Below are 72,089 nucleotides of genomic sequence, written 5' to 3'. Positions count from 1 at the left end.
GTTGTCAGTGAGTCCGTCAAGTGAATCCGAGGATTCCCAAAAGGGAGCCCCCCTGGTCAGGCCAAGGGGCAGTAGAGAGGGAGGCAGTCAGAAGCAGGGGAACGAAGGGGGAGTCCCCAGTGGGGGCTGGAGATCGGGACCGGCCTCTCCGTCGGAACGGAGTGAAGGGGGTGGAGTTGCCAGTGTGTCAGAAAGAGCAGAACAGGAAGCAGAGAGGGGAAGGAGTTCGGAGCAGAACGTCCTGCCGGAAGGGGAGGAGTGTAGTACCGAGAGCAGCGTAACGGTCGAAAGGAAGGTCAGAGGCAACGTACGCGCGCCAAGTTCAAATGTGGAGGCGCGCGGAAATGAGGAGAGCCCTGAGGAGGAGCCTGGTCCCAAAGCACGAAGGAGGGGGGAGCAGGCGTCAGAAGACTCAGCCTCGGGGGAGTCCCGGAGGGAGGGAGCACAGGGGGGCAGAAAGACCCTGCGGAAAAGGAAGGAGAGGAAAAGGTGGAGCAGTACAAGCCTCTTAAGCTGGTGCAGGGGCGGGACTGACTCAGAGGGGACTTCTAACATCTAAGGGTAACAGATGCTGAGCCACGGAGCTTGGATGTAACGACAACAATGTTCTTCAATAAAACCTTTTGTATATAACTTGGACTGGATTTTGGTCTCTTGTGAGCTGGGACCTCGGGTGGCTCTGACACCTATGAACGTGGGACTCGATGGGCACCTTTTGCGCCCCCCCAACTCGCAAGGAGACCCGTTTACGGGCTTCGGAGCGGAGCGGGGTGAGTGGCGCGGTGCTGTGAGTCAACTGCTTTTTTTGCGAAGCGAAGCCGCATAGCCGTTGCTGGAGAGCGCTGACTTTTTCTTGTGGACAATTGGATTTTAAACAACAACCCGTGAGTAGAACGGAAATTTGGCTTTTAAAGTATTTTTAAATTGGCACCGATCGGGGAAGGTCTAAACAGGAAGTCCACCTCCCCTTTCTGTAAATAAACGGAAGCAAAGAATTTGTTAACTAAGGTCGTGGAGAGCCTTACGTAAAGGATTTATATTCCACTGATTGAAACAACTATCAATATTTTATTTTTTTTTAGAAGCAAGGAAACCTGCAGGAGAGGGTTAAAATTTAGGAACGGAAGACCACTTCCCTAAACCCAGGAGCAGTCGGTGAGAGCCCGTTGACGGATAAATTTGACAGCTGTCAAGTTAGCTGTCAAGATACAAGCTAACTATTAAGATATAAAAGAAGGACTTTGTTTCTACTGTCCGTCTCAGTATTTAAAAAGAAGGAAGGAACTGTTACAATCTTACGTTTGGGACCTTTGGGACTGTGCTGGAAGGAGTGATAAAAGGAACTTGTGTCCCTCTAGAGGGAACTTTGGGACATTGTCGTAAGGATGCAACTGGGAAATTGTTTAAGATAAAAGTTTTGAGAAACTAGCTTTGACCTTGGATTTCCTAAGGATGGCGGTCGGGAAGGAAGTCGAGTGTCAATTGAACAGAACATTTTATCTCTTGGGAAAGCTGCAAGACCAGATAAATGTTATGGCTACCAATGCTGTAACCTTGGAAACAAAAGTGGGCATCAGTAAAGAAGTTAACCCGGCACAGGAATCTTTTCCAATTGAACAAATTGAAGAATCTGAGAAGGAGGAATTTGTTGTGATTAAAGTGATGCAAGGGGGAGCCGTAACCCCACAGAGGCAAATGGTGGATTATAACTTGAGGCCGTACATGATGGCAACTAGGAGGAGCCAACCTTTGGAGATGGAAGCCCGGCTTGGTTTGGAAAATGAAAGATGGAGAGATCATCCTATGTGGAGATCAAATGACTTTTGGGACACAAATCTGAGTCAAGCGGAGGCTGGAGTTTTGGGGGCCTTTGGATTTGAAAAGAGTGTGAAGCAAGATTTGGAATATCCTATAGGCCCTACTCTTAACTATGGAAGTCTGGCATACCTGCTAAGAAGGAATATGACCACCGATGGGTTGGAGTTTCTCCGAGATCTGTTTGTTAACACCAAAAACTACCAAAAAGACCGGCAGAGGGGACATGAAAGAGATTTAAGAGCCTTGGACTTAAGATCTCCAGGTTGATGGTTTTTTGAGATTGATGGAACTATTGTAAGGGGCCGAAACCGAGGAGGGGAGTGGGTGAAAGAAAATTGGGAATCTAAAATGTATATATTATAATTTGTTTTTCTTTTTATTTTTTAAGGAGAGATGGGAAAATCGTGGAATGGAATTTTTTCTGACCTTAGGGGAAACATTTTAAGAATAAGCTCAGATATATAAGTTTTAATGAGAAATAAGATTAAATAAAGTAAAAGTGGATGATTAATTGGGGAAAGAAAGAATGGGAAATTATAGTATAAAAAGATAAGATATAAGGATAAAAACAAGGTGAAGGATTTGCTGAAATATATATATGAATTAGAATACAAAGAGGGGAGGTGTGAGGAGGTCAAGGAGACAAGTTAAGAAAGGGAGTTATATTAAGGTTTGATCTGTTTTTTGTCTTTCTTTTATGTTTTTTGGACTGTGTCTTTTTTATTTTTTCCTTTTTAGTTGTGTTTGCTTCTTCTATTTTTCTAGTTTTATTTTTTTCTTGGATATGCTTTGTCTTTATATATTGTGTTTTCTTTTGTAACCTTTAAAATTTGAATAAATATTTTTTTAAAAAAGACCCACGGTGGCCTTGACTTTCTTACAAACATTACAGTCAAGATACTTGTCACAACTCTGTAACTCACACCCGTCACTTAATTTTGGCATTTTGGTTACACTGTGCCAGTGGGTGTGACCTAATCTTCTGTGCCATAAATGCAAATGTTTTTTATGAAAAGCTTCATTTTTACATACAACTTCTGTATCATTCCTAGCTAGTACAGACTCTTGAGCACAGTCTTTTAGCACAAACAACCCATTTTCTGCCCGAGCCCTCCCCAGTGTCTCTCCGCCTTTCTGGATCTCACAGTAACTGTCCCAAAAAAGCACTACAAACCCAGCTTTCAGCAGACAGGAGACGGACATCAGGTTGCTCCTCAGCGAAGGAACACACACAACGTTGTACAGATGCGTGCGTAGACAGGAGACAAAAACAGAACCACCCGACTCCACGTCATATTTCCTCCCGTCAGCCAATGCCACCTGGCTCCGTGGTGTAGAAACTTTCTTGTCAAAAATGCCTCTGAAACAACAATGTGCTGGGAACTCCTTAAATCGATAATCCAGGTGTTTCGCCGCGCATCAGGACACTCGACCACGGCTGTCATAAGTTGCGCCATCTGCTGCTTCTTTGCAAACTTCTGCTGCTGCTTGCGCTGCTTTGGACCCTCAGATACAGCCTCCTCTGGACACTGCTTCCTCAGATGCCGATTAGAACCGCGCTGGTAACAACGCCAAATAGCAAACACAGACTCCTCACCAGCCGTAGCTCGGGTAAGTTGTTTTGGCTGTTTCTCCTCAGAAACGCTGCCTGCATTCCTCACAAGCTGATCGCTTGTCGAAGCACTCAAAGCCGACAACTGCTTGCCGTCACGCCTCTGCCATTCCTCCAGTAGCCGGCCAGTAACACAATCCAAGGTCAGATCTTGTTCACGCATAGCCTCCAGCGTGAGAACGAGATTGTCGCAGCTATCAGGAAGAGAACTTAGAATTATAAAAACCTTTTCCTCCTCAGACAAATTACAGCCTCTCTCCTGAAGTGCCACAAACGTCAGCTGCAAATCGTGGAGATGGTCTTGCATTGTAACTCCTGGCTTTAGCTCAGACTTGTACAGAGCTTTCCGGATACATAGCTTTGAACTAGCCGTCTCCCGAATGTGGAGATTTCTCAGCGCCAACCACACATCATGTGTAGAATCGTGCCCATGCACATGCGGCAGCTGCAAATTATCCAATCCCTGGATTATTGTGGCTTTTGCCCTTTGGTCTTTGTCTATGTCTTCAACATCAGGCTCCAAAGGCGGTCTGTCCACCGACTCCCAGAGAAAGTCTCTCTGCAACGTAGCCTGCATGTGCTGAAACCATAGCAAATAGTTGTGGTTGCTGAGCTATTCAAATGGCAATGCCATCGGATAAGCCATTACTTCTGAGCAGTGTTCCACAACAAACAGGAACCAGCTACTCACAGCTTACAATTCCAGAGAGCGATCTGCAACATCCAGCTTCCAAACACTCCAGCTGGTGTCTGTCTTTAGCAGCTCCAGACGTCCAGACATCCAGGACACGCAGGTCTTGCCGGGTCAGCTTCTGGTGTCGACACACGCACGACAGAGCTACCGCTGATCACCTCTGGCCACTCCTCGCCAACTCCTATGCTAGGAATTTGGGAGACTTTTGACCCAGGCGTCCACAGCTTCAGAAACATGCTGCAACCAATCTGCTGCCCATAACCTGCTGGTGTTTCACAACTTTGACCTGTTGCAGGACTTTAGCCAGACCTTAGCAGAGCATACACAGAGTTCTCAAAAGCAATCAGCTGCAGGCAGGATGGACGAAGCAGGAACCAGTAACTTGTAACTTGTAACTTATAGGTGTTTATTATTTACATCGACTGACTTCAAGTTACTATGCACAAGAACAGAACAGAACATGGATCTTAACTAGCTCTCTCTCACCACACGACTCTTAGACTCCAAACTGACCAAGCATGAACACATTCGAGTCAGTAGGTCATAAAGCATTACGCCTGTGAGAGACCTTTACCAATGGTAGAGCTGTTTCCAGGCTCCTATCTCCAGGCAGAAATTCTCCTTTCTGCTCAGTCATATTTGGCTGTCGGCCAACTCTTAATTGACTCTGTGTGAAGCTGCACAGAAATGCACGTAGTCAAAAACACAGCAAGGGACTCTTCTCTTCTCATGAGGTGGCCAAAGTCTTGGAGCCTCAGCTTCAGGATCTGTCCTTCCAGTGAGCACTCAGGGCTGATTTCTTTAAGAATGGATAGGTTTGATCTTCTTGCAGTCCATGGGACTCTCAAGAGTCTCCTCCAGCACCATAATTCAAAAGCATCAATTCTTCGGCGATCAGCCTTTTTTATGGTCCAGCTCTCACTTCCATACATCACTACTGGGAAAACCATAGCTTGAACTAAACGGACATTTGTCGGCAAGGTGATGTCTCTGCTTTTTAAGATGCTGTCTAGGATTGTCATTGCTTTTCTCCCAAGAAGCAGGTGTCTTTTAATTTCGTGACTGCTGTCACCATCTGCAGTGATCACGCAATCCAAGAAAGTAAAATCTCTCACTGCCTCCATTTCTTCCCCTTCTATTTGCCAGGAGGTGATGGGACCAGTGTCCATGATCTTAGTTTTTTTGATGTTGAGCTTCAGACCATATTTTGTGCTCTCCTCTTTCACCTTCATTAAAAGGTTCTTTAATTCCTCCTCACTTTCTGCCATCAAGGTTGTGTCATCTGCATATCTGAGGTTGTTGATATTTCTTCCGGCAATCTTAATTCCAGCTTGGGATTCATCCAGCCCAGCCTTTCGCAAGATGAATTCTGCATATAAGTTAAATAAGCAGGGAGACAATACACAGCCTTGTCATACTCCTTTCCCAATTTTAAACCAATCAGTTGTTCCATATCCCGTTCTAACTGTAGCTTCTTGTCCCAAATAGAGATTTCTCAGGAGACAGATGAGGTGATCAGGCACTCCCATTTCTTTAAGAACTTGCCATAGTTTGCTGTGGCTGACACAGTCAAAGGCTTTTGCGTAGTCAATGAAGCAAAAGTAGATGTTTTTCTGAAACTCTCTAGCTTTCTCCATAATCCAGCACATGTTTGCAATTTGGTCTCTGGTTCCTCTGCCCCTTCAAAATCCAGCTTACACTTCTGGGAGTTTTCGGTCCACATACTGCTTAAGCATGCCTTGTAGAATTTTAAGCACACCCTTGCTAGCGTGTGAAATGAGCGCAATTGTGTGGTAGTTGGAGCATTCTTTGGTGCTGCCCTTCTTTGGGATTGGGATGTAGACTGATCTTCTCCAATCCTCTGGCCACTGCTGAGTTTTCCAAACTTGCTGGCATATTGAGTGTAGCACCTTAAAAGCATCATCTTAAAAAAAAATTAATAGTTCAGCTGGAATATCATCACTTCCACTGGCCTTGTTATTAGCAGTACTTTCTAAGGCCCATTTGACTGCTCTCCAAGATGTCAGGCTCAAGGTCAGCAACCACACTACCTGGGGTGTATGAGACATCCATATCTTTCTGGTATAATTCCTCTGTGCATTCCTGCCACCTCTTCTTGATGTTGTCTGCTTCTGTTAGGTCCTTTCCACCTTTGTCCTTTATTATGGTAATCTTTGCATGAAATGTTCCTTTCATATCTCCAATTTTCTTGAACAGATCTCTGGTTTTTCCCATTCTGTTGTTTCCCTCTATTTCTTTGCATTGCTCATTTAAGAAGGCCCTCTTGTCTCTCCTTGCTATTTTTTGGAACTCTGCATTCAATTTCCTGTATCTTTCACTATCTCCCTCACATTTTGCTTGTCTTCTCCAAGTCCACCTTTCCTTTTGAAGCAAAATGTCATTGAAATGGGGGAGAAATGCCCTGCATGAAGTTTTGGGTTTGCAATTTTGGAAGAGGGAAGACTGTAGTGCTGTGGAGCGGGCAGGCTAGCAAGGCCCCATAGATTTAGAGGCCCGAGTTGTCCTGCCCTCGCATGAAGTCTTGGGTTTGCAATTTTGGGAGAGGAAAGACTGTCTGTGGTGCTGGGAAGTGGGCAGGCTGGCAAGGCCCCCTAGATCTAGAGGCCCTAGGCTTCAGCCTACTTAGCCTATACATAAATCCAGCCCTGCCTATGTCACAGTGATCACAGGCCCATTGATCATGTGCAAGGTATTCCGTGTGTTGGGAAAGAGCCTCCTGTTCTGGGCCAGGTGGAAGAGTGACTCCGCCAGATGGCTGAAAGTGGAGGAATGCCCATCCTCATCTGCTGCAGCAGAAGACTGGGTGGTGGGGTCAAAGCTGATCCCGTGGAGCACGTGAGGAGTCAAGGCTTCCTGCATGAAGGCCTCACTTCCCCTAGAAGTCCCTGCCTCCTAGTCTGTATTCGCTTTCTTCTTCAGGTACAGCTCCAGCATGTTCTGGATGGTGCACCTGCTTTCGGGGGAGAGCTTGTAGAACTGGTCATACTAGAAGAATAGCCATGAGGCGGGTGAGACTCCTGCAAGGAGTCCCCAAAGTCAGGGGAACAGAAGCGCATTTGAAGAGCCTTGCTGGGTCAGGCCATGGCCTATTCAGTCCGACATCCTGTTGGCATAGTGGTTCCTTCCAGATGCCCGTTTTTGTCGATTCATGATTGTTTCTATTCATGATAGCAGGAGGACAGTTATATGCAAGACTGTATTCAGTACTGTTTGTGCCTGCAAAGCTTTTGGGACAGACATACTCTGGCACTTCCAACCAGTGCCCCCTAACTTCCAGCTGAAACCAGGTACCTTTTTCATACCAGAAATGTTCTTCAGTGGTGAATCATGGCATCTCAAATTCCAGGGGAGCCCTGTACGATGCCAAAATTCAGTGCCCCCACGCCTCTCAATGTCCATTCAACATCATAGTTGCGGTGTCCCCTGTGGGGCTCGCAAGGCTTCACGCCAGTGTGACCAAACCAGTTGCACTCCCCTAAATGCACCTAAATGTTATGGGGCGGGGGGGGGGGAGAGTTGTCCCACTTAAGTCACACTTTATAGCTCAAGAGGGCCCCTCTGGCTGATAATATTATAGCAGCACAGGGGACGCATCACAGAGCAACTTACAAAGCAAAACGACATGTAGTTGGTTCACCACAACTGCAATATTATTGCAGCAGTGACCTGCAAAAAAGTCTGCAACAAGTCACTGGCTGCAGTAATAGTGCCCTGCTATGTGTTTCACACATGGAGCAACTGGGAAGAGCTTTTGGGGGTATCCAAAAATAAGATATTATAGAATAAATAATTCATATTTATTATAGTATACAGCATATGTTCTCCACACATACTGTATAGGAGGACATGCAAACTTGTATGCAGGTGTATACATGTTTGTAAATTAGAAGAAAAAGTTTTATTTTAAAAAAATCTCAAGTCCTCGCAGTGGGAGCAGGTAGCCAGAACAGGGGGCCTTGTAAGTGTGCACCATGGCAAGGCAGGCATTAACAAATATTCTTCCCCTCTTTGACTGTGTATTGGTTGAAAGGTGTTGTCAGGGAACTGCCATCAGGGATGGAGGGAGAGAGCGGGCTCCGGAGGGGTCCCAGAGAGCGTCCCGGGATGGGGAGAGGCAGTCCATCTTCTGGGGAAGAGAATCAGCGTAGCACCAGTGGAGAAGGGGGGCAGATGGGGGAATCGGTGAGGCGGTCCCATGACTCCTTGCCAGGGACCAGCGGGGAGAGTAAGGGTCCTCTGCTGCCTACACCCTCCTTGCGCAGAAGGCTTCCGCGCAGGGAGAGTAGGAGGAGACTAGGCGTCAAAGAGCTTCTTTGCTGGAAGAAGTTCAAGAAACTCCCACTGACGGATTCTGCCAGCGATTCAGACAGAAAAGGTTCACTCAGGCAACCCAGCCAGGTGTTGCACCGGTTTACACACGAGCAACCCCTAGAACCATCACAGCAATCCGTCAGTCCCTGATGTTGTTTGTGCGCAGCCCCGGAGAGGCAGCACGATGAGCCAAACAGCGCCGGCCGGAGGGACAGAGCAAGAAGCCATGGTGCGAGGTCTGGTTGAGAGGAACCGAGACCTGGAGGCGCATGTCGCTACCCTGTCCGCGCGGCTGGAGGAAAGACGGGCTCAGGATGCACAGGTCAGAGCCACCCCGATAGGGAGGAAGGTCCCGGGGCTGGTACATAAGTTTGGTGGAAAGCCCCAGGACTACAATGCCTTCTGAACGGAAATTCAATACGCTTTGGATTTGCAGAAAAATGACTTTCCGGATGACGGGGAGAGGGTGGCTTACATTGTTGGACATCTGCAGGATGGGGCGCGCAAATGGATCAGGCCCCTAATGGCGACGCAGAATGATGCATTGAAAGATCTTAAGAAATTCTACCAGGTGATGGACGCGATGTTCTCCAGCGAGGTGGAGCAATGCGTGACACGGAGGGAGCTGATGGGGTGTAAGCAGAGGGGCCTGTCCGTCAGAGACTACTGGTCGTGTTTTGCGATGTTAGTCCACAAGCTCGGGTGGGATCTGGACTCTGAACCAATACAAATGTTGTTTGAGGCGGGTTTGGACCCTGGAGTGAAAGAGGAGCTGTCCCGAGCGCCCCGCCCACGGTCGATGGATGAACTCACAAAGGCTGTGCTGGCGATTGGAGTACACCAGGAAGCGCGGTCTCAGGAGAAGCGGGAGATAAGGGGAGAACATTTCCATGGCAACCTCATTCCGGAGATGCCGAGGGAGCCTTCCCAGGCAGCGGAGTCAATGGAAATTGATTGCACGCTGTCAGGGGCTCAGGAGCAGAGGCACAGGGGAGAGAGGAAATGGAGAGCGAAGGGGAAGAATCTGAGGGCAGCGTAGGGGAGTATGACAGTGGCACGAGAGATTCCATGAGCTTCTCCAGCGAATCAGAAGATTCCCAGAGGGGGGCGCCGAGGGCCAGGGCAAGGGGGGTCCCAGGGGGGATGCACCAAAAGCAAGGGGCCAGCGGGGACTCCCAAAGCAGCAGCGGGAGATCAGGACCAGCTCCCCCACCAGTGCGTAGTGGGGGGGAAGAGTCCCATGTATCAGGGCCAGCGTCTCCTCCAGCAGGGAGAGAAGATGAGTCAGGGCTGACCACGCCTCTATCGGAGAGTGAGGGAACGGAGGGGAAGTCAGGTCCAGCTAGCCTCCCCGAAGGGGGAAGCAGTGACAGGAGCAGTGTAACGGTCAGGAGAAAGGTTGCCGGCTGGGCGCGCGCGCCAAGTTCGAATGTACAGGAGCGCGGGACAGCAGAAAACCCGGATTGGGAACCAGGTCCTAAAGCCCGCCAGAGGCAGGGGGAAGACTCAGGGGACTCAGCGTCAGTACAAGAATTGCGTAGCCTTTTTGGATGACATCTTGATCTAGTCGGACAATGAAACGCAACACGTCAGAGACGTCAGGGAGGTGCTACAGAGATTGAAGAAGCATCAGTTGTGGGTCAAGCTGGAAAAATGTCAATTCCACGCCAGGGAGGTCGAGTTCCTGGGGTACAGGTTGTCTGACAAAGGACTAGCCATGGATCCGGGCAAGGTGAAGGCAGTGCTGGAATGGAAAGCCCCCCAAAACAGAAAGGATGTGCAGAGGTTCCTAGGCTTCAGCAACTTCTACAGGAAGTTCATAAAGAACTTTGCTCACTTGACAGCGCCCATAACGGATTGTCTTAGTAGTAAAAAGAAGTTCGCATGGACAGAGGATGTGCAGCAATCCTTTGAAAAGCTGAAGAAGGTGTTTGCCTCGGAGGAGCAGCTCCTGCACGTGGATCCGGAGAAGCCCATGAGACTGGAGACGGACGCGTCCAACCGTGCGGTGGGGCGGTACTTTTGCAGCCCGGGGCCAAGCAGAACTGGAGGCCGTGTGCCTTTTTCTCTAGGAAGCTGAGCAAGTCGGAGCAAAACTACACGGTGTATGACCGAGAATTGCTTGCGATCTATGCGGCATTTCGGCAATGGAAACATCTGTTGATAGGGGCGCGGCACAAAATCCAGGTCCGAACGGACCACAAGAACTTGGAATACTGGCGGACCGCACGAGTGCTCAACCAGAGACAGATCAGATGGTCCCAGGAGTTCGCCAAGTTCTTCTTCGAGATTCGATACGTGCCGGGAGAGGAAAACGTAAGGGCAGATGCTCTCTCCAGGAAACCGGAGTACATGGAAGGGGAGGGACCACCAGAGACCAGGCACGTGTTCCCCGAGGACCGGTGGGTGGGTGGGGGAACGTTGGTTGGGAAACGAGAACTGGCAGGGCTCACCAGAGACAATGAGTTTGCTCAGGCCAAGATCAGGGAACTCAAGGACGGAAAGGAAGACAATGGAGGGTTTGAGGAAAATGAAGGGCTACTGTACTATAAGGGAGCGCTGTATGTACCAGGGGAGACTTTGAGGTGGAAGGTACTTAGGCAACTCCACGACAACCCAACAGCTGGGCATTTTGGACAGCACAAGACCATGCTACTTGTCACCAGGCAGTTCTGGTGGCCAAAGGTGAGGGAAGACGTACGAGAATATGTACGAGGGTGCGACCGATGCCAGAGGGCTAAGGGGGAAAGGGCGGCCCCCGCAGGGTTACTGGAACCCCTACCTACACCGGGAAATCCCTGGGAGGTGGTGTCCATTGATTTTATGACAGATCTGCCCAAGTCTAGGGGGAAGACAGCGGTCATGGTAGTAGTCGATCTACTGATGAAAATGTGCCATTTTGTAGCTTGCTCACATGCAGCAACGGCAGAGGAGACAGCCAGGCTGTTTGTGGATCACATTTTTAGACTACATGGGGCTCCCTTGAGGGTTATCTCAGATCGCGGGAAACAATTTACCTCCCGGTTCTGGAGGAAGCTCATGAGCTTGCTACAGGTCGAGGTGAGCTTCTCAACGGCGAGGCACCCAGAGACCAACAGACAAGCAGAAAGAGCGAACGGTATACTCCAGCAATACCTACACTGCTATGTCAGCGAGAGACAGAACGACTGGGTAGAGAAATTAGCTTTGGCTGAATTTGCGTACAATAATGCTGAACACGTGTCCACGGGAATGAGCCCGTTCATGGCCAATTATGGGTGTCACCCCAGGGCCTTCCCGGGGCGGAGGGGAGGAAGGATGGAGTGTACCCGCAGCTGAGCAATTTGTGGAGGAAATGGAGGCCTTGCACCAGCAACTCAGGTTGAACTTGGAGCGGGTCAAGGAAGTTTACAAGAGGCAGGCAGACAGGCACCGACGGGAGGGGGAGGCCATACGGGTGGGAGACCGGGTGTGGTTGTCATCCCAAGGGTTACCCCTAAAGGGAGGGTGCAAAAAGTTGCAGCCGAGGCGGCTGGGACCTTTTGAGGTAATACAGCAGGTAAACCCAGTGGCATTTAAACTCAAGTTGCCTGACAGCATGAAGATACATCCGGTGTTCCATAGGTCCCTACTTTCACCTTACAGGGAGGGACGGGAATTCCCGGGACGGGAGGGAGGGGTTACCACCCACCCACGGGTAGAGGAGAGGGAACACTGTAACCAAGCCACGGAAGTACTCAATTCAAGGTGGCGAGGTCGCCAGGTAGAGTACTTGGTAGCCTGGGAGGGATAACCTAGGTCGGAAAACACGTGGGTCCCTGCTGAATCAATCAGTGGCGGGTATATGGTGGAAGAATTCCACAGTTTGTTGCCAAATAAGCCAAAACCACTAGCTAGATTCTGGGAGGAAGAATTTGGACCCACAGACGACGAAGGGGACTTTGTGGGTTTTCCTGCCTCCGAAGAGGAGGGAGGGGAGGTGTCCGAGGGAGAGGAATCAGATTGGGAGGTTCAAACAGCGGGAAGAGATCCGAGCAGATGGGAGGCTGGTTTTGAATCCTCAGGAGATGATGACAGCTCCTTCAGGGGGTTCCCCGCATCGTCGGCCGAGGAGAGAGAGGAGGTTGTATCGGAAAATCATGCCGGAGTGTGGGGGGGGGGTCCTGGGGAGGAGGTGGATGTCAGGGAACTGCCATCAGGGATGGAGGGAGAGAGCGGGCTCCGGAGGGGTCCCAGAGAGCGTCCCGGGATGGGGAGAGGCAGTCCATCTTCTGGGGAAGAGAATCAGCCTGGCACCAGTGGAGAAGGGGGGGCAGATGGGGGAATCGGCGAGGCGGTCCCATGACTCCTTGCCAGGGACCAGCAGGGAGAGTAAGGGTCCTCCGCTGCGTACACCCTCCTTGCGCAGAAGGCTTCCGCGCAGGGAGAGTAGGAGGAGACTAGGCGTCAAAGAGCTTCTTTGCTGGAAGAAGTTCAAGAAACTCCCACTGACGGATTCTGCCAGCGATTGAGACAGCCACGGGTGAGTGGCTGTCCGGACAGAAAAGGTTCACTCAGGCAACCCAGCCAGGTGTTGCACTGGTTTACGCATGAGCAACCCTTAGAACCATCACAGGTGTGCAGCTGAGACTGTAACAAAGGAGGCATTGTGATTCCACAAGCCACCGTTACGGCAATTGGAACAGGCTCTAAAGGCAAGGAGGGAGATACTCGTCCAGTTGTAAATAATTTCTTTATTTTCCAATAAATGCAAGTTCTCCCAAATTGCCAAGTTTCATTCTGACTTCAAAATAAAAAGAATGCAAATATCTATCTGTCTCAGAAGGTGGTGTGATAAGCACCTGGGAGCTTTCAGGGCTTGCAGAAGGTTGAGTTGGCTAGTAGAGGGCAGGGAGAAAGTCAGGGCCCTGCCAGACTGGCTTCCCTTGTGACAAATACCTCCCCCACCCCCACCCCAATAACAACAACCCCACCGTAGGGCCTCACATGCTTTTGGCAATGATGTTGGCAAGTGCGTGGCTCAGGAGCCTCTCGTCCTCATGAAGGGGCTGCAAGCCCACCAGAAGGCTGTAGTCCAGGCATAGGCAAACTTGCCCCCCCCCCCCCGGCTGTTTTGGGACTACAATTCCCATCATCCCTGACCACTGGTCCTGTTAGTTAGGGATGATGGGAGTTGTAGGCCAAAAACATCTGGAGGGCTGAGTTTGCCTATGCCTACTGTAGTCTATCATGCCGAAATCCTTCAGGAATTGTGTGTCCAGCTCCATCTGAGTCATCATCCAGGCATGCTGTGGAGCTGCATGGATGAGAGATGGGCATATTCAGCCAGTCAGGGGTGAAGAGCTTGCAAGATCCCCTGTACTGAGCAGAAAAGCAAACTCTTTGGCCTCCGAGATCTCTCCCAACTCTCAGCAGCCCTCACTGTGAGCCATACTAGAGGAATTTTGCCCTGCTTTTGCTGAGCTACAACACAGGAGCTCACCCCCAGGTGGCCATGATGTGGTAACCCCGGCGAAGCATTGCAGAGCAACTGAGAAAGCAGAATGTTTGCATGGACAGTCCATTAGAAAGCTGCACTATTATTGTATCGATAGCACATTGCAAAATAAGGCCCCCCTTCTCGCAAAAAAATAATAATAATCTTCCTATTTATTTATTTATTCAAAATTATTTATTTATTTCATAAAATTTGTACACTACCAGATGGTAAGAAACATCAAAGCCGTTTACAGAAAGATAAAACCATAAAATCAGGAAAAACCTACAGTACATTAATCGCTGAAGAAGTGAATACCAGAATAGATCAGAACTCACTCCCAAGGTACGGGGAAGAGACATGGCTAAGATGGCAGGACAGCTTACTCTATGATGTTAACCCCTTCATACACTAATTAGACTGAAACATGTTGGTTATACAATGGTACCTCAGGTTAAGTACTTAATTCATTCCGGAGGTCCGTTCTTAACCTGAAACTGTTCTTAACCTGAAGCACCACTTTAACTAATGGGGCCTCCCACAGCTGCCGCGCCACTGGAGCGTGATTTCTGTTCTCTTCTTGAAGCAAAGTTCTTAACCCGAGGTACTATTTCTGGGTTAGCAGAGTCTGTAACCTGAAGTGTATGTAACCTGAGGTACCACTGTATGAGACTGGTTATCCCACACAACATGCTCTCACGCAACCCATGCCCTCCAACTGAAACCCCATTTCCTGAACAATATCAACATTGTGTTTTGTGCCTGTGAACTGCACAGTGAATACTTTTATTAGAAAAGAAAACAGCCTGGTGTTTCAGCTTCTCAAGGTTGTTTTATTCAGTGCGCTGCTACAGCTTGTCACACCCAAATCCTCCAAAGCCCTTTCCGAGCATGAAGAGGAGAGGGTGTTGCGGGCAGGACACTCCCACATTCGTGGGGGCTTCCCTCGCCCCCCGCGAGAGTTGGGGGATCCCTGGGCGTGCCTGCAACCCAGCCCGCCAATCGGTGGGCGAGGGGAGGCGCGGCCTGGGCTACTTAAGGCCAGGCACGCCCAGGGACCGCCCTCTTTTCCCCTCGCCCCAGCAGCTGAGCGGTTCCCCCCCCCCTCCCTTCCGTGTTCCTGCAGCGAGAAGCGACCACGTGGACCTTGAGGAAGATTTCTGAGAAAGGGAAGTCTTGCCTTCTTTCGCCTTCTAATTTCCCCCTTTTTTCTTACCTGATTGTTCCTAGCTTCGTTTCTGTTTCTGGAGCCTTTTGCTTTACAGCAATAGAGCCCCTGTGTGTCCGCGTGCTGCGCTTCTCCGACCTCAAGGCAGTCACTCTGTGTGTGCGTGCGTGCTGTGCTGCTCTTCTCTGGATTTAAATTAATTAAACTGTGTCTGTGTGCTGCTCTGCTCTGGTTTTATATCAATTACTCTGTGTCTGTGTGCTGCTCTTCTCCAGCTTTAAATCGGTTGCTCTGGTATGTGGGTGCTGCTCTTCTTCGGCTTATAACAGTCACTCTCCGTCTTTGCCAGTTGCATTGCTGTGTGTTTAAAAAGGGGTAATCTGGGAGCTGCTGGTTTGGATTTTATGTGTGCGTACTGAGCACGTGGTCAGTGTGAGTCTCCGGTAATTTTTTTCCTATACCTAGCTAGGTTTTTGGCCGGGTTTGACTTTTTAACCTAGAGTGGTTTAAATTGCTGCCGCATTTATAATTTGCTGCATTACTGTAAGGGGCTTTCTCATCCGTGTTCGTTTCAGCTCCCCGCCCACCCCCCCTCCCCCTTTGTTTAACCCTCCTCACTACTCCTGCAATTCAGGAAGCTGCAGCTCCGCTCTAATTTCTTACAGTCAATTGCTATCTTCCTAATTTTGCTATTTGACCCAGCTTAATCTTGCTACTTGTTCAGCTCGCCTCTCATTGCCTTAGTCAGTGCTTCTTATTGTGTTACTTTAAACCCCTTTCCGGCACCCAGGGCCCCCTCATTCCTCACCCCCCCCCTGCTTGGTTTTTAAAGCTGATAGTATTTCTGGGCTGCTAAGTGTTGCTCTCGGTCATTTTTTCATAGAAACACCTCCTCTGCTGTACCATAGAAAGTAAAGTTACAGATAGGTAGCCGTGTTGGTCTGCCATAGTCAAAACAAAAAAAAATTCCTTCCAGTAGCACCTTAAAGACCAACTAAGTCAGTTCTTGGTATGAGCTTTCGTGTGCATGCACACTTCTTCAGATACACTGAAACAGAAGTTTCCAGACCCTTCTATATAGTGAGAAGGTGGGGAGGGGTATTACTCAGAAGGGTGGTGGGAATGGGTGGTTGGCAGATAGCTGTGATGAGCCTGTTGACGACTCTTAACGACTGCAATAGGTCTTACAGGGAGAAGCAAGGGGTGAAAAATGGCTTTGTCATGTATAATGAGATAAGAATCCAAGGTCTTTGTTCAGGCCAGGTTTCTCCATGGTTTTAAGTTTGGTGATAAGTTGTAATTCAGCAGCTTCTCTTTCCAGTCTATTTCTGAAATTCCTTTGTAGTAAAACAGCTACTTTGAGATCTTGTATAGAATGTCCTGGGAGATTGAAGTGTTCTCCTACTGGTTTCTCTGTCTTGTGATTCCTGATGTCCGATTTATGTCCGTTTATTCTTTGGCGTAAGGTCTGGCCTGTTTGTCCAATATAGAGAGCTGAAGGACACTGTTGGCATTTGATGGCATACACAATGTTAGACGATGAGCAATTAAATAGTCCCGAGATGGTATGTGTGATGTTGTTGGGGCCAGTAATGGTGTTGTCCGGGTGTATGTGGCAGCAAAGTTGGCATCTGGGTTTATTGCAGGCTCTGGTGCCAGTGTCCGTGTTAGGTCTGGTTGTAGTATTATTGTGGGTTAGGAGTTGTTTAAGACTGGGTGGCTGTCTGTAGGCAATGAAAGGTCTTCCTCCCAGAGCTTGAGAAAGAGAACTGTCATTGTCCAGGAGAGGTTGCAGATCTCTGATGATACGTTGTACTGTTTTAACTTGGGAGCTGTATGTGATGACTAGAGGTGTTCTGTTATTTTCTTTTTTGGGTCTGTCTTGCAGCAAGTTCTCTCTGGGTATCAGTCTGGCTCTGTTGATCTGTTGTCTAACTTCATCTGTTGGGTATTTTAGTTCATAGAAAGTAAAGTTATCGCCTGTTGTGCTTCATTCCCCTTTTTATTTAAACTTCCCTGTGCTCCGTATTTGCAACCCCCCCCCCCCGGTTAGTTTAAGTGTGCATTTCTCAGTGTCTGGCCAGCGATGCAGTCAGCGTTGCCATAGAAACGCCATTGCTGCTGCCCCATAAAAGTAATCTATTGTCTCCTGCTGCCTCTTTGGATCGCCAGAGAAACCATTGTTGTGTAAGCCGGCAGGATCTTTCAGGGCTAAAGAGCAGTAATTAGGGGCATTGTTCGCCTGAGGCAGATTCTCTGCTGCTGCTTCCTCCAGCTTATCTCTTGGCTTTAGCAGCTAAAATACTAGCCAAGCTTTTGTTGCCTCTTGGAAGTTTAAGCTCCTGTTTCCCTCAAGATTGGAGAGTCCCCCTGGTGGTGCAGCAATAAAACTGCTAGCACATTTGCAAAGCTAAGCAGGGTCTGATGTGGTCTCAAATTGGATGGGAGACCGGGTGTTGAAAAGTTTAACATCAGATTACTAGATAAAGGTGGAATATATTTTGTTCTACAGTTTTACTGCAAAGTATAATATCTGCACATTTAGTCTCATATATTGAGTCAATCAGCAACAATATTAGCTAGTACTAAAATTATTAAGAATATATTTACCAATTGATACCAAGTTAATTAGGAATATATTTATATCCTGATCTGCACCTATTAATTCAATCATCAATAAACCGGTTGATTATATTCAAATTTTGAGCATTTTATAAATAAATAAAATAATATTGACTGGTAGGAGGAGTAGCTCAGTTCCCAGAACATAAGACTCTTAATCTCAAAGTCTTGGGTGCAAGCCCTACGTTGGGCAAAAGATTCCCGCATTGCAGGAGGAAGGACTAGATCTGGGTTTCCCTTACCTGGGTCCCCAGCTGTTTTCAGTCTTATAATTGTCTATTGCTAAGCAAATTAATAATAATTAGTAGCAATAACTTCATAATAAATAATAAATAAACAAATAAATAAATAATAATAAATAAATAAATAAATAAATAAATAAAAAGTCAAATAAATAAATAAATAAATAGTTAAATAATTACATAGATTGATATAGAATAAGTAAAAAGTAGAAGGGAGAATCCCACACACCTTCTGTGCAGCGCACATTGCATTGGTCTTGCAGTTGGTGCGTTTTCCCATTGATTTAAGAATGGCATCAGGCGGTGACCAGCAGCAGCCATCCACCTCTGGCACCCAGCCCGCACTCAATGGCACAGGGGCCGCTCAGATGCCCGCCATGCCATGCGACCCTCAGGCTTTTGCCCAATTTTTTATGGCTTTCGAAACCTTTTACAGACAATGCAAGCCTAGAGGTGCTCTGGCGCTTCCGGCTCCCGAGCCATCTCAGGACATGATCCCAGATACTCTCCCGAATAATCAAGGACAGCTGGGAGCAGAATCTAATTTAGGGGGCAACGCTCTCCCAGGGCCCCCCGTGGCTAGCCGCCCCAATACGCGTGCCCACACAGCTACTGCCAGGAAGGCAAGCAGTAGCACAGGAAAAGGGAAGGCGCAGGCGAGGGGTACTAGTAAGGGGAAGGCACCTGCAAAAAGAACTAGCACCATCACCCCCTCACAGGCTGCAGATACCCCCAGTGTTTTTCAGGATCAACAACCCCAGCACAGCTCTACGGAGGACAGCGCTGGTTCCGGCTCGGAGGGGGAGCATCCCGATCCGCCAAGTGCTCAGCCGGCGGCCAGTGGGAACACGCCAATCGGTGAGGCACAAGGTGGTAAGAAAAAAGCTAAGAAGAAACATACGTCTGCAAAGAGGAAACGGTCCAAGCAGTCGGAGACGGAGGACGATACAGGTACGTCTTCTTCGGAGTCTGATTCCGAGGATCCGATGGATGGATACTGGGGCTTGGGCGAGTCCAATCATGGGATCCCGCTCTGGGCTCACGAGAGGAGGGCCAACTCCCATCGAAAAACCTTCAATGGGGTGCTGGATTGGAAGGATGGGGCGTTGGTGGAGGATGTTAAAATTTCCACCAACCAGCCAACCGATTTCATTCTGGGGAATCATCTGTCACAATAAAAGAGGAATAAGATCCTCAACGGGGACTATGTTGATATATTTACCCTTCTACCCCCGACTAAGGTAATGGGAAAGGGCGAAAAGAGGCGCTCTTACGGAAAAAGGAGGTATAGAACCCCAAAGGCGGAACGCACATTTGAAAATTGGCTAGATGGGTACCAGGTCTTCATGGGGGTCGTTTCTGCCGCGTATCCTCGGAGATCTATGGATTTAGTGGCTTACCTGGCCCATGTGAGGAATGCGTACTCACTCGCGGGAGAAAACGCGGCTTTGACGTACGATGAGAATTTTCGTAGGAATGCCTCTCTCTTGCCTTCCACCCATTGGGACTTAACCAACCCTAATTACTGGGGAATGGACGTCAATCCATACATAGACAAGAAAAACCAGGACTCAGCCAAAAACGGTAAATTCGAAGCGAAAAGACGCCGCCTGTGTTGGGAGTTCAATCGGGGCGTCTGCTCCCGCCCCTTTTGTAAGTATACCCATGAATGTGAGAGGTGTTGGGGAAACCATCCTGCCTCCTCGTGCTTTAAGTCCAAGCAGCAGCCCTTTCGGGGGGGCAGGGGGTACTTCCACAACAATGCCAGAGGCACCCCCGGCCCCTCTCACAGGGGACAGAGTAACCGCCAGTAATCCAGAGCTCGGTTTGGCCTATTCCCCTATCCGTCTTCAGCCCCTAAGAGCACTCCTTGACCAGTATCCAGACCAAAAAGCCGCGCAGTATCTTTGGGAGGGTTTCTCTTGTGGGTTCAGAATACCCGTTGCGGTTCCCCCTACCCCTAGAGATCCTCAGAATCAAAAGTCAGTTAGGGACAGACCCGACATAGCAAGGAAAAAGATAGAAAAAGAAATTAAGGCTGGTAGGGTAGCAGGCCCCTTTCTGGTTCCGCCATTTGAAGGACTCCACATTTCCCCGTTAGGCATAGTCCCGAAAAAGTCCCCAGGGGAATTTCGCATGATCCATAACCTATCTTACCCGAAGGGAGGCTCCGTCAACGATGCCATTCCCCAGGAACTTTGTACGGTAAAATACTCCTCTTTCGACCATGCAGTTAAAATGATTCGGCAGTTCGGGAGGGGTGCGCTGCTAGCGAAATGCGATATCGAGTCAGCTTTTCGTCTCCTCCCGGTCCATCCGACCGACTTTCGCTGGCTAGGCTTTAAATTCCAGGGGGAGTATTTCATTGACAAAGCGATGCCTATGGGCTGCTCTGTAGCCTGCGCGGCATTTGAGTCATTCAGTACTTTCCTCGAATGGGCACTCCGCTTCAGAACAGGGTCTAGGGGCGTGTCGCATTACCTTGACGGTTTTATCTTAGTGGCTGACAGCAGGCAGGGCTGCTCTGCTCTCTTGGGTGCCTTCACAGCCCTCTCGGAGGAACTAGGGGTGCCCCTGGCTGCCGAAAAAACGGAGGGCCCATCCACTTCCTTGATTTATCTAGGCATTGAATTGGACACTGTGGCTCAAACATCGCGTCTGCCCGCAGAGAAGTTATCCGCCCTTACTGCGGTCATCCAGCAGCTTCTGCCCCTTAAGAAGATCACCCTTAGGCAAATTCAATCCCTGCTGGGCCACCTTAATTTTGCCTGTAGAGTTGTTGCGCCGGGCCGCCCCTTTTGCATTCGTCTAGCTAGATTGGCCGCGGGACTTAGGGCTCCTCAACACAGGGTTCACCTTTCCAAAGAGGTAAAGGCGGATATGGGCATGTGGCTTCAATTCCTCAGCAAGTATAATGGCATATCTTTATGGCAGGATTCCTTGTCTCTAAAAGCTGACTTCCAAGTTCAGTCGGACGCTGCGGGCACCCTGGGCTTCGGGGTTTATTTCCGGGGACAGTGGTGCGCTCAAAGGTGGCCTTCAGAGTGGCAGGGCCAACCCATCACCCGAGACCTCACATTCTTGGAATTCTTTCCCATAGTGGTAGCGGTACATCTTTGGTCAGAGCAATTCCGTAATCATAGGGTTTGCTTCAACACGGATAATCAGGCTGTGGTAGCTGTTCTATCTAGGCAATCTGCGCGTTCCACCAGAGTCGGTAATCTCCTCCGGTCTTTCGTCCTGCTGTGTTTAGAGCACAATATATGCTTTTCGGCCAAATTCGTACCTGGCATTAACAATGATATCGCGGATGCTTTATCTCGCTTTCAGATGGAGCGCTTCCGCTCGTTAGCGCCAGACGCGGAGCCATCATCGATGCCGTTCCCGGAGCATCTCTGGAATCTTGGGAGCAAGAAGTGATGGAGGGGTTATTCGGTGCCGTGGCCCCTTCCACTATGAGATCTTATAAGAAGGCCTGGGCCGACTTCTTAAAATTTCGCAGCAGCAGGCCCAACGCAGGGCCGTATTCCATTCCCTCAACGAGGGAGGTTCTCCGCTACTTGGCTCACCTGAGGGGGCTGGGCAGGGCGCCAAAAACACTCAACATTCAGTCCGCAAGGATTTCGTATTTCTGCAAAGCCTTTTTTGCAACAGACCCATGTGCAGCTTTTATCGTTCGTAAGACCCTTGAGGGCTGGCGTCGGCAGCAACCCCCCAGTGCGGATAGGCGGAGGCCCATAACTATTGACATTTTGACACAGATTCACAAGAAATTACGGGCAATCTGTTGGTCGAAGTACGAGGCGCGCCTGTTTTCAGCCGCTTATTCCATTTCTTTCTTTGGCGCTCTCCGCATTGGGGAGGTAGTCTGTGAGCGCGGAGCGTCTCAATCCCAGAGGGGTTTGCTGATAAGTGATTTGTCCCTGTCCGAGTCCGAGCTAATCGTTCAGGTGCGGAGCTCTAAGACGGACCAGCTCGGTAAGGGCGCGCTCTTACGTTTAGCGGCGGTACAAGGTCGCGGACCCTGTCCCGTAAGAGACACACGGCGTTTCCTCAATTTGAGGCCCAGCGGCCCTGGCCCACTGCTGATACACGAGGATAGGTCACCTTTGGCCAGACACCAGTTCACACGGGTACTGCGCACCACGCTAACAGCCTGCGGTTTTCCCGCGGCAGAATTTGCAGCCCACTCCTTTCGCATCGGGGCCGCTACCACCGCAGTGCATTTGGGGCTCTCCACGGAAAGGATTAAGGATCTTGGGAGGTGGAAATCTAATGCATACAGAACGTATGTTAGAAAAAATCTATGACTTGCAGCAATAATCCTGATCTCGGTATTTCCGTCTACTTTCCTTTCAGAACCCAAGAAAGTACGCATTTGGTTGGTGGGCCACAGCATTGTTTACTGGGCCAGAAATCGTGCTTTGAGTTCCGGAATGGGGCACAATTTGAATCTGCCTTCGAATGTTGAGCTGGCTTGGATTGCGCGTAGAGGGATGCGCTGGAGTGAATTTAAACCAGCCGTGATGGCGAGAACTGCTATTGAGGGGCCGCCGGATGCATTGGCATACTGAAAGGCCATCGATTTGAGATGGAGCATTTTTGATGATTTGACAGATTTTGTGGCGGCTTATCCAAGCGTTACCATCTTGTGGTCCTCACTGCTTGAGAGGAGGACATGGAGAGATTGTGTGAGCCCGGCTGGAATCAACAAAGCAAGAAAGGTCTTGGAGCGGGCCATGGCACATAGAGTGGCGGATCTGGGCGGGTGTGTCATTGGCCACCCAGGCATCCAGTACAACAATGAGGCCCTCTACAGATGGGATGGCGTGCATCTTTCAGATGCGGGAAATGACATTTGGTTGGGGGACATCATAGCAGGGATTAGGGGTTGGTTACGGGCCTGAAGGTATTGGCGGCGAGCCTTGCTCTTGTGGCGGTTAGGCATTGGCATGGGGCAAATTATAGGAAAAAGGAGGGGGGGAAGGGAGCGCCATCACCTTCCCCCAATGAGAAGGGGTAGTCCGGTAGAGGACTCCCAGGGGGGCGTGGCCTTGTCCGAAGCCTGGAGAGGTAGGGCCTCCAGCACGCCCCCGAGCGGTGACACCCGTGGGATCCTAGTTGGCGTACTTCAACAGGACTCCTGCGGTGTGTTCAACCCTTCCCGGTCACCATGCCGGGTAGTCGATAGAAGCCAATGCCTAAGGCCAATACCTTCAATTCCGTAATCAATAAAGTTGTGGCCTTTCACGCCCATTAACCTTAAAGCAACGTGTCTGTGTCTTCCTTTCAACTGGGGGAGGAAACTTGCCACGCAAAGCCCTTTCCGAGCATGAAGAGTAGAGGGTGTTGCGGACAGGACAGTCCCACATTCGCGGGGGCTTCCCTCGCCCCCCGTGAGAGTTGGGGAATCCCTGGGCGTGCCTGCAACCCAGCCCGCCAATCGGCGGGCGAGGGGAGGCGTGGCCTGGGCTACTTAAGGCCAGGCACGCCCAGGGACCGCCCTCTTTTCCCCTCGCCCCAGCAGCTGAGCGGTTTTCCCATCCCACCCACCCTTAGGTTTAGCTAGAATTGGCCTTGCTATGGACTTCGGTTGGTCGCCGCAAGGGGCCTGGTAGGAATTTTTCCAAATTGGCGCACTTCCTGCCAGTTGGTTTTTTCGCCTACCTCGTAGCAATCGTCACAACTTTCACGGTGTTGGCGGTTAGGCATTGGCATGGGGCAAATTATAGGAAAAAGGAGGGGGGGAAGGGAGCGCCATCACCTTCCCCCAATGAGAAGGGGTAGTCTGGTAGAGGACTCCCAGGGGGGCGTGGCCTTGTCCGAAGCCTGGAGAGGTAGGGCCTCCGGCACGCCCCCGAGCGGTGACACCCGTGGGATCCTAGTTGGCGTACTTCAACAGGACTCCTGCGGTGTGTTCAACCCTTCCCGGTCACCATGCCGGGTAGTCGATAGAAGCCAATGCCTAAGGCCAATACCTTCAATTCCGTAATCAATAAAGTTGTGGCCTTTCACGCCCATTAACCTTAAAGCAACGTGTCTGTGTCTTCATTTCAACTGGGGGAGGAAACTTGCCACGCAAAGGAATTTGCCAAAGTGCTTTTCCAGGCAAAAGGGGGCAGAGGGAGAGAAACCAAGAACCTCAAATTCACTAGACCAGGGATGGGGAATTCTGTGGCCCTCTAGATGTTGTTGGATTCCAGCACCCCTGACCGTCAGCCATGCTGGCTGGGGCAGAAGGCCATTGGATCTGGCAATATCTGGGAGCCCACAACATTCCCTGCCCCCACCCTACACAAACAACAAGACACTCAGCTGTGAGGCATGCCTCTTACTGGAGGGAGGGTCACTCCAGAGGCAGCTGTGGCATGAGGGTGCTGGATCCCCTAGGAAGCGTGCTTTGAGATCTTCTTTACCACATGGCACTCTGGCAAAAACACAACTGTACTAACAACCATATGGAACCACACCTCAAAACTGGATCAGACTTCCCAGATCCTGTAGCCTACATCAGGCGGAAGTCTGGGGCAGAGGGGCCTAGAGTGGGAGTCAGAGCTGCTCTTAGGGCTGCATGTCTGTGTCGGGAGCTCCGTTCGACCGAGCCTTTGAAATCTCCTCCTATGTGTTTAATGACCTGAGCCTTTGATAAAGCTCCAGGCACATTCATCAATCAGCAGAGTTCCCAGCACAGGGAAGGATGAGATCGTATGAGCTACATGTTTAAAGAGTTTTATTTCTAAACTACGGAGAACAGAAAAGACATTCTCTCTCTATGAAAGCAGAGAGCAACTGAACAAAGGAACAAAGGAAACAGGAAGCCACTAACGGCACATCCTGTCTCCCTTCCCGTGAGACTCCAATAGCCTGGACTGTCTCTGGAATGTAAATACAGTCCTGTGACTCCAAGCAGCTGCACAGTGATAAGAACAGAAACTAACAGTCTGAAGCATGGGCAGAAATCTTTGGGTGTGAGGTTACATGGGGCTGTCTCTTTGTGTTTTGGTACTGCCAAGCCACCAGCCAGCCAGCCAGAGGCAGGCAACCAACTGGATTCAGGGGCAAACTCCTTTGCAAAGCCAGTCTGACTTCACCGAATGCAATGGCAGAGTGACCATTCGCCCTGTGATTTGCTTCGCGGTGAAATGGCGTGTGTTCCTCAACCCAGAGAACCTCTCGTTCAACGTCAAGCTGGTCTAAGGAAGAAAAGCATAAGAGTTAGTCTTGAATCCCCCCACACATGTGCTGGGAGATGCCTGCACACCGCACATGTAAAGCACATCTCCCACCCACCCACACCCAAAAAGTCCTGGGAACAATGGTTTGTTATGGGTGCTGGGAATCATAGCACTGTGAAAGGGAAACTAAGGTTCTTAGGATTCTTTGGAGGGGGTGGGATGTTGAATACACAGCCCTGCCGAATGCAGAGGGATTTCGCTTCGGAGACAGCACATGCATGATGACAATCTTCATGTGAGTTCCTGGTGACCTTCAGCTTAAACACAAACTGCTCTGGAGTGAGAAAAATCCATCACACTCAAAAAGCCCAGCTGAAGGAACCTGGAAGTGTGTGGGGAAGAGCATTTATTGCTCAGGGGGGGGGGGAAAGTCCAGCAGGCTTCTGTTGCACAGTAAGCTTTCCAGACTTCTGAGCGTAGCAGAGTCAAAAACACAGCGGTCAAAGCCCTTGGCCTTCTGTATTCTGTGTGTGCAGTTAGTGTGCATAAATCAAGAGCTCACGCAGCTTTCCTAAGCTAAAGTGTTTATTTTACAGCAGCATAGATTAGCCAGTGTCGAACACAGATCACAACTCATGACTGTTCCATACAAAAGCGAAACCAGAATGAACAAAGAAAATAGACCCCAGAAATGACGCAGGATCCCTCCGCCCCACAGTAGGCAGAACTCATACACTGAGCTGTTTAACCCTGTAAGCTCAGGTTCTCCTCACACCCCTCTCGTCCTGGGCTAATGGGGGCTAGCAAGTATCACCACTTACCCCAATGTGATGGCCTGGGAATCTGATTCAGAGGCTGAACCGGAGGAATCCCAGCCTGCACAGGAGTCCCCGCCTCCAGGGCCGGCTGAACTGGGGCAGGGCCTTGATTCTGAAGCACCTGCACCTGTGCCGGATTCTCAGGAGCAGGCACCAGGTGAATCCACTCTGGCTCCAGAGGTGGTTGAGGACTCAGTGCCTACAGGTGAGTCTCCGCCTGGGCCCAGTAACCCTTCAGCCTCTCCTGAACTGCAGAGGCTCAGGGCAGAGAGGCAAAGGGAACTGGTTTCTCCCAGGAGGAGTGCTCGCCTTAAGGCCAGGAGAGGCGGGTCTCCTGGGGGCCGGGACCGCCCCTGGCCTCAGAGAAGATAAAGGCCAGTCAGCCCAGTCCCAGGTTGCGGGAGCAATGTCGTTGTTGAGTACCTGTTCCTGCCCGGACCCAGACCTGACCCTCCAGTGTTCCTGTCCCCGCCCGGCTTCCTGCTTCGGACCTCGCCCCGCTCCTTGTGGACTGTTTCCAGGCTAGTGACCCAGGACCGGACTTTGACTACGCCAATGGTAAACTTCCCCCCGGGACCAGCACAGTTTGCTCCCGCCACACCCGCACTCCCCCTTCGTTGGGGTGCGTTTGGGAAAAGCCAGAAGCCATGGCCGACCAGGCAGCTGCGCTGGTTGCATTGGCCCAGGAGAACCAGGCCTTGACTCACACCGTGCAGCAGCTCAGCAATGCGGTTACGGCACTTCAGCAGCGGTTGGACGCCCTACCGGCTCCTGTGGCCGACGCTCCAGCTTCAGGCAAGTACCCAGTGGCCTTGCCAGAGAAATTTGATGGGGCCCCGACCAGCTTTCCCATGTTCCTCGCCCAGGCCAAGTTGTATATTCAGGGGCGAGCCCGGAACTTCCCTGACGACCGCACCAAGGTGCACTTTTTGATCAGTTTGTTAAAGGACCAGGCGGCCAAGTGGGCATTGCCGCTGCTCAGGCAAGACTCCCCCTTGCTGACAGACTATATGGGGTTTTGCAATCATTTGGAGGCAGAGGAGGCGTTTCAGGGGTTGAAGGCCTGTTTCCAGAGAGAGCCGATCTTGCAACATCCTGATCCCTCTCGACCCTTTGTGGTAGAGACCGACGCCTCCAGTACGGCTCTCGGTGCCGTCTTGTCTCAGCAGTACGGACCTGATGCGCCACTCTTACCCTGCGCCTTCTATTCCCGCCAGCTCCTTCCAGCGGAGTAAGTAAGTAAGTAATTTTATTTTCGGCCATAGGCCCATACAGGTAAAAACGACACATAAATAACAACTTGTGCACGTGGGGAAAACAGCCGCTAAAACACCACTATAACAATAAAATACTATAAGATAGAATGGCATACTACGCCTTAGTTAGCTTGTAGTGCTCCTTGGCGTCGCTTTTGGGTAAGGACAGCGACCAGGAACCTTGCCACTTTCAGGGTCGTATGAGTATCCTTATCCTGCAAGATTTGGGCAAGGTGGAATTTTGGTGGGGTACCCTCTAGTTTCTGTATGATTGATCCCAACAAATTTGCCCGTGGCACATTGAACAGGGGGCAAGTGAACATAATGTGCTGGAGCGACTCCGGTGTCTCCTTATTACATTCGCACATGGCGGGGGCTTGGCCCTTTGAGAATCTATGTCTCAGGACGTTGGAGGGAAAAACGTTGAACCTCGCTTTGGTGAAGGCCAGTCTATGGGCAACAGTCGAAAGGGAGGAGAGGTATGATGGAACGCAGTAGGTTAAAGTGATACCAATGTTCTGAGGCGAACAAACACCTCCCCCCAGCATATAATTTCGCTGTAGATCGATATCATCCAGTCTTTGGCGGATCAGTCTTTGAGCAGTAATTTGGTCTAGTTTTAGGGAATCTGAAGGAGAGATTCCATAACTCAGGAGTTTGGCATGAATTCTACTAGTCCAAAGGCTAGAGAATTCATCTCGCCATAAGCATTGGACAAGGTAGTGGTTTGGTAATCTATGCCACAATGATAGCCAATAATTGAAGACTTGCTTCCACAGGCAAGTTTCTAAGGATGCGATCTTCAATTCTAGTCGCATGGCTGCGTTGCTTACGCACAGGGGGAGCATTAGGAGCCGACGTAGGAATTGATTTTGCAGTGTCTCGAGAGGAGCAAGATCTGTCATCACAGCCCAAAGCGGGGCAGCATAAGCAAGCACGGCAACCACTTTTGCCTTGAACACCTTTAGGGCTGAGGGAACATGCAAAGCTCCATCCGAAAAAAAGAATCGGAGGAGCGCATATGACAGAGTTTTGGCCTTGTTAAGTAGGTGTTGAATTTGAGCTTTCCACCCCAAATTGTATTGAAAAATAACTCCTAGGTATTGAAATTTTAGAACTTGCTCTATTTTTGCTCCACCAAGCTTCCATTTGTATAATCTCCGGCTTCTGGAGAAAATCAGAATCTTGGATTTAACATGGTTGATGGTTAATTGGTTGAGTTGACAATACGTGGCAAAGATCTTCAAAGCTCTGGTTAGTCCAACACGTGTATAAGATAGAATTACCGCGTCGTCAGCATATAAAAGGAGTGGGCAGCGGTAGTCCGCCAGTCTAGGCGCGTGTATACTTAGAGAAGAGTTAACTAGGGGTGCTCGCATGTCGCTGATGAATAGGTTGAAAAGACAGGGAGCCAATATACATCCTTGGCACACTCCCTTGTTTATTGGTATCGAATTTGTGAGGTCGCCCGCAGGAGTAAGTCTCACTCTGGCAAGGGTATCTTCATGGAGCTGACTTATAAGCCATAAGAGTCTTCTATCAATGCCCTGTTTCGCAAGTTTCTCCCATAGAATATTTCTAGGAACGCTGTCAAAGGCTGCCTTTAGGTCTAAGAAGGCAGCACAGAGGTAGCCCCGGGGAGGAGAGGAGTACTTTCGTGCCAGATGGTAAAGAACTATTGCATGATTGGTTGTAGAGCATTTAGTTCTGAACCCTGCTTGTTCGTGGCCAATCTGATTAGTCTCATCTACCCATCGCAATAGTTTAGTCAGCAAAAAGCTGGCATAAATTTTCCCTATGATCGAAAGGAGGCTGATGTTACGGTAGTTTTCCGGCTCCGTTGGAGAACCTTTTTTATGAATTGGTACTATAATGGCCTCCTTCCATATTTTGGGGATGAGGCCAGAAGCGTTGATTGCATCGAAGGTTTTGGCCAAGATGCCAGCCCACCATTTTGGGTGTAGTTTAATGGCTTCGGCAGGGATCAGATTGGGCCCTGGGGCTTTACTCGGTTTCAGCTGAGCTATTAGCTTGGCTATTTCGTCAGGATCGGTGGGAGGCCAAATAGGTAAGTGGGTAAACAGATGCGTCAGGTGGTCAGAGGGAGCATCCGCCTGTGAGAAGCATTTCTTCAGGAACAATTCCCATGTCGGTGCAGGGATGACTGCCCTTGGGTATTTCCTCACCCTTCTATTGATCAAAGACCAGAATTCCCTGGATCTGTGTGATTTTGAAGCAGTAATCAAAGCCTGCCAGCGATTGTGTTGCCACTCACGTTTGGCCATTTTCTGCGTGCGTTTGTAAACTAGCTTGGCTTGTGCATAACTAGCTGGCAGAGTAGATGCACCGGAGGTCTTATATACATTATATATAGCACGAAGGTGCTGTCTTGCTTGTTTGCACTGCGAGTTATACCAGGGGGCACCGTAAGTATATTCATTTTGATTTAATATTTTGGGTGGTAACCTGAAGAAGGACGTAAGATCAGTCGTAAGATGGTGGAAGCATTTCAACACTATGCTATGCTCGTCTGAGGCAGAGCCTATGTTGGGATGGGGCCCAAGGATTTCTTTTTGAAAGAATTCCTGATACCTTTGAGCCTGGGTCTCCGACCATTTGATTCCTCTTACTTGGAGAGATTCGTTGGTTACCATCTGGGTCGCATGTCTATGAGCCTCCGACTGCCAGTTCAGGGAAAGCTTGGCTACAAGGGGAAGATGATCACTAGATTGTACATTCTCGATCTTAAAAGTGGAAATACACTTAAGTAGATCCCTGGAAACCAACAGGTAATCGAGGACACTGTTTGATTTAACGCTCAGGTGGGTAAAATCCCCAGGAATATCAGGGAGGCATGTGCCATTTAAGGGGACCAGATTTAAACGGATGGCCATTTGATAGAGGAGTACTCCAGCCTCATTTACTCTGTGGTCTTTAGAAGTTCTCCTCATGATATGTTCCAAATCATAATTATCAAGGTTTGGAGTAACCCACCATTTGGCTTTGGTCAGCGAGTCCCAGTTTGCTGCTGTGCGGGCGTTAAAATCGCCATCTATTATGGCCGGGGTATTAGGAAACTTAACATAGCATGAGAGCAAATGCTCTTCTAGCGAGCCCCATTTAGAGCTAAGTTCGGGGGAAGAACCCCCAGGTGGCAAGTAGACATTTGTAACTAGAAGTGAGATCTTTTCCCCCGCAATCAGCCCGGTAAGGGCGTAAGGAGGCAAGGCCTGTACTAGAGTAAATTTAGAATGTAGGTTGAGGGAGATGCCTATTATTAGGCCCCCTTTAGGGCGGCCTCCTTTCAGGGAGGGGCAGGCAGGGAGTTCTAGAAGCTCAAAGCCATTTAGAACAATTTTCTCTACTTCCCACGATTCTTGGAACAAGATGATATGAAACAGGTTAATATACTCCGAGAATTCTGGATCAAGTTTTTTTCCCCTCCAGCCCGCAATATTCCAGCTGAGGACTGATAGGGGCGAGTTCCTGTTGTGTCCAATTCGCTGTCATTTCAGGGAGAGATGTGTGTCCTTAGGGGGCAGGGCAGACCCCACAAAAAAGTCAGTTATTTTACTTTGCAGGGCTGGCACCTGCTGGGGGTACCTAGTCTTGAAGTTGGTAGTGAGGTGTTCTGACTGGTGCAACAGGACGGGTCTCCTGCAGACTAGCCCAAGGGCAGACACTTCAGTGGGAAACTCCACAGGATTTGCTGAGACTGCCCCACCGCGAGGTCTAAAGATCGCCGATGAAACCATTTGATTTATATGTCCGGCCGGGTCTTCAATCAAATCCGGGCCATTTTTTGCTGTAGGTGGAACACTCCCCTGTCCTGATGCTGGCGAAGATACTGGGGATGCTTGGCGTATTGGTACCATTTGTATGTCGGGTCTATGCCGCTCAGGGGAATATGAGGACTCCAGTTCCGGCATTGATGGATTAGTTGGTAAGGAATTGTTTTGGTGGAAAGAACTCTGGGCTACACTCTTCAGCGGGGAGCTCTTGGAGGGCGAGTCAAAATTTATCAAGAGTAGAGATGAGGGGCCTACTTGTGAGACAAAACCTGGGTCTGCCAAGCATCGGTGGGTTTTGCCCTCAAGTGGGGGAGGCATGGGTTTAGGAACTGAACTAAGGTAAGGAAGACTTCCTGCTTCCTTAAAACACAGCTCCGAAGAGCTGACAGGATTATCCTGAGAAGTGAGCAGGACTTTTCCGTTCTTCTGGACATGTATGAGCTGATGATTAAGTACTTCTAGTCTATCAATTATTTCTTGTTCCCTCGGTGGGAGGTCGCCAAAGGTGGCTAAAAGCTCTCTTTCCTCCGGCGGGGTCAGAGGATTACTTGCGCCGGTGGGTTTCTTTAGAGCTCGTGAGGGCGTAGAGTAAGTCCAGTTTCGGTGCAGATGGGTATCCTCCGGGAGAGGAGGCTCGATGTCCCGAGGTGCTCCCGACCTCTCCGACAGAGTCCGCTCCTTGCCGTGGCCGGCGAGTAGAAGGGGGTGGATCTTACTGTCCATAAAAACTCTTGTTGGGGTGATATCATACCTAGCCAAGAGTGATTTCTGCCTGATGATAACTGAAGGAATCCTTGGGGAGTAAAACACAAGCATCACTTTCTGTGGCCTGAAGTGCTGGTTCAAAGGTAATACTGCAATGAGATCGCATTGTGTGGTTTCTACGTTTAGGAGATTGCTTAGATGCTTTTTGACCCCACCCAGAGTGAGCCACCTTGCTGACCCTGCCCGGATGTTTAGGCAGATTTTCTTGGGTTGCAGGGACAATGCTTTATGTTTCAGTGCAGGATTTGGTCTATATTTAGGAATCACACTTCCTTTTTTGGTTGAGGGTAAGGTTCTCTGGAACTTCAATTCCCCCGTATCTACAGTTGGCTTAGACTTTAACCAGAAGTTATCAATTTTCTGCCCGAGGTTACATAGCTGGGAGGATAGCACATCAATCTTCTTGAATATGCAATTAAGGGTTCTGACCACAAGATGGAGATGTTCATGTTGTTCTTGTCTTGCGCAGTCCTCAGTTCCGGTGTCTTGTACCCCCTTCAGTGGGACACTCTCTCCTCCTCCAAGCTTGCCGTTTGCAGTTTTAATCTGGGGTGAAAACAATTCCTCTGGTGTTGACGTTGTTTCTGGGGACATTAGTGGGTAGAAACAGTTCTGAGTTTTCACCCTATAGCAGTGTTCAGTGGGGCCACTCCATTTGCCAGACACGGGGGGGGGGGGTCGGTTTTTGGTTGTTTGGCCCTTGGGGAGGGCAAAGCCTCGTCACAATCCCTTAGGCGTTTGCCTTGACCCATCGTTATGAGTCGTTTAAAATAGCAGTGATTAAAAGGTAATAAAAGATAATAAAAATACAGCTGAGTGTGAGCTGGCGGAAAACCAGTGAGTCGAAGGCTGCTTCCAAGGCTGCCGGAGAATACAATTATCTGCTCATTAAAGCTGATTTACAATGCAGGCTTTACAGTTATCGGCAATGTGAACTCCTAGCGTGGACTCCAACACCCTGGTACAATCTTCAGCAAGAACTTGAAAGGCTGGGAGCCACAACACAAATTTAGGGAGGGTTCAAAATGAGCTCCGGCAAATGCGTCTTACCTCATCGCCATGCTTGTAGGATCAGCGAAGAGCCAGCGGAGCGTAACTATACTGTGTGGGAGCGGGAACCTCTGGCCATCAAGGTGGCCTTTGAGGTCTGGCGCCACCATCTTGAGGGGGCACGACACCCAGTGGAGGTGAGAACCGACCACCGGAACCTGGAGTACCTCCAGACCACCCGCAAGCTGAACCAAAGGCAGATCCGGTGGGCGTTGTTCTTTTCCCGGTTCCAGTTCCGGATCCGCTACATCCCTAGCACCCAAAACCAGAATGCGGATGCCCTGTCCCGGAAACCTGAAGACAACGCAGACACGGTACAGCAAGCAGTACCCACCACGATCCTACCACCGGCTGCATTCCTGGCCACCCAGGAGGCTGAGCCACTGCAGGCTCGGGTGCTGGAACAGCAGCGGGTCAACACTTGGGCCCAGGAACGACTCCGGGAACTGGCCGAAGGCTCATGCCCTCAGTATCCAGGGCTGGTCTTGCATCAGGGCCTTCTGCTGCACTACAGTCGCCTGTACATCCCGCCAGGGCCACTGCGGGCTGAGGTTCTCCGGATGAACCATGATGCCCCGGCAGCGGGACACTTTGGGCGGTATCGGACCACCCATCTGGTAAGCCGTGAGTTTTGGTGGCCCCGCCTGAAGGCTGACGTGGCTCGCTACGTTGCTGGTTGTGATGTCTGCCGGCGGGCCAAGGGCCCTACCGGGCGACCCCCCGGCCTACTTCAGCCATTGCCAGTCCCACCACGTCCTTGGCACACGGTTTCGCTGGACTTTGTAGGGGACTTACCTCCGTCTCGTGGCTGTACCTGCCTTCTAGTTTTCTCCGACCATTTCACTAAGATGTGCACTGTGCCCCCTGCCCATCTGTACCCACAGCTAAGGAAACCGCTCAGCTGTACCTCCAGCATGTCTTCCGCCTGCATGCCCTACCTGAGTGTGTGGTGTCCGACCGGGGCGTTCAGTTCACATCCCGGTTCTGGCGAGCTTTGCACCAGACCCTCGGGACAGAGGTCTGTCTCTCGTCAGCCTACCACCCACAGACCGATGGCCAGACGGAACGGGCGAACGTGGTGCTGGAGCAGTACCTCCGGTGTTACTGCAGCTACCAGCAGGATGACTGGGTCGACCACCTAGCATTGGCGGAGTTCGCCTACAACAACGCGGTGAATGCGTCCACCCAGCAGACCCCGTTCCAGGCCAGTTACGATTATCATCCACGGCTGTTTCCGGATGTGCTGCATCCGCGGTCCCTGCGGTGACGGAGTGGCTTCAGAAGCTCCAGTCCCAGCAACAGCTATTGATGAAGCAACTGCACTAGGCCAAGGAGGCGTACAAGGCCCAGGCCGACCGCCACCGCTAGGTGGGGCCGGAACTCCACGTCGGTGACCTGGTATGGCTCTCCACTCGCCACCTCCACCCCTCTCGACCTTCGCGGAAGCTGGACACCCGTTTCACCGGCCCGTTTCCTATCGTGGACCAGGTCTCGCCTGTGGCATTCCGTCTCCGGTTGCCCGCAACCCTGAAGGTTCACCCAGTCTTCCACAGGTTCCTTCTGAGTCCGGTGGCCCCACCCGACGAGTTCCACGCGAACCATCCCCGACCGCAGCCAGTTTTGGTTCAGGGGGAGCCTGAGTACGAGGTGAAACGCATTCTGGACTCCCGATATCGCAGGGGAAAGCTACAGTTGTTGTAATTGCAGACTGCTGTACACAGCGGAAGGATGAGCAGTATACGCCACATGCTTTACTTTAGTTTATTTACACTTCAATGCTGAGAGATTACAAACAGGCATCTTGCCTCTGCGAGAGCAGAGAAGCAACTCATTTCTCCTCGGAAACAAAGAACACCAAGAGAACAGTGAAAAACAGGAAACCAGTGTACGTCACATCCAGTCTCCCATTCCCGTGGGAAACCCAACAGCACATTGACTGTGGAATGCAAAACATTCTCCCATGACAAGCACTTCGCTGCACAGTGAAGGAAGCAGAAACCAACATCCTCCCCCTTTCTGTGAACATCACTGGGCAGCGTGTTCGTACAATATCACTACAAACCCAACTTCTGCACATAGGTACAGTGTTGATCCCTTGATACAATCTTGGACAATACATCAGCAGGAATTTCATTACCTGGCATATAGGACACCGTTACGAGTCCCTTCTGAATACATTCCCTAGCATGTTGCAATTTCAATTGCAAGTGCTTCGTGCTTTGCTTACAACCTTCAGAATTCAGCAAAGCCAAACATGCTTTGTTGTCCTGGTAAACTTGGATTGGACATTTGACAGGAATTTTCATGTCTTTGCACAATTGTAACAACCATTCCCAATCCTTAAGTGAATAAGACAGTGCATTCAGTTCAGCTTCACAAGTACTTAAGCTAATTGTTGTTTGCTTCTTGCATGACCAATCAAATAGACCCTGATTGTACATGTAGCAAACTCCAGACGTACTTTTCCTGTCTGTAGTGTCACTTCCAAAACTTGCATCTGCAAATATCTCAAGACCACCAGACTTCTGATTGTTAAACCTCAGTCTGTAATGCATAGTGCCTTTCAAATAGCGCGCTATGCGTTTCAGAGCTTTCCAATCCTTAACACTAGGATTGTTGACTTGTCTGCTTAGCAAATTACAGCTAACAGCAATGTCAGGTCTTGAACATCTGGCAATGAAGTTTAGCTTGCCTAGCACACTTCTGTACAGTGTAGTGTCAGAAAATGCTTCTTCAGTGTCTTCTACCTGATAACCTGTTGTCATCGGTGTGTCTACAGGGTTAGCATCCATCAGGTTTAGTTTGCTTAACACATCAGCAATTTTCCGTGACTGGTGTACTAGAATGTTACCATCTTGATCTCTCTCTATTTCCAGAGATAGGTAGTTGTTTACCTCACCAAGATCTTTCATGTCAAAGTGCTATTTCAGTTGAGCTAGGGCGTTATTGTACATTGTGACATCTTTCCAAAAGAATAATATATCATCAACATAAAACAAACAATACAGCTTCTTTTGCCCCTCCTCTTTGACAAATACACATGGATCAGCTTTCCCTTGCTGAAAACCTAGAGAAAACAATACTTCAGTGAGTTTTGTGTGCCAACACCGTGCACTTTGTTTGAGACCATAAAGGGACTTTTTCAGAGCACAAACAAATCCCTGTCAGGTGGGGATCATCAGGTGGAAGCATATAAAGTGATTCACCTAGAGATCCGTACAAAAATGTTGTATTCACATCGTAGTGACTAACGTGTAGATTCTCCTCTGCAGCTAGCTTGAGCATAAGCCTAATGCTCTCATACCTCACTGTGGGTGAGTTGGTCTCGTGATAATCTTCACCTGGTACCTGTGCAAAACCTCTGGCTACCAATCTGGCTTTGTGTCTGACTATCTTGCCATTTTGATCAGTCTTCGCTTTGAAGACCCATTTGCTTCCAAGCAGTTTCATTCCTGGAACTATTGGAACTAGCTCCCATGTTTTGTTCCTTTCTAAGGAATCAAGCTCAGCCTTCATGGCATTTAACCATGGCTCAGCTTCCTTTGAATCCAAATCCTGGATTTCTTGGAAACTTGAAGGTTCAAATACCTTCTTGGAGCTTTTAACAGCTGCTACTGCTGTCTTAGCAAATTCATCAGCAAATCTCTTTGGAGGTCTGCCTTTTGTGGCTCTTTGTGACCTGCGAATTAGCCTTAAGTCCTCAACACTTTCCTCTTCCTTCTTAGGAGAAAAGTGGCCTATTGTGAACAATGGTTCTTCCAATTCTTGATCAGAGCTTTCAGAGGGTCGCATAGAGGCTTTCGCACTCTTGAAATCCTCTGAATCATCCGATTCAGTTTCAGACTCAGAATCAGAACCTTCATCAGTGGGTGTGGGTTGTTGCGGCTGCTTTTGCTTATCATCAGTCTCATCACTGTCATCAGGATAACATTGGAAAATTCCCACATTCTCCCCCCACTTTGCATTGTACTCAACACTTCTTGTGAGCTTAATTGTCTTAGAGTCAGACATCATTATTCTGTAAGAACCTTTCTGATAACCTAGAAAGATACCATGCAATCCACGCTTGCCTAACTTGGAGTTTTGTGGTGTATGAACCCACATGTCAGAACCAAAAATTCTCATGTGTCTGATGTATGGTTTCTTGCCAAACATCTTCTCATATGGGGTACAACCAATCGCTGAAGATAACCTGCGATTATAACTGTAAACAAAACACAAGAGAGATTCGGCCCAATAACTCTCTGGAAGATTGGCATCATGCAGCAAGGTTTTTAACCCTTGAAGCAATGTTTGATTTGCCCTCTCGCAAAGTCCATTCTGCCATGGCGAGCGAGGACTAGACAAATCGTGTTGAATTCCTTTCTCAGTCAGAAAAGCTTCAAACTGCTGAGAAGTGAATTCCCCCCCCCGCGATCAGTGAAGAGTCTTTATCTTCTTACCATGCACATTTTCCAACCAAGCACAGAATTCTTTGAACCTTGGAAAAGCCTCTGATTTCTGCTTGAGATTGTACACATAAATATACCTGGAAAATGCATCAATGAGAACAATGAAGTACCTATTTCCACCCAAAGAGGGCGATAGTGGACCAACCAAATCAGCATGAACAACCTGGTATGGTTCTGTAGCTTGCCTACTAGACACCTTACCTTTCGCAGCCATTTTCACCTTGTTTGCTGCGCATGCTTTGCACTTCATGTGGTACTTGCAGGGTTTAATAGTCATACCTTCAACCAAGGCAGGCATTTTAGATACTGCCTCAAAATGCAAATGGCCAAATTTCCGGTGAAAATCATGAATACATCCTGCATGCAAACTTTTGTTAGAACCTGCAATGCAACAAATTTCATCCTGCACAACATCATCATAATACAAAACAAACAAACGATCAACATATTCAGCATGCAATACATAATCGTTTTTCTTTGTGATGGTGCATTTCTTGTTCTTGAAGGAAACGTCAATTTTCCGTTCATTCAGCTGCGCAACACTGAGTAGATTGTGTTTGGCATCTGGTACATAAAGTACATCTTGTATCGATAAGTCCAAACTGTGAAGAACAACAGTTCCGTAGCCTTGACTGGGGATCGTGTGGTCATCCGCCTGGTGAATCGCACCTTCCTGCGGTGTAAAAGACACAAACAGTTGCTTATCGTTGCACAAGTGGTGTGTCGCTGCTGAATCAACAACGAAGAAAGATGTAGATGTCTTCTGGACCTTTGCAACCTTTGGAGTGAAGCGTGAGACCATTGCCTTGTGCTGCGTTGTCCTGGACACTGGACCTTTGCCCTGGCCTTTTCCACGCGATGAGCTTTCGCTGCGCTGCTCTGTCTTGGCCCTGGGATATCTGCATTCCCTCTTCATATGGCCTAGACGTCCACACGAGTAGCATTTCACTGCCTTCAAAGCTTTGGTGCCATCTGGTGGTTCCACTGCACTTTGGGATGACGTCTGTGAAGACTCCCCCTTACCCATGCAGCTAGCACCCCGGCGGTCTGCTTCATTCAGAATCACGGCAGTAACATGGGCTACTGTGAGCTGAGCAGTTGGCTGAACAGCAATCTGAGTGGCAACAGACTCCCAACTTGAACCCAAAGAATGTAGTATCATGAAGGAATACACAGCCTCTGGAAAGGTGAGTCCTCTCTGTTGCAGCTCATGTCTCAGATTCTGCATCTCCATCAGATGTGTACGCACATCTCCACCTTCAGCAAGAGCCATACCATGCAGCCTGGTATAGTAGAACATATTGAGCTTAGGAATCCCAAAAGCATCAGCCAGCCTTGTGCAGCTACCCATCCCTGCTGCTTTAAATCAAGCTGCGTCACTGCTGCTTCAAACCAAAAGCACTTTTAAAAGGTACTTTCGGTTTCCGGCCTCCAAGCCTGTGAGCTTTTGCCTGGTTGCGGCAAACAGCTTTAAAAGTTCAAAGTCCAGCCATAAAGCCATCAACTAGAAGCTGGCAGGCTGCCCGGGGCATGAGCACATACCTGTGATGGCCTGGGATTCCGATTCAGAGGACGAACCAGAGGAATCCCGGCCTGCACAGGAGTCCCCGCCTCCAGGGCCGGCTGAACTGGGGCAAGGCCTAGATGCTGAAGAGCCTGCACCTGTGGCAGAGCACCAGGAGCTGGCCCCAGGTGTAACCCTTCTGGCCCCAGAGGGGCTTGAGGACTCAGTGGCTACAGGTGAGCCTCCTCCGGGGCCCAGTAACCCTTCGGCCTCTCCTGATCTGCAGAGGCTTAGGGCAGAGAGGCGAAGGGAACTGCTTGCTCCCAGGAGGAGTGCTCGCCTTAAGGTCAGAGGAGGCGGGGCTCCTGGGGGCCGGGACCGCCCCTGGCCTTAGAAGAGGATAAAAGCCCAGTCAGCCCGGCCCCAGGTTGCGGGAGCAACGTCGTTGTTGGCTTCGGACCTTCCTGTGTTCCTGATCCCTGCTCGGCCTCCTGTTCCTGACCATCCGGTGCTCCTGTTCCCTGCTCGGCCTCCTGTTCCTGACCATCCGGGGTTCCTGTTCCCTGCTCGGCCTCCTGTTCCAGCGTTCCTGTTCCCCGCCCGGCTCTCCGCCTCGGACCTCGCCCCTCTTCGTGTGGACTCTGCTTACGCCCACGGTACCTTACCCCCGGGGCCAGCACAATACCTCTCATCAATCATCTTGACGCAGAGAAGATAAGACCGGTCCGTTTCTCTGTTCCTTTGCCGGAATTCCGACCCGACTTCTGGAGTCCATCCTTCAGTTTGATTGTGTTATTCTGGGCCCATAACCAAAAATGTTGTAATTGCAGACTCCTGTACACAGCGGAAGGATGAGCAGTATATGCCACATGCTTTACTTTAGTTTATTTACACTTCAATGCTGAGAGATTACAAACAGGCATCTTGCCTCTGCGAGAGCAGAGAAGCAACTCATTTCTCCTCGGAAACAAAGAACACCGAGAGAACAGTGAAAAACAGGAAACCAGTGTACGTCACATCCAGTCTCCCATTCCCGTGGGAAACCCAACAGCACATTGACTGTGGAATGCAAAACATTGTCCTGTGACAAGCACTTCGCTGCACAGTGAAGGAAGCAGAAACCAACAACAGTATCTCATAGACTGGAAGGGGTATGGACCGGAGGACCGTTCCTGGGAACCAGCAGCCAATGTCCACGCACCTGCCTGCCTCCGAGATTTCCATGCGGCGTACCCCAGCAAGCCGGGTCCAGACCCTCGATTGAGGGGGGGACCTGGGAGGGGGGATGGTGTGATGGCCTGGGAATCCGATTCAGAGGCTGAACCGGAGGAATCCCAGCCTGCACAGGAGTCCCCGCCTCCAAGGCCGGCTGAACTGGGGCAGGGCCTTGATTCTGAAGCGCCTGCACCTGTGCCGGATTCTCAGGAGCAGGCACCAGGTGAATCCACTCTGGCTCCAGAGGTGGTTGAGGACTCAGTGCCTACAGGTGAGTCTCCCCCTGGGCCCAGTAACCCTTCAGCCTCTCCTGAACTGCAGAGGCTCAGGGCAGAGAGGCAAAGGGAACTGGTTGCTCCCAGGAGGAGTGCTCGCCTTAAGGCCAGGAGAGGCGGGTCTCCTGGGGGCCGGGGCCACCCCTGGCCTCAGAGAAGATAAAGGCCAGTCAGCCCAGTCCCAGGTTGCGGGAGCAACGTCGTTGTTGAGTACCTGTTCCTGCCCAGACCCAGACCTGACCCTCCAGTGTTCCTGTCCCCGCCCAGCTTCCTGCTTCGGACCTCGCCCCGCTCCTTGTGGACTGTTTCCAGGCTAGTGACCCAGGACCGGACTTTGACTACGCCAACGGCAACCTTCCCCCCGGGACCAGCACACCCAACTTCAGACCACCACAGAACTCCCCATGACGCTGGAAGCTCAAAGGTTTAGTGAACCCGTCTGCCAGGTTATCATGGCTCGTACAGTACTTCAGCCACACCAAACCTGACTGGAAACGTATGTCTAGATGCTTGGTTCTGGCCTTAAACTGCCCAGATTCTGCCAACTTCAGACAGGGTTGATTGTCCTCCCAAACAGTGATGGGCAAGCTACAATCCCCACAGATCTCTTGCACCAGGCATGTATAGAACTCCAGTTCCCTGCACAATTCCGACAGTGCGCTGAACTCAGCTTCAGTAAAGGACAGCACAATGAGACTCTGCTTCCAGGACTTCCACCCAACTAGAGATACCCCAAACTTTATTGCCATCCCAGATACAGACTTCCTGTCATCCAGATTCGCCCAGTCGCTATCTGCCTAGAAAGTGAGCTCAGTCTCACCTGCAGCTGACAGTTTGAGACTTGAAGTCCTTGGTATCTTGCAGGTAACGCAACACCTGCTTGATACCATGCCAGGCGTTTAAACTGGGCTTTGAAGCTTCCCTACTGAGCAGATTGGTAGCAAAAGCAATGTCTGGCCTGCTCCATTGGGACAGATACAACAGACTACCCAAAGCTGACTGAAAGAGCTCAGCGTTCTCGAACTCAGCGCGTTCTGCTTGCTTACTGTCTTTCACGTAGCTCGTCTCCATGGGTGTCCTAACCCCTGCACAATCAGACATTCTGAATTTCTCAAGCAACTGCTCAATCTTGCCTTTGTGTCTGAGCAAGAAGCTACCACCCTCAGTTCTAGCTATTTCCATGCCCAGGTAGATCTTTACTGCACCCAGGTTCTTGAGCTGAAAACGTTTTCCAAGTATTTTGGCAAATTTCTGCACCTGCTTGTTTGCCCCTGAGGAGTATATGATGTCATCAACAAAGACTAAAACCATTTCCTGTGACTCTCCTGACCCTGTGAGGTACAGGCAGCTGTCAGCAAGACTCTTCCTGAAACCTAGCTTCTCTAAGGCTTCATTCAGGCACAAGTTCCAATTTCTGGCTGATTGCTTTAAGCCATAAATGGACTTGTAAGCTTCCACACAGTACCTTGCTCATTGCCCTCAAACCCTGGAGGAGGAAGTATGTACAGATCCTCCTGGAGGTCTGAGTTCAAATAGGCCACATCCACATCAAAGTGATGCACCTGCAAACTTCTTTGTGCAGCAATGGCTAAGAGCATGTGCAGAGTTTCACTTCTGGAAGTAGGAGCATATACCTCCAGCCCACGGGGATTGACACCAGGGCTGGGGTGGCCAATCTGATTAGAGCATTGAGGGCATTGTTGGATAATTGCACGAGCCGCTTCCAACGGAATTTGGAATTGGCGGCTAAGAGCTTTCGCATTCTGATGATGGAAAGCATGACTTTCAATGGGGGAGACAGGCAAAACCCTAAGCAAAGAGTCTGCTTTTGCATTACCATCAGTGAGAAAGCCTGGGAAGGGTTGGTGAGAGCGAATGTGCACCACAAATAGTGGGTGGGAGCAATTGGAGAGAAGCAATTGTAAAGACAAGAAAAAGCTCAATAGTTTGTCATCCAATAAGGGACTTACATAGCTGCCCTGCAAACGAGTTATAATGTTTGCCACATAAAGACTGTCCACCACCAGATTAATTGGCTGTGAGGAGAAATGATGCAGAGCTTTAACAGCAGCTGCCAACTCAGAACGCTGAGCTGATTTTTGTGGGAGAGTATAGAGACTGTGCCATTCCCCATTCTGTTGCCATGCAACTACCCCCCTGGAGGGGGCTCTGTCAGTAAAGACAGTAAGGGCATCCAAAGGGACAGGAAACAATATAGAAGAAAAGGACAGGGAAAATAGTTTACCCATTTGCAGGCGAGGGTCGGGAGGCACATGACATCCCACCTGGCCGACAAAAGCTGCTAAAGCGCACTGCAAATCCACGCTAGTGGAAAAAACAGTTTCCCATTGTTCTAAAGGTGTCAGGGAACTGCCATCGGAGCTAGAGGCGGAGGCAAGGCTCCAAAGCGATGCTGGAGAAGGGCCCAGCAGGGAGAGAGGCAGCTCATCGGCTGGGGAAGGAAATCAGCGTAACACCAGGGATAAAGGGGGGCAGATGGGGGAATCGGCGAGGGGGCTCCAGGACTCCTCGCCGGAGACCAGCGGGGAGAGCACGGGTCCTCCGCTGTCCACACCCACCCTGCGCAGAAGACTTCCGCGCAGGGAGAGTAGGCAGGGACTTGGCGTCAAAGAACTTCTTTGCTGGAAGAGGTTCAAGAAACGCCCACTGACGGATTCTGCTAGCGACTGAAACTGCCACGAAGTGAAGGGCTGTCCAGACAGAAAAGGTTTAACCAGGCAACCTAGCCAGGAGTGGCGGCAACTTACGCACGAGCAACCCCTATAACCATTACAAAAGGCATGGGCACAATAATTTGGCGGCAATCGATGCCAAAGAGACTTTTGCATCGGCGGCGACCCTTGCTGATGAGCTGAGCAAGGAGATCCACTAAAGGAGTCACCGTGTTCTTCGGCGTGTGATGTAAATACAGCCATTCAATTATGTGAACTTTTGATGGGCCTAACTGAATAAGGGCCGCAAAAGGTTGGACGGAATCTGTCATTATGACTACATCTGGCAAAACATTAACAATTGCTCGGTCAACCCAGTGGATACGCATGATTTCCTTTAACTGGGCAACAGTTTTCTGTTGAGAAGAGGTCAAAGTAATTTGCTCACCAGGAGATTGATGGCCTTTTAAGGCTGAAAAAAGCGGCCGTAAAACTTCAAGAGGGATTTTAAAATATGGTCTTATCCAATTAATGTTGCCCAGCAATTGTTGTAGCTGGACATATTTCATTGTTTTTGGAGCATGAAGCAAGGCTTTCCTTCAACTTTATACACAGGAGAAGCAAAAAGAAATGTACATTGATCGATTTCTGAAAATAAATGGACTACATAAAATCTCTCAGGAAAACCAGTTAATGTTGAATTATAAAATAACGGATGAGGAAGTGGAAGGGGCCATCCAGAACATCCAATTAGGTAAATCTCCAGGACCGGATGGTTTGACTTCAAGATATTACAGATCTTTGAAAGAATGGCTAATACAACCATTAAAGGAAGTCTGCAATGAAATATTGGAAGGAAAAAGGGCACCAGAGTCGTGGAAGGAAGCTTATATCACACCTATACTGAAAACAGAGACTGAAAAGACACAGCTTAAGAATTACTGCCCCATATTGCTGCTTAATGTGGATTATAAATTTTTTGCAGATATTTTGGCTAAAAGATTAAAAAAGGTGTTAGTAGAAGAAATTCATAAAGACCAAGTGGGCTTTCTCCCGGGCAGACATTTGTCTGATAACATGAGGAATATAATTAATATTTTAGAAAAACTACAAGTGGATATCAATACCAAGGCAGTTTTGATATTTGTGGATGCAGAGAAAGCCTTTGACAATATTTCTTGGAGTTTTATGAAGAAGAATCTACAGGGGATGGGGGTAGGTCAAGGTTTTGAAAATGGTATAGGTGCAATTTATTCGGAACAAAAGGCAAAATTAATTGTGAATAACGTAGTGACAGAAGAGTTTAAGATTGAGAAAGGAACATGACAAGGCTGCCCAATTTCTCCATTGCTTTTCATATTGGTCCTTGAGGTTTTGCTAAATATGATTAGAAAGGACCAAGAGGTTAAAGGTATACAAGTGGGAGCTAAACAGTACAAACTGAAAGCATTTGCTGATGATCTCGTACTGACTTTACAGGAGCCAGAATCTAGTACTAAAAGGGTACTGGAACTGATTCAAGAATTTGGACAGGTAGCAGGTTTTAAGTTGAACAAGATGAAAACTAAGGTTTTAGAGAAAAATTTAACTGTGAATGAGAGAGAGAAGTTTCAGGAGGAGACAGGATTAACATTGGTTAAGAAAGTGAAATATTTAGGGGTTAACATGACTACTAAGAATGTGAATTTATTTAAGGATAATTATGAAAAATGTTGGATTGAAGTGAAAAAGGATTTAGAAATATGGTCAAATTTAAAGTTATCATTGCTGTGATAAAAATGAATGTATTGCCAAGGATGTTGTTTTTGTTTCAAACATTGCAAATTTTGGATAAGATGGATTGTTTCAAGAAGTGGCAAAGAGATATTTCCAGATTTGTCTGGCAGGGCAAGAAGCCTCGAATAAAATTTAAGATATTAACTGATGCTAAAGAAGGAGGTGGATTTGCCCTGCCAGACCTTAAACTTTACTATGAATCAGCTGCTTTTTGCTGGCTGAGAGAATGGCTGCTTCTTGAAAACACTGATGTGCTGGATTTAGAAGGTTTCAATAATGTATTTGGTTGGCATGCATATTTGTGGTATGATAAGGTAAAAGCACATAAAGCCTTTAAAAACCATATTGTTAGAAAAGCACTGTTTAATGTTTGGATAAGATATAAGGATTTGTTAGAAAAGAAAACCCCAAGATGGTTGTCGCCAATGGAAGCGAAGGCACAGAAAAAGCTCAATATGGAGGCCAAATGGCCGAAATATTGGGAAATTCTGGAACAAGATGGAGACACAATAAAACTGCAGAGCTTTGAAAAATTGGAAAATAAAGTGCGAGATTGGCTCCATTATTACCAAATAATGGAGGCATACAATTTGGACAAAAAAGTTGGTTTCCAAGTGGAAAAATCAAAATTGGAAACAGAATTGTTAGATTCAAAAATTAAGAACTTGTCAAGAATGTATAACTTGCTGTTGAAATGGAACACTCAGGATGAAATGGTGAAATCTGCTATGATAAAATGGGCACAAGACGTAGGACATAACATTATGATGGCTGACTGGGAACAGGTATGGACCACAGGTATGAAATTTACGGCATGTAATGCCCTAAGAGAGAATTTAATGAAAATGATTTACAGGTGGTACATGACACCAGTCAAGCTTGCAAAAATTTATAATTTACCTGACAATAAATGTTGGAAATGTAATGAGACTGAAGGTACATTCTTTCACCTTTGGTGGACATGCCCAAGGATTAAGACATTCTGGGAGATGATCTATAATGAAATGAAAAAGGTATTTAAATATACCTTCATGAAGAAACCAGAGGCCTTTCTCCTGGGTATGGTCGGCCAATTGGTGCCAAAGAAGGACAGAACTTTTTTTATGTATGCAACAGCAGCAGCAAGAATACTCATCGCAAAGTACTGGAAGACACAAGATTTACCCACCCGGGAAGAATGGCAGATGAAGTTGATGGACTATATGGAACTGGCGGAAATGACTGGCAGAATCTGAGACCAGGGAGAAGAGTTGGTGGAAGAAGACTGGAAAAAGTTTAAAGATTATTTACAGAAATACTGTAAAATCAATGAATGTTAGAAAAATGTTGGAATGAAGTTATATGGCTTTAGTAGAAATGTTACAAGGAACTAAGTACAAATAGATTACTAATGTATTAAAAGGAAAAAATAAGGTTAGAATATGTTAAGATAAATTACAGGACAGAAAACAGAGGAAGAAGGAAAGGAATTGCTGAAACAGTTAACTGAAGTGGAATACAAAAAGGGAGGTGTGAGGAGGTCGTTGAAACAAGTGAATGAAAGATAAGATATTGAAACTATTGGATGTGTTTTAAACTGTTTTTGTTTTGTTAGTTTAATGTTTTAGTGTTAGTGTTATGTAGTGTCTTTGTTTTTATATTGCACTGTATTGTTTTGTTTTAATTTCTTTTCTTTTGTAGTGTTTAAACTGTTAATAAATATTTTTTTTTAAAAAAAAAAACAGACTGTGGGACTGACCTTGACATTCCTAAGCCATTATGAGTTCAGAAAAAACAAGACGTGGCTCTAAAACCCAGCAATTTGAAGAGTCGGTGATGGCAATGTTGAGCAACATTAGAGAAAGCTTAAATCACAATACAGCAAGCATTGATAAATTGGACAAAAGGACTGAACTTTTAAGTACTGACTTAAAGGAAGTGAAAGATGAGATAATCACGCATGACACAAGGTTGGCACAGCTGGAGACTGTTAGAGTGCCAGATTTTGAATGGTTGCAATATGAAAATGCTAATGCAATCGCCTTTCTCCAGTTGAAGGAAAAAGAATCACATTTGAGATTGAGGGGGGTCCATTTTCTGGAAGAGGAAAAACTCAAGGAGTCTTTGATAGGTTTTTTTGTGGAATGTTGGGATCTGAAAAAAGTGGAAGTGGAAGCTTGGATAGAGAAAGCTTATAGATTTGGTCCTAAAAAGGATATTAAAATAACTTATGACTGGTTAAGATCAATAAGGCCTTTAAGGAACCATATTGTCAGAAAAGCAGTGTTTAATGTCTGGACAAAATATAAAGACTTATTGGAAAACAAAACTCCGAGGTGGCTTTCACCTCTGGAAGCTAAGGCCCGAAAAAGACCCAATATGGAGGCCAAATGGCCAAAATATTGGGAAATACTAGAAAAAGATGGAGACAACTGGAAATTGCAGAGTTTGGAGAAAATGAAGGATAAAGTGCGAGACTGGTTACACTATGCTCAGATTAAAGAAGTCTTTAAAAATGATAAAAAGTTAGGGTTCCAGGTGGAGAAATCGAAATTGGAAACAGAACTGTTAGAACCTAAGACTAAGGTACTTTCAAGAATGTATAACTTGCTGTTAAAATGGAACACACAAGATGAAATGGTTAAATCGGCTATGATAAAGTGGGCACAGGATATTGGGTATAATATGTTTGAGGACTGGGAAAGGTTGTGGACCACTGGGTTGAACTTCACTGCATGTAATGCTTTGAAGGAAAATGTAATGAAAATGATATATAGATGGTACATGACCCCAGTTAAACTTGCCAAAATATACCATTTGTCTGATAACAAATGCTGGAAATGTAAAGGAAATGAAGGAACTTTCTTTCACCTCTGGTGGACGTGCCCTAGAGTGAAGGCTTTCTGGGAAATGATATATAATGAGTTGAAAAAGGTATTTAAGTATACCTTCCCTAAGAAACCAGAGGCCTTCCTCCTGGGTATTGTCGGCCAGAGGGTGATAAAGAAGGACAGAACTTTTTTCCTGTATGCAACAACGGCAGCAAGGATACTCATCGCTAAGCATTGGAAAACTCAAGATCTACCCACACTGGAAGAATGGCAGATGCAACTGATAGACTATATGGAACTGGCTGAGATGACCGGCAGAATCCAAGACCTGGGAGAGGAGAAGGTTGAAGAAGACTGGAAGAAATTTAAGATTTATTTACAAAAATATTGTAATTTGGTTGAATGTTAAGAAGGATGCTAGATCATAAATAATTGAGCACCACTAAATTAGATGGAATTAGGATGATAAGTGAGATTGAGGAAAATATAAATCTTTTGGAGAATTATTATATTATATTTAAAAGAGCGGGACATAAGAAGGCAAACAAGATGATAAATTGCTGGTAAAAATCTATAATGATGTAAGTGGGAGCGGGAGACGTGAGGGAGTCCAAAGAAGCTATGAAACTGTTATGATACATGTTATATTGTTTATTATTTTTGCATTTGTATTTAAAAATTTTAATAAATATTTTTTTTAAAAAAATAAAATAACTTATAGTGGTTTTTAAGGCCAAGGAGCAGAGATATTATTTTGGTACACCACTACAAAAAAGGCCTAAAAATCCAGGATAAATCTGTGGTGCTCTTTAAAGAGATCCCACATCAATTTTTGAACCTGAGATTGCAATACATGGATTTGACAACCATCTTGAGGAGGAAGAACATCTTTTTTCGTGGGGGGAATTGCCAGAGGGCCTATCCTTCAAATTTGAAGGAAGAAAGCAAAAGATAAAGACTGTTGGCGACAAGGACAGATTTCTGCAAAAGCACTCGGTGGAACTTGGATTACAAAGCCCACAGCTATCGGGAGCGGAGGCAGCATCCTCTTAATTTGGCATTATGGCATTGAGAATTTATTCATGGAATGTAAATGGTTTGAACTCTCCTCAAAAAAGAAGACAAGTTTATCCTGTTTTGGAAACTTCTTTATTCCTTTTCAGCTACTGCAAAACTAAAATAAACTACTAAAGACTATCGGAGACGCTGGACTGCATGAGTGTTATAGTTGCTTAAGCAGTCATCTTATCTCCACACAGATAACACTCAGACTCTTTGAAGAGAGTCAGGCTGGAGTGGAAGAAGCAGTGAGCAGATTCCGCCCCTCCTCTCTGTAAACATTGTCAGTAGAGTCTTGCAATGGGAGGGGTGAAATATCCAGATCCTCCCCCTTTTCATTTTTTTAAAAAGAATTTTATTAAGTTTTTCAATAGTTATATAAGAACAAGACAAAACAATAATGAAAAAAAACATACAAAAGAAGAACAAGACAAAAAAAAAGAACAAGTGTAATTTCATTCCCTTTTTTTTCTTATACCTTACTTTCCCGACTTCCCCATACCTCCCCTCTCTGTATTCCAATTTCTGTTATATTAATTCAGCAAATCCTTCCCCTTAATTTCGTTTAATTTTTAACCCTTCTTTTCTTACTACTTATCCAATCCGGCTGGAAACCACACAATTTCTAAACCAACGTCATTCTAACATTCATTGATTTTACAGTATTTCTTGAGATAGTCCTTAAATTTCTTCCAATCTTCTTCCGCTGTCTCTCTCCCCTGGTCTCGGATTCTGCCAGTCATTTCTGCCAGTCCCATATAGTCTATCACCTTCATCTGCCATTCTTCCAAGGTGGGTAGATCTTGTGTCTTCCAATACTTTGCGATGAGTATTCTTGCTGCTGTTGTAGCATACATAAAGAATGTTCTATCCTTCTTTGGCACCGTTTGGCCTACAATACCCAAGAGAAAGGCCTCTGGTTTCTTCAGAAAGGTATATGTAAATACCTTTTTCAATTCATTATATATCATTTTCCCAGAAAGCCTTAATCTTTGGGCATGTCCACCAAAGGTGAAAGAATGTACCTTCAGTCTCTTTACATTTCCAACATTTATTATCAGGCAAGTGGTAAATTTTTGCAAGCTTGACTGGGGTCATGTACCACCTGTAAATCATTTTCATAATATTTTCTCTCAGGGCATTACATGCCGTAAATTTCACACCGGTGGTCCACAACTTTTCCCAGTCAGCAAACATAATATTATGACCAATGTCTTGTGCCCACTTAATCATAGCTGATTTCACTGTTTCATCCTGCGTATTCCATTTCAACAGCAAGTTATACATTTTTGACAAATTTTTAGTATTGGGTTCGAACAATTCTGTTTCCAATTTTGATTTTTCCACCTGGAAGCCAATTTTCCTGTCCATCTTGTAAACCTCCATTATTTGATAATAATGAAGCCAGTCTCGCACTTTATCTTTTAATTTCTCAAAACTCTGCAATTTCAATTTGTCCCCTTCTTGTTCCAAAATTTCCCAATATCTCGGCCATTTGGACTCCATATTAAGCTTTTTCACAGCTTTCACCTCCATTGGCGACAACCACCTTGGGGTTTTACTTTCCAACAGATCTTTATATCTAATCCAGACATTATACAATGATTTCCTGACAATATGATTTTTAAAAGCTTTGTGTGCTTTAACCTTGTCATACCACAAATATGCATGCCACCCAAAAGTATTATTAAAACCTTCTAAATCCAGAATATCTGTGTTTTCAAGAAGTAGCCAGTCCTTCAACCAGCAAAAAGCTGCCGATTCATAGTATAGTTTAAGGTCTGGCAGGGCAAATCCCCCCCTTTCCTTTGCATCAGTTAAAATCTTAAATTTAATTCTGGGTTTCTTGCCCTGCCAGACGAATTTCGAAATGTCTTTCTGCCACTTCTTAAAACAGTCCATCTTGTCCACAATTTGCAATGTTTGAAACAAAAACAACATTCTAGGCAATACATTCATCTTTATAACCGCAATTCGACCAGACAAGGAAAGCTTCAAATTTGACCAGATTTCTAAGTCTTTTTTCACTTCTGTCCAAATTTTCTCATAATTACCTTTAAATAAATTCACATTTTTAGCTGTCATATTGATCCCCAAGTATTTCACATTCTTAACCACGGTTAATCCTGTCTCATTCTGAAACCTCTCTTTTTCAAAAGCTGTTAAGTTTTTCTCCAATACCTTAGTTTTTGACTTATTCAATTTAAAACCTGCTACTTGACCAAACTCTTGAATTATTTATTTCTAAGACCCTTTTTGTACTAGATTCAGGCTCTTGTAATGTAAGTACCAAGTCATCAGCAAATGCTCTCAATTTGTACTGTTTGGCTCCGACCTGTACCCCTTTAACCAGCTGGTCCCTTCTAATCATGTTCAACAAAACCTCCAGGACTGATATAAAAAGTAATGGAGAGATTGGGCACCCCTGACGTGTCCCTTTCTCTATCATGAATTCTTCTGTAACCACATTGTTTACAATTAACTTTGCTTTTTGTTCAGAGTATATTGCACCTATACAATTTTCAAACTCTTGGCCTACCCCCATCCCCCGGAGATTCTTCCTCATAAAGCTCCAAGAAATATTGTCTCAAAGGCTTTCTCCACATCCACAAATATCAAAACTGCTTTAGTGTTTATATTCACTTCCAGCTTTTCCAAAATGTCAATTATATTCCTTACGTTATCTGACAAATGTCTTCTTGGGAGAAAGCCCGCTTGGTCTCTGTGAATCTCCTCCATCAAAACTTTTTTCAATCTCTTAGCCAAATTGTCAGCAAAGATTTTGTAATCCACATTTAGTAAAGAAATAGGGCGGTAGTTCTTAAGTTGAGTCTTTTCAGTCTCTGTCTTCAGTATAAGTGTAATAAAAGCTTCTTTCCACGTTTCTGGTGCCCTTTTCCCTCCCAAAATTTCATTGCAGACTTCCTTCAAAGGTTGTAATAAACACTCCTTCAAGGCTTTGTAGTATCTGGAAGTCAGCCCATCTGGTCCCGGAGATTTACCCAGTTGCATGTTTTGAATGGCACCTTCTATTTCCTGTTCAGTTATTTTCTGGTTCAATACTAATTTACTTTCATTAGAGATTTTTTGTAATCCATTTATTTCAAGAAATCGGTCTATGTCCGTTTCTTTCTGCGGCCCTTGTGAGTATAGTTGTTTGAAATATCTCTGGAAGCATCTTCTGATTTCAGTTGGATTGTAAATATTCCTTCCTTCTACTTCTAAGTTTGTCACCGTATTCAATTTTTGTCTTTTCCTCATTTGCCAAGCCAAAAGTTTCCCACATTTATCTGCAGATTCAAAAGTCTTTTGTCTCATTTGTTTGATTTTCCATTCTATTTCTTGATTCATTAATTCCATATATTGTATTTGATACAACTTAATTTCTTTCAGAATCTCATGAGACTTTGGTTTTGATCTTAATTTCCTTTCCCCTTCTTTTATCTTTTCCAAAATCTTATTTTTCTTCTCATTTTGGCTTCTCTTCTTTATTGCATTTTGTTGTATCAGGAATCCTCGCATAACAGCTTTACTTGCGTCCCAGATCACTCTCTTTTCAACATTGGTCTTCATGTTTATTTCAAAGTAATCTCTCAAAGTCTTTTGGGCCTTTTTGTATACTTCCTCATCTCTGAATAAGGTGTCATTCATCCTCCATCTGAAGGAACCTGCTGTCATTAACTTCATCTCCATCCTTACGGCGTTATGGTCGGAGCAAGTTTTTGGGCGAATTTCAACTTTCTTTATCTTTGGAGCCATTCCTCTAGTAACCCATATTTGGTCAATTCTAGTCCATGTCATTTTGGCTTCAGAAAAGAAGGTTCCCTCTCTCTCAAGAGGGTTTTTTGTTCTCCAAATGTCAACCAAGTCCATATTGTCAGTCATTTCAAAAAAGGTTTTTGGTAGTCTTCCATCTTTAGTAATTACCTGTCTCTGTGCTTTGTCCATGTTTGTGGATACTACTCCATTCATGTCTCCCATCAAAATTACATTGTAATCCAGATAGTCCAGCAAAATCTCATGCAACTTCTTAAAAAATTCAGATTTCCCCTCATTCAGTGCATAAATTCCTACAATCAAAAATTTCTCTCCTTGGGCTTGGATTTCAATTGCAAGAAATCTTCCTTGGTCATCTTTAAAAATTAGTTTCGGCAACAATCTTTCCTTTGCGTAAATCACCACTCCTCTTTTTTTAACTCTGTCCGACGAAATGAATTCTTGTCCCAATCTTTTATTAATAAGTAATTTCCTATGTGATCTCATCACATGTGTCTCTTGTAGACAGATCAAATCCAATTGTTCTTTCTTTAATATATGAAAAATGCTTTTTCTCTTCCGGGGTATGTTCAGACCATTACAGTTCCAGCTAAGAAGTTGCAACCCCATGATGATGTTATTTACTCTTTCCTCCTACAGCTCCAAATAGTTGTTCTTCTTGGGTCAGTGGTTGCAGTCCAAATGATAAATTTGCAATGTCTAACATTCCTTTTCTTGGTGAAGTTGGTTCTTGTCCAGATTCCACCTCTTTCTGCAGGTCCTCCTCGTGGTCTCTCAGAAATTTATCTTTGTCACCCACTGTCCTTATTCTTATTTTCCTTCCTTTGTATTTAAAGGATAGGCCTTGAGGGAATTCCCACCTGAAGGGTATACTGTTTCTTTTTAGCAAGATGACCAGATCTCTATAGTATGTTCTTACATCCAAAATGTACTTCGGTATGTCTTTGAAGATCTCCACATAGGAATCTTCAATTTGCAGTGTTTTTTGGTAGTGTAAATTCAAGATTTTATCTCTTTCTTCTTTGGATCTTAAAGTTATCAAACAATCTCTTGTCTTGTTCCTTCTTTGTCTTGCGCCAAGTCTAAATGCACTTACTATCTTAAATTCTTCCTTCTCTGGGCCCAGTTGCCAAAATTCTGAAAATTCTTTTGTAAGAAAGTCCACCAAGTTGTCACTTTCACTTTCCGGTACTGCTCTGATTCTCAAATTCTTCTCTTTCCTTTGCAAATCAATCATGGACAGTGTCAGATCATGGTCCTCCAGTTTTTGGATGACCGGTGAGATTTTTTCCTGTGTAGTAGTCGCAATTTCCTTGGCCTCCTCTGCAATCTTTCGAGTTGTAGCTGATTCCTCTAGTAATTTTTCAATGGTTTCTGTGTTAGAATTCACCTTCTTTCCAAGTTCATTTATACTTGTAGTGTTTAAGTCAATTTTTGCTGAAACCTCTGCAACTTTCCTATTAGTTTCTGCAATTTGTTTATAGTTTCAGCAACTTGTTTACTTGTCTCTGCCCCTTGCTTCGTTAAATGTTCCAACGATTCATTTATTTTTCCAAGTGCCTTAGCCAGTGCGTCTTCCGATAACATAATTCTTTGTTTTGCTTGTGAGGCAGCAGCTGCGCCTGTGAGTCCGGATGTTGAGACCCTCCTTTGTTGTGAAGTATCTGTTTTGTATTGTCTACCGGATCTTAGACTTTTTTACTGTATCTCTACTTTCCCTTTACCATCCATAACACTCTCTTGCCGGGCCAAGGTCAGTCTCACGCTTTGTAAAGTTGTTTAGAATAGGAATTTCCCAATGGCTCAGCAGCTAGTATTTCAATTGTTGTTAGCTACAGTCAAGTCTCCTCTAGGGGGAGAAGTCTCTAACTTCACTTTACAGTTTTGAAACAAAGTATTCTTTGCAAATCCCCCAGATCACCTAAAAGTTCACAGTATCAATTTTCTTCAAAGTTATTTAAGTGCTACACAGTTCATATATAATCCAGGGACACTGTATCCTTTCAAAAAGTTAGCTCAGGAGTTTGCTCCAAAAGATACTTCTTTACCTTAACGTGCAGACAACTTACAGCCGGCTTCCCTGTCAAAGCAGATCGTCCCCAGGGTATCAAAACAGCGGTAAAAGTTCAAATTCCCTTCTTTCAAACAGGCAAATATGATATACAATTTCCTCCCCTCCGTTCCTGCTCACGGGAGGAGGGCTGCTTTCTGGCGATGGATTTGTTTTTATCCAAAAGTAAATTTTCTTACAGTTCCAGCTTAGCAATCTCTTTACTTTAATCACTCTGCAGAGCGGAAAGGCAGACTTCCTCTTTATACCTTTCCCGTCTCGGACTGAATTTTCCGTAAATTTAGCTTCAAATTAATCCGTTAATCATTAATCCTACTCACGGGTAGTTGCTTTTCTTAAGTCCAATTCCTCGGAAGAAATCAGCGCTCTCCGTTAATGGCGATGCGGCTTCACTCCACAGGCTCGGTAAACAACTCTCAGCACCGCGGCGCTCATCCGCTGCTCACCCTATCCTTCAAATTTGAAGGAAGAAAGCAAAAGATAAAGACTGTTGGCGACAAGGACAGATTTCTGCAAAAGCACTCGGTGGAACTTGGATTACAAAGCCCACAGCTGTCAGGAGCGGAGGCAGCATCCTCTTAATTTGGCATTATGGCATTGAGAATTTATTCATGGGATGTAAATGGTTTGAACTCTCCTCAAAAAAGAAGACAAGTTTATCATGTTTTGGAAACTTCTTTATTCCTTTTCAGCTACTGCAAAACTAAAATAAACTACTAAAGACTATCGGAGATGCTGGACTGCATGAGTGTTATAGTTGCTTAAGCAGTCATTTTATCTCCACACAGATAACACTCAGGCTCTTTGAAGAGAGTCAGGCTGGAGTGGAAGAAGCAGTGAGCAGATTCCGCCCCTCCTCTCTGTAAACATTGTCAGTAGAGTCTTGCAATGGGAGGGGTGTAATATCCAGATCCTCCCCCTTTTCATGCCAACCATTGCAGAATCTAACACAACCACAATTTATGTACATACACCGGAAGTTGTTCCTTGTTAACTACTTTGGTTAAAACATCTGCAGGTATCTCTTTCCTCGGCATATAAGATACTTTTACAATATCGTTTTGGATATATTCCCTAACTCGATGAAGTTTGATTTGCAGATACTTTGTCCTTTGCTTGCATCCTTCTGAGTGGAGCAACACTATACACGCTTTATTGTCCTGATAAACTTGAACAGACAAGTGACCTTTACTTTTATATCATCAAACAGTTGCTGTAATCACTCTATGTCCATGAGCGAAAGAGTTAAAGCATTAAGTTCTGTTTCACAAGAACTCAAGCTTACTGTTGCCTGCTTCCTACAAGACCAATCAAATAGGCATTGATTGTGCAGATAGCACTCACCTGATGTTCTTTTGCCATCAATTGTGTCACTGCCAAAACTGGCGTCGGCATAGATCTCAATACATCCAGATTTTTGACTAGTAAGTCTCAATCTGTAATCCACAGTTCCTTTTAAATATCTCGCTATTCGTTTCAGTGCTTTCCAATCTTGAACTGTGGGTTGGTTCGCATGTCTGCTGAGCAGATTTACACTCACAGCAATATCTGGTCTTGTACACCTTGCTATAAAACTGAGTTTGCCTAATACACCCCTGAAAAGTGTTGTATCAGGAAAAACATCAGCATCAGCATCATGTTGATAACCTGAGACCATGGGGGTGTCTACAGCATTAGCATCGCTCAGGTTCAACCTTTCGATGACATCAGTGATTTTACATGTCTGATGCAGCAAAACATCACCTTGTGCATTTCTTTCTACCTCTAGTGAGAGATAATTGCTGACCTCTCCAAGATCTTTCATATCAAAATGTTTCTGCAGTTTTGCTAGAGTGCTTTTGTAGATATTCTCTACAAAAATAAGATATCATCTACAAAGCAAATGCAGTAGAGCGTGTGCTGATTGGACTCTTTCACAAAAACACAAGAATCAGCCTTCCCTTGCTGAAAACCTAGGGAAAACAGAACTTCAGTCAACTTGGTGTGCCAGCATCGTGCACTCTTTTTTAAGCCATACAGGGATTTTTTCAGCTTACAAACCATTCCCTGTTTTATCTGCACACCATCTGGCGGTGACATGTAAATATTCTCAGTGAGAACTCCATACAAAAATGCAGTATTTACATCATGATGAGAAATGGTCATACCTTCCTCAGCAGCAATTTTCATCAACAGCCTAACACTCTCAAACTTTACTGTTGGTGAATATGTCTCATGATAGTCCTGATCAGGTATTTGAGAAAAACCTCATGCCACTAGTCTGGCTTTGTACCTGACAATTTTTCCATTCTGATCAGCTTTTGTCTTGTAGACCCACCTGCTATCAACACACTTCATGCCTGGTTTTGCTGGAACCAATTCCCAAGTATCATTTTGCTTTAGGGACTTTAACTCGGTTTTCATGGCGTTCAGCCAAGGTTCGGCATCCTTTGCGGATAGATTTTGAACCTCTTTATAGTTGGCTGGTTCAAAAACCGCATCAGAGTTGCTAGTAACAGCAGCTTTAGCAAACTCTTTGGAGAACCGCTTAGGTGGTATGGCCTTAGTAGTTCTTTCAGATCTACGCAAAACTCTCTGGTCCTCTGGGTCTGGTGTCTCCTCCTCCTCGGGAGAATGACAACCTAATGTAAATGAAGGTGCTGTGTCTGAATCAGTGTCAGACTCTGTAGAGTTTGGTGGTTATAGAGTTAACCTCCTTGTGTTCTGCCCTGGGGGAGGGGCGTCCATCCAACGCTGCACTGTACGTCACAGTTCTTTGTTCTTTGAGAGTTGGTTTCACTTTTCTCCGAGAGCGAAAGGAGAAAGACGCGATGGGTTTAAGCTCTGATAGAATGTGTTGCTTTTGCTTGTAAATAAAGCTTTTAGATAGAAGAAGCCGTGCCTGGACTATTTTCACTCCCTCTTCTCTCACACGAAGACCGCTGCGTCTCTGCTCTGCAATTTGTTTTCCTACCTAGGCTGTTTTTCCTCAGAGTGTGCGCGCAGGAGGAAGCGGCCGGACAGGAGGAAGACATAAATCCTGAAAAGACTCATCTGATCATTTTAAGAGAGGCTTTTGGACTTTGATAATCTGTGTCATCATCAGAATCTATGTTGGCATCAGCATTATGATCAGCAACAACAGAATCTGCCTCTTTCTTAACTGTTTTTGCACCATCATCATCTGAAATGGGATGACATTGAAAAATGCCAACTCTTTCCCATTTTGGATTACAATCCATGCTTCTGGTCAACCTAATCACCTTTGTGTCAGTGATTAACACACAATAGGAACCTTTTTCATAACCCAGAAAAATACCATGTTCACCACGTTTGCTCAATTTGTTGTTCTGCAAAGTGTGCATCCGTACCTCTGAACCAAAAATTTTGAAATGTTTTACATACGGCTTCTTTTTGTAAAGCATTTCATATGAGGTGTAATCAATACCAGACTGATATCTACGATTGTACGCATAAGAAAAACAGGATAGAGCCTTGACCCAAAAGGGATTGGGTAGGCCCGAATCGTGCAACAGAGTTCTTATGCCTTGTTGCAAGGTTTGGTTCACTCAGTCACACAAACCATTTTGCCAGGGAGATCTGGGCATGGCAGTCATGTGCTCTATGCCCTGTTCAGTAAGAAAACTCTTAAACTTTTCTGAACAAAATTCTCCACCCCTGTCAGTAAACAAACAATGTATGTTCTCATTGTGTACATTCCTAAGCCATGCACAAAATTGTTGAAACTTAGGAAAAGTTTCAGATTTCTTTTGCAGCACATAGACCCAAACATATCTTGAATAGGAATCTATCAGCACCATGAAAAAACGTGAGTTGCCTCTAGAGAGCGCTAGAGGTCCCACCAAGTCAGCATGTATGACTTCATAAGGTTTCTTGGCTTCTCTCCCAGATTTTACACCTTTGGGAACTTGCTTAGCCTTATTTTCAGCGCAAGAAACACATTTCTTTTTTTAAAAAAATGATTTTTATTAGATTTTAACAGAAAAAAAGGTTACAAAACAATAGACAGAAAAGTAAAAAAGCACAAAAAAATACAAAAACCAAAATTTAACATAAAAACGTAAAAAGAAAAAGAAAGGGGAAAAAATCCCTTTTCAGTTTCTTACCATTCATTTACTTATTTTCCTGACTCCCTCTCACCTCCCTTTTTTGTATTCCATTTAAAAGTTGGTTCAGCAAATTCATACCCTCTTATTTTACCCTTAATATTTATCCTCATATATTGTCACTTCAGATTTTCATCCAATATCAATCTTACCTTACCTTCTAAACCTTAAAATTTTGAAATTTAAACCATATTTAAACTTAACTCCTTCAAACCTTTCTGCTAAAGCCAATTAGTTCCTTTCCAGCACATTTTGGTATTTCATTAGTATTACACTAATTCCAAAAGTAAAATAGTTTATAAAAAAGAAATTCTCATTCTGACTTTATCCAGCGTCCCTTCTTCCTGGTTTCGGATAATGTCAGTCCTTACACCATTGTGTTCTGTCCATCAATCGGGTGTTCTAATATCAGAGGCTCTCAAGTCCCTTCTATGCCCCCTCTGCAGGTTTTCTTGTTCCTGTTTATACTTGCACACATCCCTGTCCCTTGTTGGATTCTTACATATTTTCTTCCTTTTCTCCTTGGGGAGTGAATCTCCAGGGAGCTCCATACAGAAATATTCTCCGTTTTCTTTTATCAGATTGTCCCATTCCCCGATAATCCACTCCCCAATATTTGATTTATAATCCAAAAGGTAGTTGTTTTTTTGTTGTTTTTTTGAATTCTTTTTATTAATTTTTGCTTAAGTGATCAAAAAGAAAAACAATGACAGCACGAAAAAACAAAAACACGAAAAGAAAAACGGTTACAGCCATTACATCAAAATAAAATAAAACAGATTTCTAAACATAATGACTATTTCCTTTTACACTTCTTTGCTTGTTCAATTGTCTCTTTATATCTCTAGATACTTTAATCCTTCCTTTGTACACCTATTGACTTCCATCCCTACTGGTTTCAGGCTTTTTACATTAAATAATTTATTTCTCTTGCAGTTACTAATTATAATAGACTTATACATCATAAGATCTAAATCAATCCTGCTGTGGTTTTTATGTTCTTATAGTTCTCTTCAATGTAGGTCATGAATTTTTTCCAGTCATTCGTAAACTTTGTATTTTTTTGGTTTCTAATTTTTTGTGTCATTTTTGCAAGTTGTACAAATTCAAATAACTTTGTTTGCCAATCTCTAATTTCTGGGATACTTTGGCTTTTCCAATTTTGGGCAATTAATAATCTAGCAGCAGCTGTGGCATATTGAAATAATGTTTTATCTTCTTTTTTAATTTCGTCCCCAATTATACCCAATAGGAAGGCCTCCGGCTTTTTAATAAAGGTATATTTAAATATTTTTTTTAGTTCATTATAAATGCCTTCCCAATATTTCTTCATTACTTCGCATGTCCACCACATGTGGAAAAAATTACCTTCTCTAGTTTTACATTTCCAACAAGACTTACTAGCTGTTTTGTACATCTTCCCCAGTTTTGCCGGGGTGATGTACCACCTGTACATCATCTTTTCTAAGTTTTCCCTTAGTGTTACACATGCTGTGAATTTCATTCCGTTAGTCCATAAATTCCGCCACTTATCATAGTCTATGTTATATCCCAGATCCATTGCCCATCTAGTCATAACTTCCTTTATTTCTTCGTCTTTCGTATCCCACTCCAATAATAAGTCGTACATTTTAGATAGTAACTTACAATTACCCTCAATTATTTCTGTCTGAAATTTGGATTTCTTCTCGTTCATCCCTACTTTTTTGTGATCTGTCCATATTGCGTTTATTTCGTGGAATTGTAGCCAACTTGTTAAATTACCTTTCAGCTCTTCATATGTTCTCATCTTCCATCTGTTTTCTGAACTTATTAATAAATCTTCATAGGTAAGTCTTTTTCCTTCCATATTTACTTTTTTAATCGTTGAAATGTCAACTGGCGAAAGCCACCAGGGTGTTTTTTCCTCTAGGAGCTTTTTGTTTTTCTCCCAGACTTCATAGAGAGAGCCCCTAACGATGTGACTTGTGAATCCTTTATGTGATTTTCCTTTATTTTGCCATAAATAGAAATGCCAGCTAAACCTATTGTCAAACCCCTCAAGATCCAACAAGTCGGAGTTTTCCAAATTAATCCAATCCCTAATCCAACAAAGACAGGCTGCCTCAAAATATAATTTCAAGTTGGGTACCGAAAATCCCCCTCTCTCTTTCCGATCTGTTAAAAGTTTGAACCTAATTCTTGGCCTTTTTCCTTGCCATATAAATTTTGAGATAGTTCTTTGCCATTCTGTGAAAAGTTTGGATCCTCTAATCACTGGTATGTTTTGAAAGAGATACAGCATTCTTGGAAGTAAGTTCATTTTTATTGCGGCCATCCTTCCCGTCCATGAGAGTTTCACTCTACTCCAGGTATCCAGGTCTTTCTTTATTTGTTTCCATGTCATAAGATAATTATCTTGTATCAAATTTATATTTTTATTAGTTAGCCAGATTCCTAAGTATTTTATTTTTTTTGCCACTTTAATTCCATATTGTGATTCTAATTTTTCATTTTCCTCTTTGCCCAAATTCTTCGTCAGCATTTTAGTCTTCACTTTATTTAATTTAAAGCCAGATACCTTGCCAAATTCTTCTAGCATCTCCAAGGCCTTACCCACACTTTCTTGTGGACTTTCCAGTGACAGCATCAGGTCGTCCGCGTACGCTTTTAGCTTATACTCTTTTGTTCCTAGTTTAATCCCTTGGATCTCTGATGTAGCTCTTATTTTATTTGTAATTGCCTCTAGCGCCATAATAAATAAGAGCGGGGATAGAGGGCATCCTTGTCTAGTTCCTTTTTCTATTTTAAATGAGTTTGTTAGGTTGTTATTTATTATTAGTTTCGCCGATTGTTTCGAATATATCGCTTTTATTCCGTTCATGAACTCGCCCTCTAGCCCCGCTTTTTCCATGCTCTTCTGTAGGAACTGCCACGAGACATTATCAAATGCCTTTTCAGCATCAACAAAGATCAGCGCTGCGGGTATCTCGCTCTTTCGTTCCAAGTACTCAATTATATTTATGGCATGCCTTAAGTTATCTCTAAGTTGCCTATTTGGAAGAAATCCTACCTGATCTTTATGTATTAATTTCACTAGGCATTTCTTGAGTCTGTTTGCCAACACCTCCGCAAATATTTTATAATCATTATTTAATAATGAAATGGGTCTGTAATTCTTAAGGTTCAATTTGTCCATATCTGGTTTGGGGATCATCGTTATATAGGCCTCTCTCCAAGACTCTGGTATTTTCCCTTCTTTTAATATCTTATTCATGATGTCACAAAGGACTGGGGTTAATTGGTTCTCTAATGCTTTATAATATTTAACTGATAATCCATCCGGTCCCGGCGCTTTCCCTGGTTTCATCTTCTTTATTGCTTCCTGAATCTCTTCTATTTTTACAGGGTTATTTAATTGAATTTTTTCTTCCTCCGTTATGGTCTTCCTGCTATAATCTTCTAGATATTTTTTCTATTTGAGTTATTTCCTCATCTTCTTTTTTATACAACTTCTCATAATATTTCAGAAAGTTCTCCTTGATCTCTTTTGGGTCTTCAATTAGATGTTCTTCAACTTTTATCTTGTTTATTACTCTTTGCTCTTGCCTCCTTCTCAGCTGCCATGCTAGTAATTTACCCGTTTTGTTAGCTGACTCAAAATATTTTTGTTTCATTGCTTTAATTTTCCATTCTATTTCCTGGTTTGTTAACATTGAGTATTGCGATTGTAGCAGTTTAATTGTTTGCCTATTTTGTTCGTCCTTCGGGTTTACTATTAATTTTTTCTCGCACTCTTTTATCTGGTTAAGAGTTTCTTCTTTCTTTTGTTCCCTTACTTTCTTCCTATAGCTGTTTTGCTGTAAAAAAAACCCTCTTAGAACCGCTTTACTAGCATCCCAGACTATGTCTGGGGTTGTTTCATTATTGAGATTCAGGCTGAAATATTCTTTTAAGGTGGCTTTAGCTTTTTCTACAACCTCTTCATTCTCTAATAGGTATTCATTCAATCTCCATCTGAATCCACCCTGTGATCTACCTTTTATTTCCAGTGCAACCGGGTTATGATCCGAAAAGGTTCTAGGTTGGATTTCACACTTTGTAGTTCTTAGCGTAAGCTCCCTAGAGACCCAAATTTGATCAATTCTACTCCAGCTCTTATATGGTTCTGAAAAGAAGGTAAATTGCTTCTCTATTACATGTTTATATCTCCAAATGTCTACTAAATCTAAGTTTTCCTCCATGTTTTTAAAAGATTTCGGCAGCTTCCCTTGTTTCTTTTTCCCCTTTTCTATTTGTTTGTCTAATTCCGGTTCTGGCACTCCATTAAAGTCTCCCATTAGGATCATCTTGTTAGAGTCTAATTCCAGTAGCATTTGTTCCAATTTCTTAAAGAATTCTGGCTTATTCAAATTTGGGGCATATACATTTATCACATTAAGTTTTTCACCTTGGAAGTTAATTTGTATTCCCAAGATTCTTCCTTCATTATCTTTACAAATCACTCTGGGGTCCCATTTTTCTTTCACATAAATTACCACCCCTCTTTTCTTTTCCGCTGTACAATTTGTAAACTCCTGGCCCAGCTTTTTGTGTGTCAAGATATGCTTATGCTTTTTAGTTACGTGGGTCTCCTGTAAACATATTAGGTCCAAATTCTTTCTTTTCAACACATTCACAATTTTATTCCTTTTGACTTTTTCATTCAAACCGTTCACATTCCATGACAAAGTTTTCAAATTCATTATAATGACTACTATTCAATCTACAAAAACTTAGTGTTTTAAATACGAGTGGTTTTGTTCTCTTCCTCCTCCTCTTCTGCTTCCTCTGCCGCTGCTTCCTCTTCTTCCTCTTCTTCGTCTACTTCTTCTTCCCTACTTCTTCTTTCCTGGTCTCTGAACCCTTCTTGGTCCTTTCCTCTTTCCCCCTTCTTTCCTCTCCCCTCCAGGTCTCCACCTCTTCCCTCCTGTCTCTCCTCCATACCTCCCAATTCTTTCTCATATCTACGCATAAATTTCTTCACTTCTTGTATCTCAGCAATTCTAAATTTTTTATCCTTATATAAAAAAGAAATCCCTTCAGGAAACTCCCATCTGTATTGTATATTGTTCTTTTTTAAGACATTTGTCAGATGTTTGTACCCTTCTCTTTTGCGCAGGAGTCTGGTTGGTATCTCTTTAAAAATAATGATCGGTTTGCCATCAATAATTATTTTTTTCTGAAAACTTCTTTTTAATATCATGTTTTTCATTTCTATCGAGTTAAAGATAACCAAACAGTCTCCTGCTATTTTTTTTAATTTCACTTGTTTAGCCTTTGTTTTAATTCTGAAAGCGTTTTCCATCGTATATGCAACCTCTTCTTCTTTCAATTCTAGCCATTTCGCTAGCTCTTGGATCACTTTTTCTTTAATGTTTTCATTTATCTCTTCTCCTATTCCCCTAAACTTCAAATTTAGCTGTTTTTGTTTCATTTCAATCATCGCCAAATTATCTAAGATTTGGTCTTGGTTTTTATTTAAATTTTCTATCTCATCTCTTATCTTATCTGTCTCTTTTCTTTGTTCTTCCATTTCTTTCTGATTTTTTTTGTTTGTTTCTTCCATAGCCTTCGAACGGGATGTCAAATCTTTAATTTTGCATGACAGTTCTCCTACTGCTCCCTCTATTTTCTTGTCTTTTAACTCATGTATCTCTCCTAATTTTTTTTCCAGGTGTATTTCATTCTGTTTAAATTCTTCCTTTATTTTTAACCATAGAAAATCTAAATCCTTTATCTCCTCTTGGCGGGATGTTTTCCTTTCCAATGGTGTTCCACCTGCCTTTTTCCCATCTTTCCCTGCCATTTTCTTCTTCACCGGTTTCAAAATAGATGTCCTGCAATGCTTATTCTCTCCCCTAGGGGGCGCACACTCTGAACCCTATCTGCTAACTTATTGATCACTTTGTTCCAATACACTTTTACCCGTTCAGGTTGCCACTTCTAAAATACCAGTTACTAGATGGTAATGTTATTTTAGATGGTATTTATAAACAAGGAGCACCGTAAACAGTAAACAATAAGCTATATGGGAGTCAGACAGAGGGGGTAGATATGAAGGTCAAACAGAACAAACAAAGATTCCCTCCAACAGTCTTTATCCTTATTTTCTATCTAAACTTCTAAATTTCTTTTTCTAATTACTCCAATTCAAAATTTCCCCCAGAATTTCCCCCAGAAGGCTATGTCAATACTTAAGAGTTAAACTCCCAAAAAGGGGGACAGCAAAGAACAAAAGACAAAAATTCTCTCCAACCACAGGAGGCGTAAAAGCTTCAGAGCTGTTCTTAGAGGGAAAGAGAGTTTTTCACAAACTGGGCAGGTAGTTGTGCCCAGTCTTGGCAACACAGCTCAATGAAGACCACACCTTTGGGGTTCCAAATACGAAGAATAGGGTAACACGGAATTTTTACTTGGCTTCTATCTCTTAATGTTAATGTATTTATATTCTTCAGCCACTTGCTGGCTTAATCCAAATTCGGGTTGTAAGAGAAGGGTGTGGAAAAGACAGGGGCAGGAACACAGATGTCTTGACGTCCTAAAATCCTATGGAGAGTCCTAAGGGAAAAAGGAAAAGGCAAAAAACAAGAGGGAAAAAAAATAAAAAATAAAAAATAAAAATCCAAGTATTAATATGTCCTCAATGTTCTGGCTTTGCTTCTCTCTCTTCAAAAGCCGAAAAATCTAAGTATCAAAGTCTTTTTATGTCTCCTGTATTCAATCAGTCAGCCAGGATGATAAAATTAAATTGGCTATAAGTCTGTAAGTGAGTCCACTCAGCTCAGGAGAAGCAAGGAAGAGAGAGAAGGAAAAAAAGGGAAAAATAAGAAAGGTAAAAAATAAAAAATAAAAAATAGGAAAAATATGAAGAAAAAAAAGATATGGTGTAATTTAACTAAGGAGGAGTAGACCCATACACTTCAATATCAAGGAGAACAAACCTCCGATTTCCTTAAAGAGGGGGGGAGGTTGTTTCCCAAGTTAATAAACCGAAAGAGAGGGAAGGGGGACCTTCCCCTCTATGTATTTAAACAAAATTCTTCATGTTAAACTTCAGAAGCGGAGGACTCCAGAAGAGGGTCAGGTTGTTTATTTATTCCGTCCTTTGCAGCCTCAAAATATTTCTCCCCCCCTTCGCAGCGTCAGAATGTTCTACTTTGTAACCACTCTATTCCATTTATTCCTTTGATTCTGTATCTTCTTCCCCGAAAAAAGTACAAAGTCTGTTCGGTTACTTTTATAATAGTTTGTTTCCTTTGTTTCCTTTGCCTCGCTAGAAGTATAGCCAAGGGCTTTCACTTTTCAGTTCTCCGCAGCGGGCGCTCAGTCACTTCCTTTCTTCTCTCTTACGATTGAATGCCCTGCGCCATATTAGCTCTGAAAAAACAGGTCGGGTTCCTTACTTTCAATCATTTAACATCCAGTTTTCACTTAGTGCTTGATCCCAGTTTTTCGTTCTAAATTACTCCATAAGCAGTAAGGGCTCTGTTCTTAAAGTTATGGAAATTTGCCGCTTTTCCAGTAGGAGCTAGAGGCATTGCTGCGCGGGGTCTGCAGAGCTTACCATATGCGTTCTCAGTCCCGTCGCTCCCGGATCCTTTAGAAAAAAACCCCGAAAAAGCTTCGGAACCGCTCCAACGCTGCTGGATAGCTAATCCCTCAAGGTGTCCCCTCTTGAGGTTTCGGGGGTCGCAGTGCCCTTGCGTCGCCCCCAAGCCCCCACGCAGTTCGGAAAAGCTCTTAGCGGCTTTTCCGCGCTCCCTACTGCTTGCGATCTCAAACCGGAAGTCAATCCAAAAGGTAGTTGTTCCAAAAATGATCATCAACTTGTTTCACAGTCCCACCAGAGCTAATAACTTCCTTTACTCCAAAGTTTGACAGATGTTCTCCAAGTTCAATCTTCCAATGTTGCAGCTCTTGATCCTGCAGGATTTTGAGTCTCTGTATCTTTTGAGGTGCAATCGCAACCTCTTCCATCTTCCTCTGCCCTTGGACTTGCCTTGTTGAACCAGTTTCCTGTATTAGCTGTTGTGAGGTTTCTTTGTCTTCGTTTCCTGTTAGTTCATCTTTACTAGCTGGAGCAGATATTAGATCCAACTTTTGGTTCATCCACATTTCATATGGTAAGGACAATTTTTCAATTTCATGCCCTCAGCCATGCTTGGCATTTATCTACTGCCTGGAAATGCAAATGACCATAGAGACGGTGGTACTCATGAATACATTGATCATGCAGCTTCTCATTCTTATCTACAGAAATGTTACAACATGTCTTCTCAGTTGCTTCAGCACCTGTACCTGTAATGAAAGGCAATTGATATAAACCATTAACACATTTGGCATACAGAATGAGCTTGCCATCTTGACGAATTTCACAACGAGATCCAGCAAAAACCACCTTGAACCCTGGATAATCAAGCTGAGAAACACTCAAAAGATTGTCCTGAAGATGAGGAGCAAATAGGACATTCTTAATTGTTGCATTAAGGCTCTTTAAAAACACATTTCCTTTTTTTAAAATATATTTTTATTAAGATTTTTAAACATGAATGCACATATGATGATCAATGTAACATATATCATAACATAGTTTCTTAACATCTTTGGACTCCCTCACGTCTCCCGCTCCCACTTGCATCATTGTCAATTCTTGCCCGCAATTTATCATCTTATTTACATTATTATGTCTCATTCATTTAGAATATAATCTAGTAATTCTCCCAAAGGTTTATGATTTTTCCTCAACCACATTTAACGTCCTAATTGCATCTAATTTAGTGGTGGCCAATTATTTATGATCTAGCTTCCATCTTAACATTCAACCAAATTACAATGCTTTTTTAAATAAATCTTAAATTTCTTCCAATCTTCTTCAACCTTCTCTTCTCCTAGGTCTCGGATTCTGCCGGTCATCTCGGCTAGTTCCATATAGTCTATCAGTTGCATCTGCCACTCTTCCAGTGTGGGTAGATCTTGAGTTTTCCAGTGCTTAGCGATAAGTATCCTTGCTGCCGTTGTTGCATACATAAAAAATGTTCGGTCCTTCTTTAACACCTTCTGGCCGACAATACCCAAAAGGAAGGCCTCTGGTTTCTTAGTGAAGGTATATTTAAATACCTTTTTCAGCTCATTATATATCATTTCCCAGAAGGCCTTCACTCTAGGGCAGGTCCACCAGAGGTGAAAGAATGTTCCCTCATTTTCTTTACATTTCCAACATTTATTATCAGACAAATGGTATATTTTGGCAAGTTTAACTGGGGTCATGTACCATCTATATATCATTTTCATTACATTTTCCTTCAGAGCATTACATGCAGTGAAGTTCAACCCGTTGGTCCACAACCTTTCCCAGTCCTCAAACATGATATTATACCCAATGTCCTGTGCCCACTTTATCATAGCCGATTTAACCATTTCATCTTGTGTATTCCATTTTAGCAGCAAGTTATACATTCTTGAAAGTACCTTAGTCTTAGGTTCTAACAGTTCTGTTTCCAATTTCGATTTCTCCACCTGGAACCCTAACTTTTTGTCATTTTAAAAAACTTCTTTAATCTGAGCGTAATGTAACCAGTCACGCACTTTATCCTTCATTTTCTCCAAACTCTGCAATTTCCAATTGTCTCCATCTTTTTCTAATATTTCCCAATATTTTGGCCATTTGGCCTCCATATTGGGTCTTTTTCGGGCCTTAGCTTCCAGCGGTGAAAGCCACCTTGGAGTTTTATTTTCCAATAAGTCTTTATATTTTGTCCAGACATTAAACACTGCTTTTCTGACAATATGGTTCTTAAAGGCCTTATTGATCTTAACCTTGTCATACCATAAGTATGCATGCCAACCAAAAGCATTGTTAAAACCTTCCAGATCCAGAACGTCAGTGTCCTCAAGAAGTAGCCAGTCTTTTAGCCAGCAGAAAGCTGCGGCCTCATAGTACAGCTTTAGGTCTGGCAGGGCAAAGCCCCCTCTTTCTTTCGCATCAGTTAATATCTTAAACTTAATTCTGGGCTTTTTGCCCTGCTATACAAACTTAGAGATGTCTCTCTGCCACTTCCGGAAGCACTCCGTCTTGTCCACAATCTGTAGTGTTTGAAACAAAAACAACATTTTTGGCAATACATTCATCTTGATAGCAGCAATTCGGCCTAACAAAGAAAGTTTCAATTTTGTCCAACTATCTAAGTCTCTCTTAATTTCTGACCAACATTTTTCATAGTTATCCTTAAATAGACTCAAATTTTTTGCTGTTATATTTACCCCTAGGTACTTTACTTTTTTAACCACATTTAATTCTGTCTCTCTCTGAAACCGTTCTGACTCTGTAATTGTCAAGTTTTTTTCCAATACCTTAGTTTTCTGTTTGTTTAATTTAAATCCCGCCACCCGACCAAAATCTTGAATCAGTTGTAATACTCTTTTCGTACTAGATTCTGGCTCCTGCAGAGTCAAAACTAGGTCATCTGCAAAAGCTTTAAGTTTGTATTGTTTCGCTCCGACCTGAATTCCTTTCACCAACCGGTCCCCTCTAATCATGTTCAGGAGCACCTCCAGAACCGAAATAAACAACAAAGGGGAAATAGGGCAGCCTTGTCGTGTTCCTTTTTCAATTTTAAACTCTTCTGTAACAACATTGTTGACTATTAATTTAGCCTTTTGTTCTGAATATATTGCATCAATCCCATTCTCAAAACCCCGTCCCGCTCCCATTTCTTTTAAATTTCCCTTCATAAATTTCCAGGAGATATTGTCAAAGGCCTTCTCCGCATCTATAAAAATTAACACTGCTTTTGTGTTTATATCTGTTTGCAAAAGTTCCAAGATGTCAATAATGTTCCTTGTGTTAGCAAACAAATGTCTACCTGGGAGAAAGCCTGCCTGGTCCTTGTGAATTACTTCATTTAAAACTTTTTTAAGTCTACTTGCCAGAATGTCTGCAAATATTTTGTAATCCACGTTTAAAAGAGAAATGGGACGATAGTTCTTAAGTTGTGTCTTTTCAGCTTCCGATTTTGGTATCAATGTGATAAAAGCTTCCTTCCACGATTCCGGCGCCCTCTTCCCCTCCATGATTTCATTGCTGACCTCCATCAGTGGTTGTATCAAATAGTCTTTTAATGTCTTATAATACTTGGAGGTCAGCCCATCTGGCCCTGGAGATTTGCCCAATTGCATGTTCTGAATGGCTTGTTCAATCTCTTGTCGTGTTATTTTGCAGTTCAGGATTGATCTATTTTCTTGTGACAGTTTTGGTAGCCCATTTTTTTTCCAGAAATTGTTTAATCTCAACCTCATCTTGTGGCCCTTGAGTGTATAATTTTTTGAAATATCTCTGGAAGCACTTTCTAATGTCCACAGGGTTCTGGATGTTTCTTCCTTCAATCTCTAAGTTTGTAACTGTATTTAGTTTTTGTCTCCTCTTCAGCTGCCAAGCTAGCAGTTTTCCACATTTATTCGCCGATTCAAAAGTTTTTTGTTTCATTAATTTAATCTTCCACTCTATTTCCTGATTTATCAATTTAGAATACTGTGCTTGATGAAGTTTAATTTCTTTCAAAATCGGCTGTGACTTCGGGTTTGATCTTAACTTCTTCTCTAATTCTTTAATTTTCTCCAAGATTTTGTCTTTCCTCTCATTTTGTGTCCTTTTCTTTACCGCATTCTGTTGGATCAAAAACCCCCTCATCACAGCCTTACTTGCGTCCCAGATGATTCTTTTTTCCACCGTAGTGTTCAAATTTATCTCAAAATAGTCTTTCAAAACTTTTTGGGCCTTCTTAGTGATCTCCTGATCTCTGAACAAATTGTCATTCATCTTCCATCTAAAGGAGCCGGTTGGTAGTAGTGTCATGTCCATCTTTACTGCATTATGGTCGGAGCAGGTCTTTGGGCAGATTTCCACCTTTCTGACCTTCGGTGCCAGACCTCTAGATATCCATATTTGGTCAATTCTTGTCCAAGTCAGCTGGGCTTCAGAGAAGAATGTTCCCTCTCTTCCCATGGAGTTCTTTGTTCTCCAAATGTCAATCAAGTCCATATTGTCAGTCATTTCGAAAAAAGTCTTTGGTAGTCTGCCATCTTTTGTAACATTTTGGTTTTGTGACTTATCCATGTTAGTTGATACAACCCCGTTCATATCTCCCATCATGATGATGTTATCGCAGTCCAGATAGTCCAGCATAGTCTCATGCAACTTCTTGTAAAATTCCGATTTCCCTTCATTTGGTGCATAAATTCCTAATATCAAGATCTTCTCTCCTTGATGTTGTATCTCAATTGCTATAATTCTTCCATGTTCATCTTTAAATAGAAGTTTAGATGACAGGCTCTCTTTTGCATATATCACCACTCCTCTCTTCTTTACTCTATCCGAAGATATAAATTCCTGGCCAAGTCTTTTATTTATTAACACTTTTCTGTGGAGCCTGATCACGTGTGTTTCTTGTAAACAAATAATATCCAATTGTTCCTTTTTTAATATGTGAAAAATTTTCCTCCTTTTTTCCGGGATGTTGCAGCCATTTATATTCCAACTCAAGAGTTGCAGAGACATCCTGAATAAATCTGGTTATTTTCCTGGGGGTGGTATCTTATTCGCTGGATCTTCCGGTTCCAAGGGTGCAGGCACCGCTGGTACTCCAGGCCCAGAGGGTGATTCAATTCCTTTTTGAAGGTCCTCTCCGTATGCAATCAAGAATTTATCTCTGTCTTCCAATGTTCTGATTTTGATCTTCTTCCCTCTAAAAGTAAAAGATAGTCCTTGAGGGAACTCCGACCAGAAGATAATTGAATTGCTCCTCAACAGTCTAACCAATTCAAGGTAGTCAGATCTAAGGTCAAGCAGTTGTTTACGAATATCCTTGTAAATTTCAATTCTTTTGTCCGAGATGTCCAGTGACTTTCCGTAATGTAGGCCCAAAATCTTGTCCCTTTCCTCCTTTGATCTCAGTGTTATCAAACAGTCTCTGGGTTTCTCTTTCTTTACAAGTCTTCCAAGCCTGAAAGCGGATACGATTTTAAAATCCTTTTCCTCTAAGTTCCAAAACTTGGAAAATTCTTTAGTCAAGAACTCAGCTAAGTTGCCTTCTTCCACTTCTGGTATCGACCTTATCCTTAAATTGCTTTCCTGATTCCGCAGTTCTATCATAGAGAGATAGGTCTGGTGTTCATCTACTTGTTTACAGAGTGGTCTTACCTCTTGTTCCAAAATTCCAAGTCTTTGGCTAGTATCCTCAGCCAATTTCCGATTTTCTGCTGTGGCCCCCGTCAATTCTCCAATTGCTTGTACATTCTGTGCTACTTGTCCAGTTAGTCTATTTAAACATTCTGTATTTTGATCAATTTTAGCTGTTTGCTCATCAGCTTTCTTATCCAGAGATTCCACTCTCTTATCCAAAGATTCCAATTTTTCAAAAATTTTCTCTAGAATAGAAGTAGTTGTTCCTGAGGCCATATCTTCCAATTGTAATTGCTCAGTTTCTTCCTCCCCTGCTTTTGGCAGAGAAGCGGCTTCTTCCTCTGAAGGCAGAGTAGGTACAGATGATCTACGTGCCT

The sequence above is a fragment of the Podarcis gaigeae genome (assembly GCF_964106915.1).
Source record: "Podarcis gaigeae genome assembly, chromosome: W".
In the NCBI taxonomy this organism is placed as follows: domain Eukaryota; kingdom Metazoa; phylum Chordata; class Lepidosauria; order Squamata; family Lacertidae; genus Podarcis; species Podarcis gaigeae.
This window is presented reverse-complemented; position numbering follows the sequence as displayed.